Here is a 72089-nt window from a genome sequence, read left to right on the forward strand (position 1 = left end):
TCGTTCAACTAGCTTGTTGGGAACACAAATTTCCTTTCAGTTGCAAACTACACTCCATACATATATATGGGTAGGTACTAGCTCCAAATCGGTTTTACAGTGAAAACTGCAGGAACATCTCAACGGCACTAGGAAACAGACTGAGAAACCAGAGTAAAAGTTTCCCCTGCAACCCCTTCATTTGTGCTAGTTGAATGAACGTCTCTCCTCACGCTCAGTTCAGAGAGATAATTGTGTGTGAAAGCCGACCTTCACCTAGCTTGTTGGGAACACAAAGTTCCTTTTCAGTTGCAAACTACACTCCTTTCATATATATGAGGAGGTACTAGTTCCAACTCGGTTTTACAGTGAAAACAGCAGGAAATTCATACCGGAACTAGGAAACAGACTGAGAAAACACAGTAATAGTTTATCCTGAAAACCGTTACATTTGTGCTAGATGAACGAACGTCTCTCCACATGCTCAGTTCTGAGAGATAAGTGTGTATGAAAGCCGTCCTTAACCTAGCTTGTTGGGAACACAAAATTCCTTTTCAGTTGCAAACTACACTCCATACATATATATCAGTAGGTACTAGTACCAACTCGGTTTTACAGTGAAAACTGCAGGAAATTCAAACCGGCACAAGGAAAAAAGTGAGAAACCAGAGTAAAAGTTTCTCCTGCAAACCGTTCCCTTTTTGCTGGATGAAAGAACGTCTCTCCACATGCTCATTTCTGAGAGATAATTGTGTGTGAAACCGTCCTTCACCTAGCTTGTTGGGAACACAAAGTTCCATTTCAGTTGCAAACTCCACTCCATACATGTATATGGGGAGGTACTAGCTCCAACTCTGTTTTAAAGTGAAAACTGCAGGAACTTCAAACCGGCACTAGGAAACATACTGAGAAACCAGAGTAAAAGATTCTCCTGCAACCAGTTCCATTTGTGCTAGATGAAAGAAAGTCCCTCCACATGCTCATTTCTGAGAGAAAAGTGTGTGTGAAAGTCGTCCTTCACCTAGCTTGATGGGAAAAATGTTCTTTTTCATTTGCAAACAACACTCCATATATATATATGGGGAGGTACAAGTTCCAAATATTATTTACAGTGAAAACTGCAGGAACTTCACACCGGCACTAGGTAACAGAATGAGAAACCAGAGTAAAAGTTTCTCCTGCAACCCTTTCTCTTTGTGTTGGATGAAAGAACGTCTATCCACATGCTCATTTCTGAGAGATAATTGTGTGTGAATCCGTCCTTAACCTAGCTTGTTGGGAACACATACTTCCTTTACAGATGCACACTACACTCCATACATATATATGGGGAGGTACTAGCTCCAACTCGATTTTACAGTGAAAACTGCAGGAACTTCATACAGGCACTAAGAAACAGACTGAGAAACCAGAGTAAAAGATTGTCCTGCCACCGGTACCCTTGGTGCTAGTTGAACGAACATTTCTCTAGACGCTCAGTTCAGAGAGATAAATGTGTGTGAAAGCAGTCCTTCACCTAGCTTATTTTGAAAACAAAGTTCCTTTTCAGTTGCATATTACACTCCATACATATATATGGGGAGGTACTAGCTCCAACTCGGTTTTACAGTGAAAACTGCAAGAACTTCAAACCGGGACTAGGAAACAGACTGAGAACCAGAGTATAAGTTTCTACGGCAACCCGTTCCATGTGTGCTAGATGAAAGAAAGTCTCTCCACATGCTCATTTCTGAGAGAAAAGTGTGTGTGAAAGCCGTCCTTCACCTAGCTTGATGGGAAAAATGTACCATTTCATTTGCAAACAACACTCCATACATATATATGGGGAGGTACTATCTCCAACTCGATTTTACAGTGAAAACTGCAGGAAATTCAAACACGCACTAGGAAACAGACTGAGAAACCAGAGTAAAAGATTCCCCTGCAACCCGTTCCCTTTTTCCAAATGAACGAACGTCTCTCCTCATGCTCAGTTCGGAGAGATAAGTGTGTGTGAAAGCCGTCCTTCACCTAGCTTGTTGGGAACACATAATTCCTTTTCAGGTGCAAACTACACTGCATACATGTATATGGGCAAGTACTAGCTCCAACTCTGTTTTACATTGAAAACTGCAGGAACTTCAAACAGCACCTAGGAAACAGACTGAGAAACCAGAGTACTAGTTTACCCTGCAACCCGTTCCCTTTGTGCTAGATGAACGAATGTCTCTCCACACGCTCAGATCAGAGAGATAAGTGTGTGAGAATCCGTCCTTCACCTAGCTTGTTGGGAACACAAATTTCCTTTTCAGTTGCAAACTACACTACTTACATATATATGGGGAAGTACAACTCCAACTCGGTTTTACAGTGAAAACAGCAGGAAATCCAAACCGGCACCAGGTAACAGACTGAGAAACCACAGTAAAAGTTTTTTTTGCAACACTTTCCCTTTGTGCTAGATGAACGAACGTCTCTCCACATGCTCAGTTCTGAGAGATATGTGTGTGTGAAAGCCGCAGTTGAACTTGCTTGTTTGGAACACAAAGGTCCTTTTCATTTGCAAACTAAATTCCATACATATATATGGGTAGGTACTAACTCCAACAGGGTTTTACAGTGAAAACTGCAGGAACTTCATACCGGCACTAGGAAACAGACAGAGAAACCAGAGAAAAAGTTTCTCCTGCAACCCGTTCCCTTTGTGCTAGATGAACGAACGTCTCTCCACACGCTCATTTCAGAGAGAAAACTGTGTGTGAAAGCCGTCCTTCACCTAGCTTGTTGGGAACACAAAGTTCCTCTTCACTTGCTAACTACACACCATACATATATATGGGTAAGTACTAGCTCCAAATCGGTTTTACAGTGAAAATTGCAGGAACTTAAAACCGGGCTAGGAAACAGACTGAGAAACCAGAGTAAAAGTTTCTTCTGCAACCCGTTCCCTTTGTGCTAGATGAACGAACGTCTCTCCGCATGCTCAGTTCTGAGAGATAAGTGTGTGTGAAAGCCGTAGTTCAACTAGCTTGTTGGGAACACAAAGTTCCTTTCAGTTGCAAACTACACTCCATACATATATATGGGCAGGTTCAAGCTCCAACTCGGTTTTACAGTGAAACTGCAGGAACATCTAAATTCAATAGGAAACAGACTGAGAAACCAGAGTAAAAGTTTCTCCTGAAACCCGTTCCGTTTTTCCAAATGAACGAACGTCTCTCTTCATTCTCAGTTCTGAGAGATAAGTGTATGTGAAAGCCGTCCTTCACCTAGCTTGTTTGGAACACATAATTCCTTTTCAGGTGCCAACTACACTAAATAAATATATATGGGGTGGTACTAGCTCCAACTCGGGTTTACAGTGAAAACTTCAGGAACTTCTAACAGCACCTAGGAAACAGACTGAGAAACCAGAGTAATAGTTTATACTGCAACCCGTTCCCATTGTGCTAGATGAACGAATGTCTCTCCACACGCTCAGATCAGAGAGATAAGTGTGTGAGAAACCGTCCTTCAACTAGCTTGTTGGGAACACAAAGTTCCTTTTCAGTTGCCATCTACACTACTTACATATATATGGGGAAGTACAACTCCAACTCGGTTTTACAGTGAAAACTGCAGGAACTTCAAACAGGCACTAGGGAACAGACTGGGAAACCAGAGTAAAAGATTCCCCTGCAACCCGTTCCCTTTGTGCTAGATGAAAGAACGTCTCTCCACATGCTCAGTTCTGAGAGATAAGTGTGTGTGAAAGCCGTCTTTCAACTAGCTTGTTGGGAACACCAAGTTCTTTTTCAGTTGCAAACTACTCTCCATATATATATATGGGTAGGTAATAGCTCCAAATTTGTTCTACAGTGAAAACTGCAGGAACTTCATACCGGCACAAGAAAAGGACTTAGAAACCACATTAAAAGTTTCTTCTGCAACCCTTTCCCTTTGTGCTAGATGAACGAAAGTCTTTCCACATGCTCAGTTCTGAGAGATATGTGTATGTTTAAGACGTCGTTCAACTAGCTTGTTGGGAAAACAAAGTTCCTTTCAGTTGCAAACTACACTCCATACATATATATGGGCAGGTTCAAGCTCCAAATCGGTTTTACAGTGAAACTGCAGGAACATCTAAATGGCAATAGGATACAGACTGAGAAACCAAAGTAAAATTTCTCCTGCAACCCGTTCCCTTTTTCCAAATGAACGAACGTCTCTCCTCATGCTCATTTCTGAGAGATAAGTGTGTGTGAAAGCCGTCATTCACCTAGCTTGTTGGGAACACATAATTCCTTTTCAGGTGCAAATTACACTTCATAAATATATATGGGGAGGTACTAGCTCCAACTCGGTTTTACAGTGAAAACTGCAGGAACTTCAAACAGTACCTAGGAAACAGACTGAGAAACCAGAATAATAGTTTATCCTGCAACCCGTTCCCTTTGTGCTACATGAACGAATGTCTCTCCACACGCTCAGATCAGAGAGATAATTGTGTGAGAAACCGTCCTTCACCTAGCTTTTGGGAACACAATTATCCTTTTCAGTTGCAAACTACACTCCATACATATATATGGAGAGATACAAGCTCCAACTCGGTTTTACAGTGAAAACTGCAGGAACATCAAACAGCACCTAGGAAACAGACTGAGAAACCTGAGTAAAAGTTTCTCCTGCAACCCGTTCCATTTTTGCTAGATGAACGAAAGTCTCACCACATGCTCAGTTCTGAGAGATAAGTGTGTGTGAAAGCCGTCCTTCACCTAGATTGTTGGAAACACAAAGTTCCTTTTCAGTTGCTAACTACACTCCATACATATAAATGGTTGGTACTAGCTCCAACTCGGTTTTAAAATTAAAAGTGCAGGATATTCATACCTGCATAAGAAACAGACTTAGAAACCACAGTAAAACTTTCTTCTGCAACCCTTTCCCTTTGTGCTAGATGAACGAAAGTCTTTCCACATGCTCAGTTCTGAGAGATATGTGTATGTGTAAAACGTCGTTCAACTAGCTTGTTGGGAACACAAATTTCCTTTCAGTTGCAAACTACACTCCATACATATATATGGGTAGGTACTAGCTCCAAATCGGTTTTACAGTGAAAACTGCAGGAACATCTCAACGGCACTAGGAAACAGACTGAGAAACCAGAGTAAAAGTTTCCCCTGCAACCCCTTCATTTGTGCTAGTTGAATGAACGTCTCTCCTCACGCTCAGTTCAGAGAGATAATTGTGTGTGAAAGCCGACCTTCACCTAGCTTGTTGGGAACACAAAGTTCCTTTTCAGTTGCAAACTACACTCCTTTCATATATATGAGGAGGTACTAGTTCCAACTCGGTTTTACAGTGAAAACAGCAGGAAATTCATACCGGAACTAGGAAACAGACTGAGAAAACACAGTAATAGTTTATCCTGAAAACCGTTACATTTGTGCTAGATGAACGAACGTCTCTCCACATGCTCAGTTCTGAGAGATAAGTGTGTATGAAAGCCGTCCTTAACCTAGCTTGTTGGGAACACAAAATTCCTTTTCAGTTGCAAACTACACTCCATACATATATATCAGTAGGTACTAGTACCAACTCGGTTTTACAGTGAAAACTGCAGGAAATTCAAACCGGCACAAGGAAAAAAGTGAGAAACCAGAGTAAAAGTTTCTCCTGCAAACCGTTCCCTTTTTGCTGGATGAAAGAACGTCTCTCCACATGCTCATTTCTGAGAGATAATTGTGTGTGAAACCGTCCTTCACCTAGCTTGTTGGGAACACAAAGTTCCATTTCAGTTGCAAACTCCACTCCATACATGTATATGGGGAGGTACTAGCTCCAACTCTGTTTTAAAGTGAAAACTGCAGGAACTTCAAACCGGCACTAGGAAACATACTGAGAAACCAGAGTAAAAGATTCTCCTGCAACCAGTTCCATTTGTGCTAGATGAAAGAAAGTCCCTCCACATGCTCATTTCTGAGAGAAAAGTGTGTGTGAAAGTCGTCCTTCACCTAGCTTGATGGGAAAAATGTTCTTTTTCATTTGCAAACAACACTCCATATATATATATGGGGAGGTACAAGTTCCAAATATTATTTACAGTGAAAACTGCAGGAACTTCACACCGGCACTAGGTAACAGAATGAGAAACCAGAGTAAAAGTTTCTCCTGCAACCCTTTCTCTTTGTGTTGGATGAAAGAACGTCTATCCACATGCTCATTTCTGAGAGATAATTGTGTGTGAATCCGTCCTTAACCTAGCTTGTTGGGAACACATACTTCCTTTACAGATGCACACTACACTCCATACATATATATGGGGAGGTACTAGCTCCAACTCGATTTTACAGTGAAAACTGCAGGAACTTCATACAGGCACTAAGAAACAGACTGAGAAACCAGAGTAAAAGATTGTCCTGCCACCGGTACCCTTGGTGCTAGTTGAACGAACATTTCTCTAGACGCTCAGTTCAGAGAGATAAATGTGTGTGAAAGCAGTCCTTCACCTAGCTTATTTTGAAAACAAAGTTCCTTTTCAGTTGCATATTACACTCCATACATATATATGGGGAGGTACTAGCTCCAACTCGGTTTTACAGTGAAAACTGCAAGAACTTCAAACCGGGACTAGGAAACAGACTGAGAACCAGAGTATAAGTTTCTACGGCAACCCGTTCCATGTGTGCTAGATGAAAGAAAGTCTCTCCACATGCTCATTTCTGAGAGAAAAGTGTGTGTGAAAGCCGTCCTTCACCTAGCTTGATGGGAAAAATGTACCATTTCATTTGCAAACAACACTCCATACATATATATGGGGAGGTACTATCTCCAACTCGATTTTACAGTGAAAACTGCAGGAAATTCAAACACGCACTAGGAAACAGACTGAGAAACCAGAGTAAAAGATTGTCCTGCAAACCGTTCCTTTTGTGCTAGATGAACGAAGTTCTCTCCACATGCTCAGTTCTGAGAGATAAGTGTGTGTGAATGCCGTCCTTCACCTAGGTTGTTGGGAACACAAAATTCCTTATCAGTTGCAAAGTACACTCCATACATTTATATGGGTAGGTACTAGCTCCAACTCTGTTTTACAGTGAAAATTGCAGGAACTTCAAACATGCACTAGGAAACAGACTGAGAACCCAGATTATAAGTTTCCCCTGCAACCCGTTCCATTTGTGCTAAATGAACGAACGTCTCTCCACATGCTCTGGTCTGAGAGATAAGTGTGTGTGAAAGCCGTCCTTCACCTATCTTGTTGGGAACACAAAGTTCCTTTTCAGTTACAAACTACACTCCATACATATATATGGACATGTACGAGCTCCAACTCGCTTTAACAGTGAAAACAGAAGGAACTCAATACCGGCACTAGGAAATAGACTGAGAAACCAGAGTAAAAATTTCTCCTGCTACCCATTCCCTTTGTGCTAGATGAAAGAATGTCTCTCCACATTCTCATTTCTGAGAGTTATGTGTGTGTGAAAGCAGTATTTCACCTAGGTTGTTGGGAAAACTAAGTTCCTTTTTAGTTGCAAACTACACTCCATACCTCTATATGGGGAGGTACTAGCTCCAACTCGTTTTTAAAGTGAAAATTGCAGAACTTCAAACCGGCACTAGGAAACAGACTGAGAAACCAGAGTAAAAGTTTCTTCTGCAACCCTTTCCCTTTGTGCTATATGAACAAAAGTCTTTCCACATGCTCAGATCTGAGAGAGATGTGTATGTGAAAGACGTCGTTCAACTAGCTTGTTGGGAACACAAAGTTCCTTTCAGTTGCAAACTGCACTCCATACATATATATGGGTATGTACAAGCTCCAAATCGGTTTTAAAGTGAAAACTGCAGGAACATCTAAACGGCAATAGGAAACAGACTGAGAAACCACAGTAAATGTTTCACCTGCAACCCGTTCCCTTTTTCCAAATGAACGAACGTCTCTCCTCATGCTCAGTTCGGAGAGATAAGTGTGTGTGAAAGCCGTCCTTCACCTAGCTTGTTGGGAACACATAATTCCTTTTCAGGTGCAAACTACACTGCATACATGTATATGGGCAAGTACTAGCTCCAACTCTGTTTTACATTGAAAACTGCAGGAACTTCAAACAGCACCTAGGAAACAGACTGAGAAACCAGAGTACTAGTTTATCCTGCAACCCGTTCCCTTTGTGCTAGATGAACGAATGTCTCTCCACACGCTCAGATCAGAGAGATAAGTGTGTGAGAATCCGTCCTTCACCTAGCTTGTTGGGAACACAAATTTCCTTTTCAGTTGCAAACTACACTACTTACATATATATGGGGAAGTACAACTCCAACTCGGTTTTACAGTGAAAACAGCAGGAAATCCAAACCGGCACCAGGTAACAGACTGAGAAACCACAGTAAAAGTTTTTTTTGCAACACTTTCCCTTTGTGCTAGATGAACGAACGTCTCTCCACATGCTCAGTTCTGAGAGATATGTGTGTGTGAAAGCCGCAGTTGAACTTGCTTGTTTGGAACACAAAGGTCCTTTTCATTTGCAAACTAAATTCCATACATATATATGGGTAGGTACTAACTCCAACAGGGTTTTACAGTGAAAACTGCAGGAACTTCATACCGGCACTAGGAAACAGACAGAGAAACCAGAGAAAAAGTTTCCCCTGCAACCCGTTCCCTTTGTGCTAGATGAACGAACGTCTCTCCACACGCTCATTTCAGAGAGAAAACTGTGTGTGAAAGCCGTCCTTCACCTAGCTTGTTGGGAACACAAAGTTCCTCTTCACTTGCTAACTACACACCATACATATATATGGGTAAGTACTAGCTCCAAATCGGTTTTACAGTGAAAATTGCAGGAACTTAAAACCGGGCTAGGAAACAGACTGAGAAACCAGAGTAAAAGTTTCTTCTGCAACCCGTTCCCTTTGTGCTAGATGAACGAACGTCTCTCCGCATGCTCAGTTCTGAGAGATAAGTGTGTGTGAAAGCCGTAGTTCAACTAGCTTGTTGGGAACACAAAGTTCCTTTCAGTTGCAAACTACACTCCATACATATATATGGGCATGTTCAAGCTCCAACTCGGTTTTACAGTGAAACTGCAGGAACATCTAAATTCAATAGGAAACAGACTGAGAAACCAGAGTAAAAGTTTCTCCTGAAACCCGTTCCGTTTTTCCAAATGAACGAACGTCTCTCTTCATTCTCAGTTCTGAGAGATAAGTGTATGTGAAAGCCGTCCTTCACCTAGCTTGTTTGGAACACATAATTCCTTTTCAGGTGCCAACTACACTAAATAAATATATATGGGGTGGTACTAGCTCCAACTCGGGTTTACAGTGAAAACTTCAGGAACTTCTAACAGCACCTAGGAAACAGACTGAGAAACCAGAGTAATAGTTTATACTGCAACCCGTTCCCATTGTGCTAGATGAACGAATGTCTCTCCACACGCTCAGATCAGAGAGATAAGTGTGTGAGAAACCGTCCTTCAACTAGCTTGTTGGGAACACAAAGTTCCTTTTCAGTTGCCATCTACACTACTTACATATATATGGGGAAGTACAACTCCAACTCGGTTTTACAGTGAAAACTGCAGGAACTTCAAACAGGCACTAGGGAACAGACTGGGAAACCAGAGTAAAAGATTCCCCTGCAACCCGTTCCCTTTGTGCTAGATGAAAGAACGTCTCTCCACATGCTCAGTTCTGAGAGATAAGTGTGTGTGAAAGCCGTCTTTCAACTAGCTTGTTGGGAACACCAAGTTCTTTTTCAGTTGCAAACTACTCTCCATATATATATATGGGTAGGTAATAGCTCCAAATTTGTTCTACAGTGAAAACTGCAGGAACTTCATACCGGCACAAGAAAAGGACTTAGAAACCACATTAAAAGTTTCTTCTGCAACCCTTTCCCTTTGTGCTAGATGAACGAAAGTCTTTCCACATGCTCAGTTCTGAGAGATATGTGTATGTTTAAGACGTCGTTCAACTAGCTTGTTGGGAAAACAAAGTTCCTTTCAGTTGCAAACTACACTCCATACATATATATGGGCAGGTTCAAGCTCCAAATCGGTTTTACAGTGAAACTGCAGGAACATCTAAATGGCAATAGGATACAGACTGAGAAACCAAAGTAAAATTTCTCCTGCAACCCGTTCCCTTTTTCCAAATGAACGAACGTCTCTCCTCATGCTCATTTCTGAGAGATAAGTGTGTGTGAAAGCCGTCATTCACCTAGCTTGTTGGGAACACATAATTCCTTTTCAGGTGCAAATTACACTCCATAAATATATATGGGGAGGTACTAGCTCCAACTCGGTTTTACAGTGAAAACAGCAGGAAATCCAAACCGGCACCAGGTAACAGACTGAGAAACCAGAGTAAAAGATTCTCCTGCAACCCGTTCCCTTTGTGCTAGATGAACGAATGTCTCTCCACACGCTCAGATCAGAGAGATAAGTGTGTGAGAATCCGTCCTTCACCTAGCTTGTTAGGAACACAAATTTCCTTTTCAGTTGCAAACTACACTACTTACATATATATGGGGAAGTACAACTCCAACTCGGTTTTACAGTGAAAACAGCAGGAAATCCAAACCGGCACCAGGTAACAGACTGAGAAACCACAGTAAAAGTTTTTTTTGCAACACTTTCCCTTTGTGCTAGATGAACGAACGTCTCTCCACATGCTCAGTTCTGAGAGATATGTGTGTGTGAAAGCCGCAGTTGAACTTGCTTGTTTGGAACACAAAGGTCCTTTTCATTTGCAAACTAAATTCCATACATATATATGGGTAGGTACTAACTCCAACAGGGTTTTACAGTGAAAACTGCAGGAACTTCATACCGGCACTAGGAAACAGACAGAGAAACCAGAGAAAAAGTTTCTCCTGCAACCCGTTCCCTTTGTGCTAGATGAACGAATGTCTCTCCACACGCTCATTTCAGAGAGAAAACTGTGTGTGAAAGCCGTCCTTCACCTAGCTTGTTGGGAACACAAAGTTCCTCTTCACTTGCTAACTACACACCATACATATATATGGGTAAGTACTAGCTCCAAATCGGTTTTACAGTGAAAATTGCAGGAACTTAAAACCGGGCTAGGAAACAGACTGAGAAACCAGAGTAAAAGTTTCTTCTGCAACCCGTTCCCTTTGTGCTAGATGAACGAACGTCTCTCCGCATGCTCAGTTCTGAGAGATAAGTGTGTGTGAAAGCCGTAGTTCAACTAGCTTGTTGGGAACACAAAGTTCCTTTCAGTTGCATACTACACTCCATACATATATATGGGCAGGTTCAAGCTCCAACTCGGTTTTACAGTGAAACTGCAGGAACATCTAAATACAATAGGAAACAGACTGAGAAACCAGAGTAAAAGTTTCTCCTGAAACCCGTTCCGTTTTTCCAAATGAACGAACGTCTCTCTTCATTCTCAGTTCTGAGAGATATGTGTATGTTTAAGACGTCGTTCAACTAGCTTGTTGGGAACACAAAGTTCCTTTCAGTTGCAAACTACACTCCATACACATATATGGGCAGGTTCAAGCTCCAAATCGGTTTTACAGTGAAACTGCAGGAACATCTAAATGGCAATAGGATACAGACTGAGAAACCAAAGTAAAATTTATCCTGCAACCCGTTCCCTTTTTCCAAATGAACGAACGTCTCTCCTCATGCTCATTTCTGAGAGATAAGTGTGTGTGAAAGCCGTCATTCACCTTGCTTGTTGGAAACACATAATTCCTTTTCAGGTGCAAATTACACTCCATAAATATATATGGGGAGGTACTAGCTCCAACTCGGTTTTACAGTGAAAACTGCAGGAACTTCAAACAGTACCTAGGAAACAGACTGAGAAACCAGAATAATAGTTTACCCTGCAGCCCGTTCCCTTTGTGCTAGATGAACGAATGTCTCTCCACACGCTCAGATCAGAGAGATAATTGTGTGAGAAACCGTCCTTCACCTAGCTTTTGGGAAGACAATTATCCTTTTCAGTTGCAAACTACACTCCATACATATATATGGAGAGATACAAGCTCCAACTCGGTTTTACAGTGAAAACTGCAGGAACATCAAACAGCACCGAGGAAACAGACTGAGAAACCTGAGTAAAAGTTTCTCCTGCAACCCGTTCCATTTTTGCTAGATGAACGAAAGTCTCACCACATGCTCAGTTCTGAGAGATAAGTGTGTGTGAAAGCCGTCCTTCACCTAGATTGTTGGGAACACAAAGTTCCTTTTCAGTTGCTAACTACACTCCATACATATAAATGGTTGTTACTAGCTCCAACTCGGTTTTAAAATTAAAAGTGCAGGATATTCATACCTGCATAAGAAACAGACTTAGAAACCACAGTAAAACTTTCTTCTGCAAACCTTTCCTTTTGTGCTAGATGAACGAAAGTCTTTCCACTTGCTCAGTTCTGAGAGATATGTGTATGTGTAAAACGTCGTTCAACTAGCTTGTTGGGAACACAAATTTCCTTTCAGTTGCAAACTACACTCCATACATATATATGGGTAGGTACTAGCTCCAAATCGGTTTTACAGTGAAAACTGCAGGAACATCTCAACGGCACTAGGAAACAGACTGAGAAACCAGAGTAAAAGTTTCCCCTGCAACCCCTTCATTTGTGCTAGTTGAATGAACGTCTCTCCTCACGCTCAGTTCAGAAAGATAATTGTGTGTGAAAGCCGACCTTCACCTAGTTTGTTGGGAACACAAAGTACCTTTTCTGTTGCAAACGACACTCCATTCATATATATGACGTGGTACTAATTCCAACTCGGTTTTACAGTGAAAACAGCAGGAAATTCATACCCGAACTAGGAAACAGACTGAGAAAACACAGTAATAGTTTATCCTGAAAACCGTTACATTTGTGCTAGATGAACGAACGTCTCTCCACATGCTCAGTTCTGAGAGATAAGTGTGTATGAAAGCCGTCCTTAACCTAGCTTGTTGGGAACACAAAATTCCTTTTCAGTTACAAACTACACTCCATACATATATATCAGTAGGTACTAGAACCAACTCGGTTTTACAGTGAAAACTGCAGGAAATTCAAACCGGCACAAGGAAAAAAGTGAGAAACCAGAGTAAAAGTTTCTCCTGCAAACCGTTCCCTTTTTGCTGGATGAAAGAACGTCTCTCCACATGCTCATTTCTGAGAGATAATTGTGTGTTAAACCGTCCTTCACCTAGCTTGTTGGGAACACAAAGTTCCATTTCAGTTGCAAACTACACTCCATACATGTATATGGGGAGGTACTAGCTCCAACTCTGTTTTAAAATGAAAACTGCAGGAACTTCAAACCGGCACTAGGAAACATACTGAGAAACCAGAGTAAAAGATTCTCCTGCAACCAGTTCCATTTGTGCTAGATGAAAGAAAGTCCCTCCACATGCTCATTTCTGAGAGAAAAGTGTGTGTGAAAGTCGTCCTTCACCTAGCTTGATGGGAAAAACGTTCTTTTTCATTTGCAAACAACACTCCATATATATATATGGGGAGGTACAAGTTCCAAATATTATTTACAGTGAAAACTGCAGGAACTTCACACCGGCACTAGGTAACAGAATGAGAAACCAGAGTAAAAGTTTCTCCTGCAACCCTTTCCCTTTGTGTTGGATGAAAGAACGTCTATCCACATGCTCATTTCTGAGAGATAATTGTGTGTGAATCCGTCCTTAACCTAGCTTGTTGGGAACACATACTTCCTTTACAGATGCACACTACACTCCATACATATATATGGGGAGGTACTAGCTCCAACTCGATTTTACAGTGAAAACTGCACGAACTTCAAACAGGCACTAAGAAACAGACTGAGAAACCAGAGTAAAAGATTGTCCTGCCACCGGTACCCTTGGTGCTAGTTGAACGAACGTCTCTGTAGACGCTCAGTTCAGAGAGATAAGTGTGTGTGAATGCAGTTCTTCACCTAGCTTATTTTGAAAACAAAGTTCCTTTTCAGTTGCAAATTACACTCCATACATATATATGGGGAGGTACTAGCTCCAACTCGGGTTTACAGTGAATACTGCAGGAACTTCACACCGGCACTAGGAAACAGAATGAGAAACCACAGTAAAAGTTTCTTCTGCAAACCTTTCCCTTTGTGCTACATGAACGAACGACTCTCCACATGCTAATTTCTGAGAGATATGGGTGTGTGAAAGCCGTCGTTCAACTAGCTTGTTGGGAACACCAAATTCCTTTTCAGTTGCAAACTACACTCCATATATATATATGGGTAGGTACTGTCTCCAACTCAGTTTTAAAGTGAAAAATGCAGGATCTTCAAACCAGCACTAGGAAACAGAATGAGAAACCACAGTAAAAGTTTATTCTGCAAACCTTTCCCTTTGTGCTTCATGAACGAACGTCTCTCCACATGCTCATTTCTGAGACATATGGGTGTGTGAAAGCTGTCTTTCAACTAGCTTGTTGGGAACACAAAATTCCTTTTCAATTGCAAACTACACTCCATACTTATATATGGGGATGTACTAGCTCCAACTCGGTTTTACAGTGAAAACTGCAGGAACTTCTAACCGACACTAGGAAACAGACTGAGAAATCAGAGTAAAAGTTTCTCCTGCAACCCGCTCCCTTTGTGCTAGATGAACGAAAGTCTCTCCACAAGCTCAGTTCTGAGAGATGAATGTGTGTGAATGCCGTCTTTCACCTAGCTTGTTGGGAACACAAAGTTCCTTTTCAGTTGCAAACTACACTCCATACTTGTATATGGGGATGTACTAGCTCCAACTCGGTTTTACAGTGAAAACTGCAGAAAATTCAAACCGGAATTATAAAAAAGACTGAGAACCAGAGTAAAAGTTTCTCCTGCAACCCGTTCCCTTTGTGGTAGATGAAAGAAAGTCTCTCCACATACTCAGTTCTGAGAGATAAATGTGTGTGAAAGCCGTCCTTCTCCTAGCTTGTTGGGAAAACAAAGATCCTTTTCAGTTGCAAACTACACTCCATACTTATATATGGGGATGTACTAGCTCCAACTCGGTTTTTTCGGTGAAAACTGCAGGAAATTCAAACCGGAACTAGGAAAAAGACTGAGAACCAGAGTAAAAGGTTCTCCTGCAAACCGTTCCCTTTGTGGTAGATGAAAGAAAGTCTCTCCACATACTCAGTTCTGAGAGATAAATGTGGGTGAAAGCCGTCCTTCACCTAGCTTGTTGGGAACACAAAGTTACTTTTCAGTTGCAAACTACACTCCATATATATATATGGTGAGGTACTAGCTCCAAATCTGTTTTACAGTGAAAACTGCAGGAACTTCAAACAGGCACTAGGAAATAGTCTGAGAAAAAAGTGTAAAACTTTCACCTGCAAACCGTTCCCTTTGTGCTAGATGAACGTACGTCTTTCTACACGCTCAGTTCAGAGAGATATGTGTATGTGAAAGCGGTCCTTCATCTAGCTTGTTGGGAACACAAAGTTCCTTTTCAGTTGCAAACTACACTCCATACATTTATAGGGGGAGGTACTAGATCCAACTCGGATTTAAAGTGAAAACTGCAGGAACTTCAAACCGGCATCTGGAAACAAAGTGAGAAAAAAAAGTAAAAGTTTCTTCTGCAAACCTTTCCCTTTGTGCTAGATGAACGAACGTCTCTCCACACGCTCAGTTTAGAGAGATAAGTGTGTGTGAAAGCCGTCCTTCACCTATCTTGTTGGGAACACAAAGTTCCTTTCCATTTGCAAACTACGCTCCATACAAATATATGGGGAGTTACAAGCTCCAACTCGGTTTTACTGTGAAAACAGCAGGAACTTCAAACCGGCACTAGGAAACAGAAAGAAAATCCAGAGTAAAAGATTCTCCTGCAATCCGTTCCCTTTGAGCTAGATGAACGAACGTCTATCCACATGCTCAGTTCTGAGTGATAAGTGTGTGTGGAAGCCATCCTTCACCTAGCTTGTTGGGAACACAAAGTTCCTTTCCATTTGCAATCTACGCTCCATACATATATATGGGGAGGTACTAGCTCCAACTCGGTTTTACAGTGAAAACTGAAGGAACTTCAAACCGGCAGTAGGAAACAGACTGGGAAACCAGAGTATAAGTTTGTCCTGCAACCCGTTCCATTTTTCCTAAATGAACGAATGTCTCTCCACATGCTGAGGTCTGACAAATAACTGTGTGTGAAAGCCGTCCTTCACCTAGGTTGTTGGGAACACAAAGTTCCTTTTCAGTTGCAAACTACACTCCATACATATATATGTGGAGGTACTAGCTCCAACTCGGTTTTACAGTGAAAACTGCAGGAAATTCACTCCGGCACTAGGTAACAGAATGAGAAACCAGAGTAAAAGTTTCTCCTGCAAAACTTTCCCTTTTTTGTTGGATGAAAGAACGTCTCTCCACACGCTCATTTCTGAGAGATTAATGTGTGTGAATCCGTCCTTCACCTAGCTTGTTGGGAACACAAAGTTCCTTTACAGTTTCAAACTACACTCCATACATATATATGGGGAGGTACTAGCTCAAACTCGGTTTTACAGTGATAACTGCAGGAACTTCAAACAGGCACTAGGAAACAGACTTAGAAACCAGAGTAATAGATTGTGCTGCAACACTTTCCATTTGTGCTAGATGAACGAACGTCTCTCTACACGCTCAGTTCAGAGAGATAAGTGTGTGTGAAATCCGACCTTCATCTAGCTTGTGGGGAACACAAAGATCCTTTTCAGGTGCAAACTACACTCCATACATATATATGGTGAGGTACTAGCTCCAACTCAGTTTTACAGTGAAAAATGCAGGAACTTCAATCCGGCACTAGGAAGCAGACTGAGAAACCAGAGTAAAAGTTTCTCCTACAAACATTTCCCTTTGTGCTAGAAGAAAGAAAGTCTCTTCACATTCTCAATTCTGAGAGTTATGTTTGAGTGAATGCCGTCCTTCACCTTGCTTGTTGGGAACACAAAGTTCCTTTCCAGTTGCAAACTACACTCCATACATATATATGGGGAGGTATTAAGTCCAACTCGGGTTTACAGTGAAAACTGCAGGAACTTCAAACCGGCACTAGGAAACAGACTGAGAAACCAGTGTAAAAGGTTCCCCTGCAACTCTTTCCCTTTGTTCTACATGAACGAACGTCTCTCCACATGCCCATTTCTGAGAGATATGGGTGTGTGAAAGCCGTCGTTCAATTAGCTTGTTGGGAACACAAAGTTCCTTTTCAATTTCAAACAACTCTCCATACATATATATGGGTAGGTACTAGCTCCAACTCGGTTTTACAGTGAAAACTGCAGGAACTTCTAACCGACACTAGGAAACAGACTGAGAAACCAGAGTAAAAGTTTCTTCTGCAAAACGTTCCCTTTGTGCTAGATGAACGAACGTCTCTCCACACGCTCATTTCTGAGAGATGAATATGTGTGAATGCCGCCTTTCACCTAGCTTGTTGGGAACACAAAGTTCCTTTTCAGTTGCAAACTACACTCCATACTTGTATATGGGGAGGTACTAGCTCCAACTCGGTTTTACAGTGAAAACTGCAGGAAATTCAAACCGGAACTAGGAAACAGACTGAGAACCAGAGTAAAAGTGTCTCCTGCAACTCGTTCCCTTTGTGGTAGATGAAAGAAAGTCTCTCCACATACTCAGTTGTGAGAGATAAATGTTTGTGAAAGCCATCCTTCACCTAGCTTGTTGGGAACACAAAGTTCCTTTCCATTTGCAAACTACGCTCCATACAAATATATGGGGAGTTACAAGCTCCAACTCGGTTTTACTGTGAAAACAGCAGGAACTTCAAACCGGCACTAGGAAACAGAAAGAAAATCCAGAGTAAAAGTTTCTCCTTCAATCCGTTCCCTTTGAGCTAGATGAACGAACGTCTTTCTACACGCTCAGTTCAGAGAGATAAGTGTATGTGAATGTGGTCCTTCATCTAGCTTGTTGGGAACACAAAGTTCCTTTCCAGTTGCAAACTACACTCCATATATATATATGGGGAGGTATTAGCTCCATCTCGGGTTTACAGTGAAAACTGCAGGAACTTCACACCGGCACTAGGAAACAGAATGAGAAACCACAGTAAAAGTTTCTTCTGCAAACCTTTCCCTTTGTGCTACATGAACGAACGACTCTCCACATGCTAATTTCTGAGAGATATGGGTGTGTGAAAGCCGTCGTTCAACTAGCTTGTTGGGAAAACAAAATTCCTTTTCAGTTGCAAACTACACTCCATATATATATATGGGTAGGTACTAGCTCCAACTCGGTTTTAAAGTGAAAAATGCAGGATCTTCAAACCGGCACTAGGAAACAGAATGAGAAACCACAGAAAAAGTTTATTCTGCAAACCTTTCCCTTTGTGCTACATGAACGAACGTCTCTCCACATGCTCATTTCTGAGACATATGGGTGTGTGAAAGCCGTCTTTCAACTAGCTTGTTGGGAACACAAAATTCCTTTTCAATTGCAAACTACACTCCATACTTATATATGGGTATGTACTAGCTCCAACTCGGTTTTACAGTGAAAACTGCAGGAAATTCATACCGGAACTTGGAAAAAGACTGAGAACCAGAGTAAAAGGTTCTCCTGCAAACCGTTCCCTTTGTGGTAGATGAAAGAAAGTCTCTCCACATACTCAGTTCTGAGAGATAAATGTGGGTGAAAGCCGTCCTTCACCTAGCTTGTTGGGAACACTAAGTTACTTTTCAGTTGCAAACTACACTCCATACAAATATATGGGGAGTTACAAGCTCCAACTCGGTTTTACAGTGAAAACTGCAGGAACTTGTAACCGAAACTAGGAAACAGACTGAGAAACCAGAGTAAAAGTTTCTCCTGCAACCCGTTCCCTTTGTGCTAGATGAAAAAATTCTCTCCACATTCTCAGTTTTGAGAGATAAGTGTGTGTGAAAGCCGTCCTTCAACTAGCTTGTGGGGAAAACAAATTTCCTTTTCAGTTGCAAAATACACTCCATACATATATATGGGTATGTACTAGCTCCAACTCCGTTTTAAAGTGAAAAATGCAGGAACTTCAAACCGGCACGAGGAAACAGACTGAGAAACAACAGTAAAATTTTATCCTGCAAACCGTTCCTTTTGTGCTAGATGAACGAACGTCTCTCCACATGCTCAGTTCGGAGAGATAAGTGTGTGTGAAAGCCGTCCGTCACTTAGCTTGTTGGGAACACAAAGTTCCTTTCCATTTGCAAAGTACACTCCATACATATATATTGGGTGGTACAAGCTCCAACTCTGTTTTACTGAGAAAACTACGGGAAATTCAAACAGGCCCTAGGAAACAGACTGGGAAACCACAGTAAAAGTTTCTCCTGCTACCCGTTCCCTTTGTGCTATTTGAACGAATGTCTCTCCACATGCTCAGTTCTGAGAGATAAATGTGTGTGAAAGCCGACCTCCAACCAGCTTGTTCAAAACACAAAGTTCCTTTCCAGTTGAAAATTACACTCCATAAATATATAAGGGAAGGTACTAGATCCAACTCGGTTTTGAAGTGAAAACTGCTGGAAATTCACCCAGGCACAAGCATAGAGACTGGGAAACCAGAGTAAAATTTTCTCATGCAAACCGTTCCTTTTCTGTTAGATGAACGAATGTCTCTCCACATGCTCAGTTCTAAGAGATAAGTGTGAGAGAAAGCCGTCCTTCACCAAGCATGTTGGGAACACAAATTTTCTTTTCAGTTGCAAACTACACTCCATAAATATACATGGTTATGTACTAGCTCCAGCTCCGTTTTACAGAGAAAACTGCAGGAACTTAAAACCAGCACTAGGAAAAATACTGAGAAACCAGTGTAAAAGTTTCTCCTACAAACCGTTCTCTTTGTGTTAGATGAACGAAAGTCTCTCCACATGCTAGGTTCTGAGAGATAATTGTTTGTGAAAGCCTTACTTCATTTAGCTTGTTGGGAAAACAAAGTTTCTTTTAAGTTGCAAACTACACTCCATACATATATATGAGGAAGAACTTGCTCCAACTCGGTTTTACAATGAAAACTGCAGGAACATCAAACCGGCACTAGGAAACAGACTTTGAAATCAGAGTAAAAGTATATACTCCAACACGTTCTATATGTGCTTGATGAATGAACTTCTCTCCACATGCTCATTTCTGAGAGATAAGTGTGTGTGAAAGCCGTCCTTCACCTAGCATGTTGGGAATACAATGTTCCTTTATGTTTCAAACTACAATCTATAATTATATATGGGGAGGTTCAAACTCCAACTCGGTTTTACAGTGAAAACTGCAGGAAATTCAACCCGGCACTAGGAAGGAGACTGAGAAACCAGAGTAAAAGTTTCTCATGCAAACTTTCCATTTGTGCTAGATGAACGAAATTCTCTCCAAAGTCTCAGTTCTGAGAGACAAGTATGTGTGAAAGCCGTCCTTCAACTAGCTTGTTGGGAAGACAAAGTTCCTTTTCAGTTTCAAACTACACTCCATACATATATATGGGGATGTACTAGCTCCAACTCGGTTTTACAGTGAAAACTGCAGGAACTTCACACCGGCACATTCATACAGACTGAGAAACCAGAGTAAAAGTTTCTCCTGAAACCCGTTCCATTTGTGCTATTTAAACGAACATCTCTCCACATGCTCAGTTCTGAGAGATAAGTGTGTGTGAAAGCCGTCCTTCACCTTGATTGAGGGAACACAAAGTTCCTTTCCAGTTGCAAACTACACTCCATACATTTATATGGGGAGGTACTATCTCCAACTCGGTTTAAAAGTAAATCCAGCAGAAACTTCACACCGTCACAAACATACAGACTGAGAAACCAGAGTAAAAGTTTCCTCTGCAAGACGTTCCATTTCTGCAAGATGAACGAATGTCTCTCCACATGCTCAGTTCTTAGAGATAAGTGTGTGTGAAAGCCATTCTTCAATTAGATTGTTGGGAACACATAGTTCCTTTTAAGTTGCAAACTACACTCCCTACAAATATATGGGGAAGTACTTGCTCCAAATCGGTTTTACAGTGAAATCTCCAGGAACTTCAAACCGGCACTAGGAAACAGACTGGGAAACAAGAGTAAACGTTTCTCCTCCAAACCGTTCCATTTTTGCTTGATGAATGAACGTCCCTCCACATGCTCAGTTCTGAGAGATAAGTGTGTTTGAAAGCCGTCCTTCACCTAGCTTGTTTGGAACACAAAGTTCCTTTTCAGTTGCAAACTACACTCCATACATATATAAACGGGAGGTACAAGCTCCAACTCGGTTTTACACTGAAAAATGCAGGAACTTCAAACTGGCACTAGGAAACAGACAGAGAAACCAGAGTAAAATTTTCTCCTGAAACCCATTCCCTTTGTGCTAGATGAAAGAACGTCTCTCAACATGCTCATTTCTGAGAGATATGTGTGTGTGAAAGCCGTCCTTCACATAGCTTGTTGGGAACACAATGTTCCTTAATATTTCATACTACACAACATACATATATATGGGGAGTTACTAGCTCCAAAGCGGTTTTACATTTAAAACTGCAGGAACTTCACACCGGCACCAGGAAACAGACTGAGAAACCAGAGTAAAATTTCTCCAGCAACCCGTTCCTTTTCTGGTAGATGAACGAACGTCTCTCCACCTGCTCAGTTCTGAGAGATAAGTGTGTGTGTAAGCCGACCTTCACCTAGCTTGTTGGGAACACAAATTTCCTTTTCAGTTGCAAACTACACTCCCTACATATATATGGGGAAGTACTTGCTCCAACACGGTTTTACAGTGAAATCTGCAGGAACTTCAAACCGGCACTAGGAAACAGACTAAGAATCTAGAGTAAAAGTTTCTCCTGCTAGCCGTTCCCTTTGTGCTATTTGAACGAAAGTCTCTCGACATGATCAGTTCTCAGAGATAAGTATGTGTGAAAGCCGACCTCCAAACAGCTTGTTCGAAACACAAAGTTCCTTTCCAGTTGCATACTACACTCCATACTTATATAAGGGGTGGTACAAGATCCAACCCGGTTTTAAAGTGAAAATTGCTGGAATTTCACCCAGGCACAAGCATAGAGACTGGGAAACCAGAAAAAATTTCTCATGCAAACCTTTCCTTTTCTGTTAGATGAACGAATGTCTCTCCACATGCTCAGTTCTGAGAGATAAGTGTGTGTGAAAGCCGTCCTTCACCAAGCTTGTTGGGAACACAAATTTCCTTTTCAGTTGCAAACTACACTCCATAAATATACATGGTTAGGTACTAGCTCCAGCTCCGTTTTACAGTGAAAACTGCAGGAACTTAAAACCAGCACTAGGAAAAATACAGAGAAACCAGAGAAAAAGTTTCTCCTACAAATCGTTCCCTTTCTGTTAGATGAACGAAAGTCTCTCAACATGCTAGGTTTTGAGAGATAATTGTTTGTGAATGCCTTACTTCATTTAGCTTGTTGGGAACACAAAGTTACTTTTAAGTTGCAAACTACACTCCATAAATATGTATGGGGAAGTACTTGCTCCAACTCTGTTTTACAATGAAAACTGTAGGAACATCAAACCGGCACTAGGAAACAGACTTTGAAATCAGAGTAAAAGTATATCCTCCAAAATGTTCTATATGTGCTTGATGAATGAACGTCTCCCCACATGCTCAGTTCTGAGAGATAAGTGTGTGTGAAAGCCGTCCTTCACCTAGCTTGAGGGAACACAAAGTTCCTATCAAGTTGCAAACTACAATCCATACATTTATATGGGGAGGTATTAGCTCCAACTCGGTTTTAAACTAAATCCAGCAGAAACTTCACACCGTCACAAACATACAGACTGAGAAACCAGAGTAAAAGTTTCCTCTGCAAGACGTTCCATTTCTACAAGATGAACGAATGTCTCTCCACATGCTCAGTTTTTAGAGATAAGTGTGTGTGAAAGCCATCCTTCATTTAGATTGTTGGGAACACATAGTACTTTTTAAGTTGCAAACTACACTAATTAAATATATATGGGGAAGTACTTGCTCCAACTCGGTTTTACAGTGAAATCTCCAGGAACTTCAAAACGGCACTAGGAAATAGACTGGGAAACAAGAGTAAACGTTTCTCCTCCAAACCGTTCCATTTTTGCTTGATGAATGAACGTCCCTCCACATGCTCAGTTCTGAGAGTTAAGTGTGTTTGAAAGTCGTCCTTCACCTAGCTTGTTTGGAACACAAAGTTCCTTTTCAGTTGCAAACTACACTCCATAAATATATATGGGGAGGTACAAGCTCCAAATCGGTTTTACAGTGAAAACTGCAGGAACTTAAAACTGGCACTAGGAAACAGACTGAAAACCAGAGTAAAAGTTTCACCTGCCTCTCGCTCCCTTTGTGCTAGATGAACGAATGTCTCTCCACATGCTCAGTTCTGAGAGATAATTGTGTGTGAAAGCCGTCCTTCACCTAGCTTGTAGGGAACACAAAGTTCCTTTTAAGTTGCAAATTACACTCCATATATATATATAAGGGAAGTTCCAGCTCCAACTCGGTTTTACAGTGAAAACTGCCGGAACTTCAAACAGACACTAGGAAACAGACTGAGAAACCAGAGTAAAGTTTCTCCTGCCACCCGTTCCATTTGTGCTAGATGAACAAACGTCTCTCCACATGCTCTGTTCTGAGATGTATGTGTGTGTGAAAGCCGTACTTAACTTAGATTGATGGGAACAACAATTTCCTTTTCAGTTGCAAATTACACTCCATAAATATAAATGGGGAGGTACAAGATCCAACTCGGTTTTACAGTGAAAACTGAAGGAACTTTAAACCGGCACTAGGAAACAGACAGAGAAACCAGAGTAAAAGTTTCTCCTGCTACACTTTCCCTTTGTGCTAGATGAACGAATGTCTCTCCACATGCTCAGTTCTGAGAGATAAGTGTGTGTGAAAGCCGTCCTTCACCTAGCTTGTTGGGAACACAAAGTTCCTTTATGTTTCAAACTACACTCCATACATATATATTGGTAGGTTCTAGCTCCAAATCGGTTTTACACTGAAGACTGCTGGAACTTCAATCCATCACTAGGGAAGAGACTGAGAAACCAGAGTAAAAGTTTCGCCTGCAAATCTTTCCCTTTGTGCTAGATGAACGAACGTCTCTCCAAATGCTCAGTTCTGAGAGATAAGTGTGTGTGAAAGCCGTCCGTCACTTAGCTTGTTGGGAACACAAAGTTCCTTTCCATTTGCAAACTACACTCCATACATATATATTGGGTGGTACAAGCTCCAACCCTCTTTTACTGAGAAAACTACGGGAAATTCAAACAGACCCTAGGAAAAAGACTGAGAATCCACAGAAAAAAGTTTCTCCTGCTACCCGTTCCCTTTGTGCTATTTGAACGAACGTCTCTCCACATGATCAGTACTCAGAGATAAATATGTGTGAAAGCCGACCTCCAACCAGCTTGTTCGAAACACAAAGTTCCTTTCCAGTTGCAAACTACACTCCATACATATATAAGGGGAGGTACTAGATCCAACCCGGTTTTAAAGTGAAAACTGCTGGAATTTCACACAGGCACAAGCATAGAGACTGGGAAACCAGAGTAAAATTTCTCATGCAAACCGTTCTTTTTCTGTTATATGAACGAATGTCTCTCCACATGCTCAGTTCTGAGAGATAAGTGTGTGTGAAAGCCGAACTTCACCAAGCTTGTTGGGAACACAAAGTTCCTTTTCAGTTGCAAACAACACTCCATAAATATACATGGTTAGGTACTAGCTCCAGCTCCGTTTTACAGTGAAAACTGCAGGAACTTAAAATCAGCACTAGGAAAAATACTGAGAAACCACAGTAAAAGTTTCTCCTACAAACCGTTCCCTTTCTGTTAGATGAACGAAAGTCTCTCCACATGCTAGGTTTTGAGAGATAATTGTTTGTGAATGCCTTACTTCATTTAGCTTGTTGGGAACACAAAGTTTCTTTTAAGTTGCAAACTACACTCCATATATATGTATGGGGAAGTACTTGCTCCAACTCTGTTTTACAATGAAAACTGCAGGAACATCAAACCGGCACTAGGAAACAGACTGAGAAAGCAGAGTAAAAGTTTCTCCTGCAAAACTTTCCCTTTGTGCAAGATAAACGAACGTCTCTCCACATGATCAGTTCTGAGACATAAGTGTGTGTGAAAGCCGCCTTTCACCTAGCTTGTTGGGAACACAAATTTCCTTTTCAGTTTCAAACTACACTCCATACATATATATGGGGATGTAATAGCTCCAACTCGCTTTTACAGTGAATACTGCAGGAACTTCACACCAGCACATGCATACAGACTGAGAAACCAGAGTAAAAGTTTCTCCTGAAACCCGTTCCTTTTGTGCTATTTGAACGAACATCTCCCCACATGCTTAGTTCTGAGAGATAAGTGTGTGTGAAAGCCGTCCTTCACATAGCTTGAGGGAACACAAAGTTCCTATCCAGTTGCAAACTACAATCCATACATTTATATGGGGAGGTACTAGCTCCAACTCGGTTTTAAAGTAAATCCAGCAGAAACTTCACACGGTCACAAACATACAGACTGAGAAACCAGAGTAAAAGTTTCCTATGCAAGACGTTCCAATTCTGCAAGATGAACGAATGTCTCTCCACATGCTCAGTTCTGAGAGATAAGTGTGTGTGAAAGCCGTCCTTCACCAAGCTTGTTGGGAACACAAAGTTCCTTTTCAGTTGCAAACTACACTCCATACATATATATGGGGAGGTACAAGCTCCAACTCGGTTTACAGTGAAAAATGCAGGAACTTCAAACTGGCACTAGGAAAGAGACTGAGAAACCAGAGGGAAAATTTCTCTTGCCACCCTTTCCCTTTGTGGTATATGAAAGAACGTCTCTCCACATGCTCACTTCTGAGAGATAAGTGTGTGTGAAAGCCGTCCTTCAATAGCTATTTGGGAAGACAGAGTTCTTTTCAGTTGCAAAATACACTCCATACATATATATGGGGATGTACTAGCTCCAACTCGGTTTTACAGTGAAAACTGCAAGAACTTCAAACCGGCACTGGGAAACAGACTGAGAAACCACAATAAAAGTTTCCTCTGCAATCCGTTCCCTTTGTGCTAGATGAACGAACGTCTCTCCACATGCTCAGTCCTGAGAGATAATTGTGTGAGAAAGCTGTCCTTCACCTAACTTGTTGGGAACACAAAGTTCCTTTCCATTTTCAAACTACACACCATACATATATATGGGGATGTACTAGCTCCAACTCGGATTTACAGTGAAAACTGAAGAAACTTCAAACCGGCACTAGGAAACAGACTGAAAAACCAGAGAAAAATTTTCTCCTGCAAACTTTCCCTTTGTGTTAGATGAACGAACGTCTCTCCACATGCTCAGTTCTGAGAGAAAAGTGTGTGTGAATGCCGTCCTTCACCTAGTTTGTTGGGAACACTAAGTGCCTTTTCAGTTGCAAACTACACTCCATACATATATAAGGGGATATACTAGCTCCAACTCGGTTTTACAGTGAATACTCCAGGAACATCAAACCAGCACTAGGAAACAGACTGAAAAACCAGAGTAAAAGTTTCTCCTGCAAACCATTCCCTTTGTGCTAAATGAACGAACGTCTCTCCACATGCTCTGTTTTGAGAAATAATTGTGTGTGAAGCTGTACTTCACCTAGCTTGCTGGGAACACAAAGTTCATTTTCATTTGCAAACTACACTTCATAAATATATATGGGGAGGTACAATCTCCAACTCGGTTTTACAGTGAAAACTGCAAGAACTTCAAACCGGCACTGGGAAACAGACTGAGAAACCACAATAAAAGTTTCCTCTGCAATCCGTTCCCTTTGTGCTAGATGAACGAAAGTCTCTCCACATGCTCAGTCCTGAGAGATATGTGTGTGTGAAAGCCGTCCCTCAACTAGCTTGTGGGGAACACAAAGTTCCTTTTCAGTTGCAAACTGCAATGCATACATATATATGGGGAGGTACTAGCTCCACATCTGTTTTACAGTGAAAAATGCAGGAACTTCAAATCGGCACTAGGAAACAGACTGAAAAACCAGAGAAAATATTTCCCCTGCAACCCTTTCCCTTTGTGATAAATGAACGAACATTTCTCCACCTGCTAATTTCTGAGACATATTTTTTTGTGAAAGCCGTCCCTCACCTAGCTTAGTGGGGAACACAATGTTCCTTTTCAGTTGCAAACTACACTGCATATATGTACATGGGGAGGTACTAGATCCAACTCGATTTTACAGTGAAAACTCCAGGAACTGCATACCGGCACTAGGAAACAGACTAAGAAACCACAGTAAAGTTTCTCCTGCAACCCGTTGTCTTTGTGCTAGATGAACGAACGTCTCTCCACATGCTCATTTCTGAGAGATAAGTGTGTGTGAAAGCCGTTCTTCACCCAGCATGTTGGGAACACAAAGTTCCTTTTCAGTTGCAAACTACACTACATACATATATATGGGGAAGTACTAGCTCCATCTCGGTTTTACAGTGAAAACTCCAGGAAATTCATACCGGCACTAGGAAACAGACTGAAAATCCACAGTAAAAGATTCTCCTGAAAACCGTTCCCTTTGTGTTAAATGAACGAACGTCTCTCCACATGCTCTGTTCTGAGAGATAATTGTGTGAGAAAGCTGTCCTTCACCTAAGTTGTTTGGAACACAAAGTTCCTTTCCATTATCAAACTACACTCCATACATATATATGGGGATGTACTAGCTCCAACTTGGAATTACAGTGAAAACTGAAGAAACTTCAATCCGGCACTAGGAAACAGACTGAAAAACCAGAGTAAAATTTTCTCCTGCAGACTTTCCCTTTGTGTTAGATGAACGAACGTCTCTCCACATGCTCAGTTCTGAGAGAAAAGTGTGTGTGAATGCCGTCCTTCACCTACTTTGTTGGGAACACCAAGTTCCTTTTCAGTTGCAAACTACACTCCATACATATATATGGGTAGGTACTAGCTCAAACTCGGTTTTACAGTGAAAACTCAAGGAACTTCAAAACGGCACTAGGAAACAGACTGAAAAACCACAGTATAAGATTCTCCTGCAAACCATTCCCTTTGTGCTAAATGAACGAACGTCTCTCCACATGCTCTGTTCTGAGAAATAATTGTGTGTGAAGCTGTACTTCACCAAGCTTGCTGGGAACAAAAAGTTTATTTTCATTTGCAAACTACACTCCATACATATATATGGGGAGGTACAATCTCCAACTCGGTTTTACAGTGAAAACTGCAGGAACTTCAAACTGGCACTAGGAAACAGACTGAAAAACCAGAGTAAAATTTTCTCCTGCACACTTTCCCTTAGTGTTAGATGAACGAACGTCTCTCCACATGCTCAGTTCTGAGACAAAATTGTGTGTGAATGCCGCCCTTCACCTACCTTGTTGGGAACACAAAGTTCCTTTTCAGTTGCAAACTACACTCCATAAATATATATGGGGAGGTACTAGCCCTAAATCGGTTTTCCAGTGAAAACTGCAGGAACTTCAACCCGGCACTAGGAAAGAGACTGAGAAACCAGAATAAAAGTTTCTCCTGCAACGCGTTGCATATGTGCTATATAAACGAACGTCTCTCCACATGCTCAGTTCTGAGAGATAAGTGTGTGTGAAAGCCGTCCCTCAGCTAGCTTGTGGGGAACACAAAGTACCTTTTGATTTGCAAAACACACTCCATATATATATATAGGAAGGTACTAATTCCAACTCGGTTTTACAGTGAAAACTGCAGGAATTTCAAAAAGGCCCTAGGATACAGACTGAGAAACCAGACAAAAATTTCTACTGCAACCCGTTCCATTTGTGTTAGATGAACGAACGTCTCTCCACATGCTCAATTCTGAGAGATACGTGTGTGTGAAAGCCGTCCTTCACATAGCTTGTTGGGAATACAAAGTTCCTTTCAGTTGCATACTACACTCCATACATATATATTGGTATATACTAGCTCCAAATCGGTTTTACTGTGAAAACTGCAAGAACATCAAACCGGAACTAGGAAACAGATTGAGAAACCAGAGTAAAATTTCTCCTGCAACCCGTTCCCTTTGTGCTAGATGAATGAAAGTCTCTCCACATGCTCAGTTCTGAGAGATAAGTGTGTTTGAAAGCAGTCTTTCACCTAGCCTGTTGGGAACACAATGTTCCTTTTCAGATGCAAACTACTTTCCTTATATATATATGGGGAAGTACTAGCTCCAACTCGGTTTTACAGTGAAAACTGCAGGAACTTCAAACCGGCACTAGGAAACAGACTGAGAACCAGAGAAAAAGTTTCTCCTGCAACCCGTTCCCTTTGTGCTAGATGAACGAAAGTCTCTACACATGCTCACTTCTGAGAGTTAAGTGTGTGTGAAAGCCGGATTTCACATAGCTGGTTGGGAACACAAAGTTCCTTTTCATTTGCAAAACACACTCCATAAATATATATAGGGAGCTACTAGCTCCAACTCGGTTTTACAGTGAAAACTGCAGGAACTTCAAACCGGCCCTAGGATATAGACTGAGAAAAAAGACTTAAAGTTTTTCCTGCAAACCGTTCTTTGGGCTACATGAACGAAAGTCTCTCCACATGCTCACTTCTGAGAGACCATTGTGTGTGAAAGCCGTCCTTCACCTAGCTTGTGGGGAACACAAAGTTCCTTTTCATTTGCAAACTATACTCCATACATATATATGTTGAGGTACTAGCTCCAACTCGGTTTTACAATGAAATCTGCAGGAACTTCAAACCGGCACTAGGAAAGAGACTGAGAAACCAGAGTAAAAGTTTCTCCTGCAACCCTTTCCATTTTTGCTAGATAAACGAAAGTCTCTCCACATGCTCAGTTCTGAGAGATAAGTGTGTGTGAAAGCCGTCCCTCACCTAACTTGTGGGGAATACAAAGTTCCTTTTCAGTTGCAAAATACACTCCATATATATATATAGGGAGGTACTAGCTCCAACTCGGTTTTACAGTGAAAACTGCAGGAACTTCAATCCGGCACCAGGAAACAGAATGAGAAACCAGTGTAAAAGTTCCTCCTGCAACCCGTGCCTTTGTGCCAGATGAACGAAATTCTCTCCACATGCTCATTTCTGAGAGAAAATTGTGTGTGAAAACCGTCCTTCACCTAGCTTGTTGGGAACACAAAGTTCCTTTTCAGTTGCTAACTACACAGCATACACATATATGGGGATGTACTAGCTCCAACTCGGTTTTACAGTGAAAACTGCAAGAACATCAAACCGGCACTGGGAAACAGACTGAGAAACCACAATAAAAGTTTCTTCTGCAATCCGTTCCCTTTGTGCTAGATGAACGAAAGTCTCTCCACATGCTCAGTCCTGAGAGATAAGTGTTTGTGAAAGCCGTCCCTCACCTAGCTTGTGGGGAACACAAAGTTCCATTTCAGATGCAAACTACACTGCATACATATATATGGGGAGGTACAAGCTCCAACTCATTTTGACAGTGTAAACTGCAGAAACTTCCAACCGGCACTAGGAAACAAACTGAGAAACCAGAGAAAAAGTTTCTCCTGCAACCCGTTCCCTTTGTGTTAGATGAAAAAACGTCTCTCCACATGCTCAGTTCTGAGAGATAAGTGTGTGTGAAAGCCGGACTTCACCTAGCTTATTGGGAACACAAAGTTCCCTTTCAGTTGCAAACAACACTCCATATATATATATGGGGTTGTACTAGCTCCACATCGGTTTTACAGTGAAAACTGGTGGAACTTCTAACAGGCATTAGGAAACAGGCTGAGAAACCAGACAAAAATTTCCTCTGCAACCCTTTCCATTTGGTTTAGATGAACGAACGTCTCTCCACATGCTCAGATCTGAGAGATACGTGTGTGTGAAATCCGTCCTTCACCTAGCTTGTTGGGAATACAAAGTTCCTTTCAGTTGCATACTACATTCCATACATATATATTGGGATGTAGTAGCTCCAACTCGGTTTTACTGTGAAAACTGCAAGAACTTCAAACCGGCACTACGAAAAAGAATGAGAAACCAGAGTAAAAGTTTCCCCTGCAACTCGTTCTCTTTGTGCTAGATGAATGAACGTCTCTCCACATGCACAGTTCTGAGAGATAAGTGTGTGTGAAAGCCGTCTTTCACCTAGCTTGTTGGGAACACAAAGTTCCTTTTCAGTTGCAAACTACACTCCTCACATATATATTGGGATGTACTAGTTCCAAATCCGTTTTACAGTGAAAACTGCAGGAATTTCATACCTGCACTAGGAAACAGACTGAGAAACCAGAGTAAAAGTTTCTCCTGCAACACGTTCCCTTTGTGCTAGATGAACGAACGTCTCTCCACATGCTCAGTTCTGAGAGATAATTGTGTGTGAATCCGCCTTCACCTAGCTTGTTGGGAATACAAAGATCCTTTCAGTTGCAAACTACACTCCATACATATATATTGGGATGTACTAGGTGCAAATCGGTTTTACAGTGAAAACTGCAAGAACTTCAAACCGTCACTAGGAAACAGACTGAGAAACCAGAGAAAAAGTTTCTCCAGCAACCCGTTCCTTTTGTGCTAGATGAACGAACGTCTCTCCACATGCTCATTTCTGAGAGATAATTGTGTGTGAAAGCCGTCCGTCACCTAGCTTGTTGGGAATACAAAGTTCCTTTCAGTTGTATACTGCAATCCATACATATATATTGGGATGTACTAGCTCCAACTCGGTTTTACAGTGAAAACTGCTGGAACTTCTAACAGGAATTAGGAAACAGACTGAGAAACCAGACAAAAATTTTTCCTGCAACCCGCTCCATTTGTGTTAGATGAACGAAAGTCTCTTCACATGCTCAGTTTTGAGAGATACGTGTGTGTGAAAGCCGTCCTTCACCTAGCTTGTTGTAAATACATAGTTCCTTTCAGTTGCATACTACACTGCATACATATATATTGGAATATACAAGCTCCAACACGGTTTTACAGTGAAAACTGCAAGAACTTCAAACCGGCACTAGGAAACAGACTGAGAAAGCAGAGAAAAAGTTTCCCCTGCAACCCGTTCCCTTTGTGCTAGATGAACGAACGTCTCTCCACATGCTCAATTCTGAGAGATAATTGTGTGTGAAAGCCGTCCTTCACCTAGCTTGTTGGGAATACAAAGTTCCTTTCAGTTGCATAATAAAATCCATACATATATATTGGGATGTACTAGCTCCATCTCGGTTTTACAGTGAAAACTGCAAGAACTTCAAACGGGCACTAGGAAACAGACAGAGAAACCAGAGTAAAAATTTCTCCTGCAACCCGTTCCCTATGTGCTTGATGAACGAAAGACTCTCCACATGCTCAGTTCTGAGAGATACGTGTGTGTGAAAGCCGTGCTTCAACTAGCTTGTTGGGAATACAAAGTTCCTTTCAGTTGCATACTACACTCCATACATATATATTGGTATATACTAGCTCCAAATCGGTTTAACTGTGAAAATTGCAAGAACATCAGACCGGAACTAGGAAACAGATTGAGAAACCAGAGTAAAATTTCTCCTGCAACCCGTTCCCTTTGTGCTAGATGAATGAAAGTCTCTCCACATGCTCAGTTCTGAGAGATAAGTGTGTTTGAAAGCAGTCTTTCACCTAGCCTGTTGGGAACACAATGTTCCTTTTCAGATGCAAACTACATTCCTTACATATATATGGGGAAGTACTAGCTCCAACTCGGTTTTACAGTGAAAACTGCAGGAACTTCAAACCGGCACTAGGAAACAGACTGAGAAACCAGAGAAAAAGTTTCTCCTGCAAACGGTTCCCTTTGTGCTAGATGAACGAAAGTCTCTCCACATGCTCACTTCTGAGAGTTAAGTGTGTGTGAAAGCCGGATTTCACATATCTGGTTGGGAACACAAAGTTCCTTTTCATTTGCAAAACACACTCCATAAATATATATAGGGAGCTACTAGCTCCAACTCGGTTTTACAGTGAAAACTGCAGGAACTTCAAACCGGCCCTAGGATACAGACTGAGAAAAAAGACTAAAAGTTTTTCCTGCAAACCGTTCTTTGGGCTACATGAACGAAAGTCTCTCCACATGCTCACTTCTGAGAGACCATTGTGTGTGAAAGCCGTCCTTCACCTAGCTTGTTGGGAACAGAAAGTTCCTTTTCATTTGCAAAATACACTCCATACATATATATGTTGAGGTACTAGCTCCAACTCGGTTTTACACTGAAAACTGCAGGAACTTCAAACCGGCACTAGGAAAGAGACTGAGAAACCAGAGTAAAAGTTTCTCCTGCAACCCTTTCCATTTTTGCTAGATAAACGAAAGTCTCTCCACATGCTCAGTTCTGAGAGATAAGTGTGTGTGAAAGCCGTCCCTCACCTAACTTGTGGGGAATACAAAGTTCCTTTTCAGTTGCAAAACACACTCCATATATATATATAGGGAGGTATTAGCTCCAACTCGGTTTTACAGTGAAAACTGCAGGAACTTCAATCCGGCACCAGGAAACAGAATGAGAAACCAGTGTAAAAGTTCCTCCTGCAACCCGTGCCTTTGTGCCAGATGAACGAAATTCTCTCCACATGCTCATTTCTGAGAGAAAATTGTGTGTGAAAACCGTCGTTCACCTAGCTTGTTGGGAACACAAAGTTCCTTTTCAGTTGCTAACTACACAGCATACACATATATGGGGATGTACTAGCTCCAACTCGGTTTTACAGTGAAAACTGCAAGAACATCAAACAGGCACTGGGAAACAGACTGAGAAACCACAATAAAAGTTTCTTCTGCAATCCGTTCCATTTGTGCTAGATGAACGAAAGTCTCTCCACATGCTCAGTCCTGAGAGATAAGTGTTTGTGAAAGCCGTCCCTCACCTAGCTTGTGGGGAACACAAAGTTCCATTTCAGAAGCAAACTACACTGCATACATATATATGGGGAGGTACAAGCTCCAACTCGTTTTGACAGTGTAAACTGCAGAAACTTCCAACCGGCACTAGGAAACAAACTGAGAAACCAGAGAAAAAGTTTCTCCTGCAACCCGTTCCCTTTGTGTTAGATGAACAAACGTCTCTCCACATGTTCAGTTCTGAGAGATAAATGTGTGTGAAAGCCGGACTTCACCTAGCTTGTTGGGATCACAAAGTTCCCTTTCAGTTGCAAACAACACTCCATATATATATATGGGGTTGTACTAGCTCCACATCGGTTTTACAGTGAAAACTGCTGGAACTTCTAACAGGCATTAGGAAACAGACTGAGAAACCAGACAAAAATTTCTCCTCCAACCTGTTCCATTTGTGTTAGATGAACGAATGTCTCTCTACATGCTCAGTTCTGAAAGATACGTGTGTGTGAAAGCCGTCCTTCACGTAGCTTGTTCGGAAAACAAAGTTCCTTAAGTTGCATACTACACTCCATACGTATATATTGGGATGTACTAGCTCCAAAACAGTTTTACTGTGAAAACTGCAAGAACTTCAAACCGGCACTAGGAAATTGACTGAGAATCCAGAGTAAAAGTTTCTCCTGAAAACCATTCCCTTTGTGCTAGATGAATGAAAGTCTCTCCACATGCTCAGTTCGGAGAGAAAATTGTGTTTGAAAGCAGTCTTTCACCTAGCTTGTTGGGAACACAATGTTCCTTTTCAGATGCAAACTACACTCCTTACATATATATGGGGAAGTAATAGCTCCAAATCAGTTTTACAGTGAAAACTGCAGGAACTTCAAACCAGCACTAGGAAACAGACTGAGAAACCAGAGAAAAAGTTTCTCCTGCAAACCGATCCCTTTTTGCTAGATGAACGAAAGTCTCTCAACATGCTCACTTCTGAGAGTTAAGTGTGTGTGAAAGCCGGATTTCACCTAGCTTGTTGGGAACACAAAGTTCCTTTTCATTTGCAAACTACACTCCATACATATATATGTTGAGGAACTAGCTCCAACTCGGTTTTACAGTGAAAACTGCAGGAACTTCAATCCGGCACCAGGAAACATATTGAAAAACCAGTGTAAAATTTCCTCCTGCAACCCGTGCCTTTGTGCCAGATGAATGAAATTCTCTCCACATACTCATTTCTGAGAGAAATTTGTGTGTGAAAACCGTCCTTCACCTAGCTTGTTGGGAACACAAAGTTCCTTTTCAGTTGCTAACTACACAGCATACACATATATGGGGATGTACTAGCTCCAACTCGGTTTTACAGTGAAAACTGCAAGAACATCAAACCGGCACTGGGAAACAGACTGAGAAACCACAATAAAAGTTTCTTCTGCAATCCGTTCCCTTTGTGCTAGATGAACGAAAGTCTCTCCACATGCTCAGTCCTGAGAGATAAGTGTTTGTGAAAGCCATCCCTCACCTAGCTTGTGGGGAACACAAAGTTCCATTTCAGATGCAAACTACACTGCATACATATATATGGGGAGGTACAAGCTCCAACTCGGTTTTACAGTGTAAACTGCAGAAACTTCCTACCGGCACTTGGAAACAAACTGAGAAACCATAGAAAATGTTTCCCCTGCAACCCGTTCCCTTTGGGTTAGATGAACGAAAGTCTCTCCACATGCTCAGTTCTGAGAGATAAGTGTGTGTGAAAGCCGGACTTCACCAAGCTTGTTGGTAACACAAAGTTCCCTTTCAGTTGCAAACAACACTCCATATATATATATGGGGTTGTCCTAGCTCCACATCGGTTTTACAGTGAAAACTGCTGGAACTTCTAACAGGCATTAGGAAACAGACTGAGAAACCAGACAAAAATTTCTTCTGCAACTAGTTCCATTTGGTTTAGATGAACGAACGTCTCTCCACATGCTCAGATCTGAGAGATACATGTGTGTGAAATCCGTCCTTCACCTAGCTTGTTGGGAATACAAAGTTCCTTTCAGTTGCACACTACATTCCATACATTTATATTGGGATGTAGTAGCTCCAACTCGATTTTACTGTGAAAACTGCAAGAACTTCAAACCGGCACTACGAAACAGAATGAGAAACCAGAGTAAAAGTTTCCCCTGCAACCCGTTCTCTTTGTGCTAGATGAATGAACGTCTCTACACATGCTCAGTTTTGAGAGATATGTGTGTGTGAAAGCCGTCTTTCACCTAGCTTGTTGGGAACACAAAGTTCCGTTTCAGTTGCAAACAACACTCCTTACATATATATGGGGAGGTACTAGTTCCAAATCCGTTTTACAGTGAAAACTGCAGGAACTTCCTACCGGCACTAGGAAACAGACTGAGAAACCACAGTAAAAGTTTCTCCTGCAACACGTTCCCTTTTTGCTAGATGAACGAACGTCTCTCCACATGCTCATTTCTGAGAGATAATTGTGTGTCAAAGCCGTCCTTCACCTAGCTTGTTGGGAATACAAAGATCCTTTCAGTTGCAAACTACACTCCATACATATATATTGGGATGTACTAGCTGCAAATCGGTTTTAAAGTGAAAACTGCAAGAACTTCAAAACGTCACTAGGAAACAGACTGAGAAACCAGAGAAAAAGTTTCCCCAGCAACCCGTTCCCTTTGTGCTAGATGAACGATCGTCTCTCCACATGCTCTTTTCTGAGAGATAATTGTGTGTGAAAGCCGTCCTTCACCTAGCTTGTTGGGAATACAAAGTTCCTTTCAGTTGTATACTACAATCCATACATATATATTGGGATGTACTAGCTCCAACTCGGTTTTATAGTGAAAACTGCAAGAACTTCAAACCGTCACTAGGAAACAGACTGAGAAACCAGAGAAAAAGTTTCTCCAGCAACCCGTTCCCTTTGTGCTAGATGAACGATCGTCTCTCCACATGCTCTTTTCTGAGAGATAATTGTGTGTGAAAGCCGTCCTTCACCTAGCTTGTTGGGAATACAAAGTTCCTTTCAGTTGTATACTACAATCCATACATATATATTGGGATGTACTAGCTCCAACTCGGTTTTATAGTGAAAACTGCAAGAACTTCAAACCGGCACTAGGAAACAGACTGAGAATCCAGAGTAAAAATTTCTACTGCATCCCGTTCCATTTGTGCTAAATGAACGAAAGACTCTCCACATGCTCAGTTCTGAGAGATAAGTGTGTGTGAAAGCCGCCCTTCACCTACATTGTTGGGAACACAATGTTCCTTTTCAGATGCAAACTACACTCCTTACATATATATGGGGAAGTAATAGCTCCAAATCAGTTTTACAGTGAAAACTGCAGGAACTTCAAACCAGCACTAGGAAACAGACTGAGAAACCAGAGAAAAAGTTTCTCCTGCAAACCGATCCCTTTGTGCTAGATGAACGAAAGTCTCTCAACATGCTCACTTCTGAGAGTTAAGTGTGTGTGAAAGCCGGATTTCACCTAGCTTGTTGGGAACACAAAGTTCCTTTTCATTTGCAAAACACACTCCATATATATATATAGGGAGCTACCAACTCCAACTCGGTTTTACAGTGAAAACTGCTGGAAATTCAAACCGGCCCTAGGATACAGACTGAGTAAACAGACTAAAAGTTTCTCCTGCAAACCGTTCTTTGGGCTACATGGACGAAAGTCTCTCCACATGCTCTGTTCTGAGAAATAATTGTGTGAGAAAGCTGTCCTTCAACTAGCTTGTTGGGAACACAAAGTTCCTTTTCATTTGCAAACTACACTCCATACATATATATGTTGAGGAACTAGCTCCAACTCGGTTTTACAGTGAAAACTGCAGGAACTTCAAACCGGCACTAGGAAAGAGACTGAGAAACCAGAGTAAAAGTTTCTCCTGCAACCCTTTCCATTTTTGCTAGATAAACGAAAGTCTCTCCACATGCTCAGTTCTGAGAGATAAGTGTGTGTGAAAGCCATCCCTCACCTAACTTGTGGGGAACAAAAAGTTCCTTTTCAGTTGCAAAATACACTCCATATATATATATAGGGAGGTACTAGCTCCAACTCGGTTTTACAGTGAAAACTGCAGGAACTTCAATCCGGCACCAGGAAACATATTGAAAAACCAGTGTAAAAGTTCCTCCTGCAACCCGTGCCTTTGTGCCAGATGAATGAAATTCTCTCCACATACTCATTTCTGAGAGAAATTTGTGTGTGAAAACCGTCCTTCACCTAGCTTGTTGGGAACACAAAGTTCCTTTTCAGTTGCTAACTACACAGCATACACATATATGGGGATGTACTAGCTCCAACTCGGTTTTACAGTGAAAACTGCAAGAACATCAAACCGGCACTGGGAAACAGACTGAGAAACCACAATAAAAGTTTCTTCTGCAATCCGTTCCCTTTGTGCTAGATGAACGAAAGTCTCTCCACATGCTCAGTCCTGAGAGATAAGTGTTTGTGAAAGCCATCCCTCACCTAGCTTGTGGGGAACACAAAGTTCCATTTCAGATGCAAACTACACTGCATACATATATATGGGGAGGTACAAGCTCCAACTCGGTTTTACAGTGTAAACTGCAGAAACTTCCTACCGGCACTTGGAAACAAACTGAGAAACCATAGAAAATGTTTCCCCTGCAACCCGTTCCCTTTGGGTTAGATGAACGAAAGTCTCTCCACATGCTCAGTTCTGAGAGATAAGTGTGTGTGAAAGCCGGACTTCACCAAGCTTGTTGGTAACACAAAGTTCCCTTTCAGTTGCAAACAACACTCCATATATATATATGGGGTTGTCCTAGCTCCACATCGGTTTTACAGTGAAAACTGCTGGAACTTCTAACAGGCATTAGGAAACAGACTGAGAAACCAGACAAAAATTTCTTCTGCAACTAGTTCCATTTGGTTTAGATGAACGAACGTCTCTCCACATGCTCAGATCTGAGAGATACATGTGTGTGAAATCCGTCCTTCACCTAGCTTGTTGGGAATACAAAGTTCCTTTCAGTTGCACACTACATTCCATACATTTATATTGGGATGTAGTAGCTCCAACTCGATTTTACTGTGAAAACTGCAAGAACTTCAAACCGGCACTACGAAACAGAATGAGAAACCAGAGTAAAAGTTTCCCCTGCAACCCGTTCTCTTTGTGCTAGATGAATGAACGTCTCTCCACATGCTCAGTTTTGAGAGATATGTGTGTGTGAAAGCCGTCTTTCACCTAGCTTGTTGGGAACACAAAGTTCCGTTTCAGTTGCAAACAACACTCCTTACATATATATGGGGAGGTACTAGTTCCAAATCCGTTTTACAGTGAAAACTGCAGGAACTTCCTACCGGCACTAGGAAACAGACTGAGAAACCACAGTAAAAGTTTCTCCTGCAACACGTTCCCTTTTTGCTAGATGAACGAACGTCTCTCCACATGCTCATTTCTGAGAGATAATTGTGTGTCAAAGCCGTCCTTCACCTAGCTTGTTGGGAATACAAAGATCCTTTCAGTTGCAAACTACACTCCATACATATATATTGGGATGTACTAGCTGCAAATCGGTTTTAAAGTGAAAACTGCAAGAACTTCAAACCGTCACTAGGAAACAGACTGAGAAACCAGAGAAAAAGTTTCTCCAGCAACCCGTTCCCTTTGTGCTAGATGAACGATCGTCTCTCCACATGCTCTTTTCTGAGAGATAATTGTGTGTGAAAGCCGTCCTTCACCTAGCTTGTTGGGAATACAAAGTTCCTTTCAGTTGTATACTACAATCCATACATATATATTGGGATGTACTAGCTCCAACTCGGTTTTATAGTGAAAACTGCAAGAACTTCAAACCGGCACTAGGAAACAGACTGAGAATCCAGAGTAAAAATTTCTACTGCATCCCGTTCCATTTGTGCTAAATGAACGAAAGACTCTCCACATGCTCAGTTCTGAGAGATAAGTGTGTGTGAAAGCCGTCCTTCAACTAGCTTGTTGGGAATACAAAGTTCCTTTCAGTTGTATACTACAATCCATACATATATATTGGGATGTACTAGCTCCAACTCGGTTTTATAGTGAAAACTGCAAGAACTTCAAACCGGCACTAGGAAACAGACTGAGAATCCAGAGTAAAAATTTCTACTGCATCCCGTTCCATTTGTGCTAAATGAACGAAAGACTCTCCACATGCTCAGTTCTGAGAGATAAGTGTGTGTGAAAGCCGCCCTTCACCTACATTGTTGGGAACACAATGTTCCTTTTCAGATGCAAACTACACTCCTTACATATATATGGGGAAGTAATAGCTCCAAATCAGTTTTACAGTGAAAACTGCAGGAACTTCAAACCAGCACTAGGAAACAGACTGAGAAACCAGAGAAAAAGTTTCTCCTGCAAACCGATCCCTTTGTGCTAGATGAACGAAAGTCTCTCAACATGCTCACTTCTGAGAGTTAAGTGTGTGTGAAAGCCGGATTTCACCTAGCTTGTTGGGAACACAAAGTTCCTTTTCATTTGCAAAACACACTCCATATATATATATAGGGAGCTACCAACTCCAACTCGGTTTTACAGTGAAAACTGCTGGAAATTCAAACCGGCCCTAGGATACAGACTGAGTAAACAGACTAAAAGTTTCTCCTGCAAACCGTTCTTTGGGCTACATGAACGAAAGTCTCTCCACATGCTCTGTTCTGAGAAATAATTGTGTGAGAAAGCTGTCCTTCAACTAGCTTGTTGGGAACACAAAGTTCCTTTTCATTTGCAAACTACACTCCATACATATATATGTTGAGGAACTAGCTCCAACTCGGTTTTACAGTGAAAACTGCAGGAACTTCAAACCGGCACTAGGAAAGAGACTGAGAAACCAGAGTAAAAGTTTCTCCTGCAACCCTTTCCATTTTTGCTAGATAAACGAAAGTCTCTCCACATGCTCAGTTCTGAGAGAAAAGTGTGTGTGAAAGCCATCCCTCACCTAAATTGTGGGGAACAAAAAGTTCCTTTTCAGTTGCAAAATACACTCCATATATATATATAGGGAGGTACTAGCTCCAACTCGGTTTTACAGTGAAAACTGCAGGAACTTCAATCCGGCACCAGGAAACATATTGAAAAACCAGTGTAAAAGTTCCTCCTGCAACCCGTGCCTTTGTGCCAGATGAATGAAATTCTCTCCACATACTCATTTCTGAGAGAAATTTGTGTGTGAAAACCGTCCTTCACCTAGCTTGTTGGGAACACAAAGTTCCTTTTCAGTTGCTAACTACACAGCATACACATATATGGGGATGTACTAGCTCCAACTCGGTTTTACAGTGAAAACTGCAAGAACATCAAACCGGCACTGGGAAACAGACTGAGAAACCACAATAAAAGTTTCTTCTGCAATCCGTTCCCTTTGTGCTAGATGAACGAAAGTCTCTCCACATGCTCAGTCCTGAGAGATAAGTGTTTGTGAAAGCCATCCCTCACCTAGCTTGTGGGGAACACAAAGTTCCATTTCAGATGCAAACTACACTGCATACATATATATGGGGAGGTACAAGCTCCAACTCGGTTTTACAGTGTAAACTGCAGAAACTTCCTACCGGCACTTGGAAACAAACTGAGAAACCATAGAAAATGTTTCCCCTGCAACCCGTTCCCTTTGGGTTAGATGAACGAAAGTCTCTCCACATGCTCAGTTCTGAGAGATAAGTGTGTGTGAAAGCCGGACTTCACCAAGCTTGTTGGTAACACAAAGTTCCCTTTCAGTTGCAAACAACACTCCATATATATATATGGGGTTGTCCTAGCTCCACATCGGTTTTACAGTGAAAACTGCTGGAACTTCTAACAGGCATTAGGAAACAGACTGAGAAACCAGACAAAAATTTCTTCTGCAACTAGTTCCATTTGGTTTAGATGAACGAACGTCTCTCCACATGCTCAGATCTGAGAGATACATGTGTGTGAAATCCGTCCTTCACCTAGCTTGTTGGGAATACAAAGTTCCTTTCAGTTGCACACTACATTCCATACATTTATATTGGGATGTAGTAGCTCCAACTCGATTTTACTGTGAAAACTGCAAGAACTTCAAACCGGCACTACGAAACAGAATGAGAAACCAGAGTAAAAGTTTCCCCTGCAACCCGTTCTCTTTGTGCTAGATGAATGAACGTCTCTCCACATGCTCAGTTTTGAGAGATATGTGTGTGTGAAAGCCGTCTTTCACCTAGCTTGTTGGGAACACAAAGTTCCGTTTCAGTTGCAAACAACACTCCTTACATATATATGGGGAGGTACTAGTTCCAAATCCGTTTTACAGTGAAAACTGCAGGAACTTCCTACCGGCACTAGGAAACAGACTGAGAAACCACAGTAAAAGTTTATCCTGCAACACGTTCCCTTTGTGCTAGATGAACGAACGTCTCTCCACATGCACATTTCTGAGAGATAATTGTGTGTCAAAGCCGTCCTTCACCTAGCTTGTTGGGAATACAAAGATCCTTTCAGTTGCAAACTACACTCCATACATATATATTGGGATGCACTAGCTGCAAATCGGTTTTACAGTGAAAACTGCAAGAACTTCAAACCGTCACTAGGAAACAGACTGAGAAACCAGAGAAAAAGTTTCTCCAGCAACCCGTTCCCTTTGTGCTAGATGAACGATCGTCTCTCCACATGCTCTTTTCTGAGAGATAATTGTGTGTGAAAGCCGTCCTTCACCTAGCTTGTTGGGAATACAAAGTTCCTTTCATTTGTATACTACAATCCATACATATATATTGGGATGTACTAGCTCCAACTCGGTTTTATAGTGAAAACTGCAAGAACTTCAAACCGGCACTAGGAAACAGACTGAGAATCCAGAGTAAAAATTTCTACTGCATCCCGTTCCATTTGTGCTAAATGAACGAAAGACTCTCCACATGCTCAGTTCTGAGAGATAAGTGTGTGTGAATGCCGCCCTTCACCTACATTGTTGGGAACACAATGTTCCTTTTCAGATGCAAACTACACTCCTTACATATATATGGGGAAGTAATAGCTCCAAATCAGTTTTACAGTGAAAACTGCAGGAACTTCAAACCAGCACTAGGAAACAGACTGAGAAACCAGAGAAAAAGTTTCTCCTGCAAACCGATCCCTTTGTGCTAGATGAACGAAAGTCTCTCAACATGCTCACTTCTGAGAGTTAAGTGTGTGTGAAAGCCGGATTTCACCTAGCTTGTTGGGAACACAAAGTTCCTTTTCATTCGCAAAACACACTCCATATATATATATAGGGAGCTACCAACTCCAACTCGGTTTTACAGTGAAAACTGCTGGAAATTCAAACCGGCCCTAGGATACAGACTGAGTAAACAGACTAAAAGTTTCTCCTGCAAACCGTTCTTTGGGCTACATGAACGAAAGTCTCTCCACATGCTCTGTTCTGAGAAATAATTGTGTGAGAAAGCTGTCCTTCAACTAGCTTGTTGGGAACACAAAGTTCCTTTTCATTTGCAAACTACACTCCATACATATATATGTTGAGGAACTAGCTCCAACTCGGTTTTACAGTGAAAACTGCAGGAACTTCAAACCGGCACTAGGAAAGAGACTGAGAAACCAGAGTAAAAGTTTCTCCTGCAACCCTTTCCATTTTTGCTAGATAAACGAAAGTCTCTCCACATGCTCAGTTCTGAGAGATAAGTGTGTGTGAAAGCCATCCCTCACCTAACTTGTGGGGAACAAAAAGTTCCTTTTCAGTTGCAAAATACACTCCATATATATATATAGGGAGGTACTAGCTCCAACTCGGTTTTACAGTGAAAACTGCAGGAACTTCAATCCGGCACCAGGAAACATATTGAAAAACCAGTGTAAAAGTTCCTCCTGCAACCCGTGCCTTTGTGCCAGATGAATGAAATTCTCTCCACATACTCATTTCTGAGAGAAATTTGTGTGTGAAAACCGTCCTTCACCTAGCTTGTTGGGAACACAAAGTTCCTTTTCAGTTGCTAACTACACAGCATACACATATATGGGGATGTACTAGCTCCAACTCGGTTTTACAGTGAAAACTGCAAGAACATCAAACCGGCACTGGGAAACAGACTGAGAAACCACAATAAAAGTTTCTTCTGCAATCCGTTCCCTTTGTGCTAGATGAACGAAAGTCTCTCCACATGCTCAGTCCTGAGAGATAAGTGTTTGTGAAAGCCATCCCTCACCTAGCTTGTGGGGAACACAAAGTTCCATTTCAGATGCAAACTACACTGCATACATATATATGGGGAGGTACAAGCTCCAACTCGGTTTTACAGTGTAAACTGCAGAAACTTCCTACCGGCACTTGGAAACAAACTGAGAAACCATAGAAAATGTTTCCCCTGCAACCCGTTCCCTTTGGGTTAGATGAACGAAAGTCTCTCCACATGCTCAGTTCTGAGAGATAAGTGTGTGTGAAAGCCGGACTTCACCAAGCTTGTTGGTAACACAAAGTTCCCTTTCAGTTGCAAACAACACTCCATATATATATATGGGGTTGTCCTAGCTCCACATCGGTTTTACAGTGAAAACTGCTGGAACTTCTAACAGGCATTAGGAAACAGACTGAGAAACCAGACAAAAATTTCTTCTGCAACTAGTTCCATTTGGTTTAGATGAACGAACGTCTCTCCACATGCTCAGATCTGAGAGATACATGTGTGTGAAATCCGTCCTTCACCTAGCTTGTTGGGAATACAAAGTTCCTTTCAGTTGCACACTACATTCCATACATTTATATTGGGATGTAGTAGCTCCAACTCGATTTTACTGTGAAAACTGCAAGAACTTCAAACCGGCACTACGAAACAGAATGAGAAACCAGAGTAAAAGTTTCCCCTGCAACCCGTTCTCTTTGTGCTAGATGAATGAACGTCTCTCCACATGCTCAGTTTTGAGAGATATGTGTGTGTGAAAGCCGTCTTTCACCTATCTTGTTGGGAACACAAAGTTCCATTTCAGTTGCAAACAACACTCCTTACATATATATGGGGAGGTACTAGTTCCAAATCCGTTTTACAGTGAAAACTGCAGGAACTTCCTACCGGCACTAGGAAACAGACTGAGAAACCACAGTAAAAGTTTATCCTGCAACACGTTCCCTTTGTGCTAGATGAACGATCGTCTCTCCACATGCACATTTCTGAGAGATAATTGTGTGTCAAAGCCGTCCTTCACCTAGCTTGTTGGGAATACAAAGATCCTTTCAGTTGCAAACTACACTCCATACATATATATTGGGATGTACTAGCTGCAAATCGGTTTTACAGTGAAAACTGCAAGAACTTCAAACCGTCACTAGGAAACAGACTGAGAAACCAGAGAAAAAGTTTCTCCAGCAACCCGTTCCCTTTGTGCTAGATGAACGATCGTCTCTCCACATGCTCTTTTCTGAGAGATAATTGTGTGTGAAAGCCGTCCTTCACCTAGCTTGTTGGGAATACAAAGTTCCTTTCAGTTGTATACTACAATCCATACATATATATTGGGATGTACTAGCTCCAACTCGGTTTTATAGTGAAAACTGCAAGAACTTCAAACCGGCACTAGGAAACAGACTGAGAATCCAGAGTAAAAATTTCTACTGCATCCCGTTCCATTTGTGCTAAATGAACGAAAGACTCTCCACATGCTCAGTTCTGAGAGATAAGTGTGTGTGAAAGCCGCCCTTCACCTACATTGTTGGGAACACAATGTTCCTTTTCAGATGCAAACTACACTCCTTACATATATATGGGGAAGTAATAGCTCCAAATCAGTTTTACAGTGAAAACTGCAGGAACTTCAAACCAGCACTAGGAAACAGACTGAGAAACCAGAGAAAAAGTTTCTCCTGCAAACCGATCCCTTTGTGCTAGATGAACGAAAGTCTCTCAACATGCTCACTTCTGAGAGTTAAGTGTGTGTGAAAGCCGGATTTCACCTAGCTTGTTGGGAACACAAAGTTCCTTTTCATTTGCAAAACACACTCCATATATATATATAGGGAGCTACCAACTCCAACTCGGTTTTACAGTGAAAACTGCTGGAAATTCAAACCGGCCCTAGGATACAGACTGAGTAAACAGACTAAAAGTTTCTCCTGCAAACCGTTCTTTGGGCTACATGGACGAAAGTCTCTCCACATGCTCTGTTCTGAGAAATAATTGTGTGAGAAAGCTGTCCTTCAACTAGCTTGTTGGGAACACAAAGTTCCTTTTCATTTGCAAACTACACTCCATACATATATATGTTGAGGAACTAGCTCCAACTCGGTTTTACAGTGAAAACTGCAGGAACTTCAAACCGGCACTAGGAAAGAGACTGAGAAACCAGAGTAAAAGTTTCTCCTGCAACCCTTTCCATTTTTGCTAGATAAACGAAAGTCTCTCCACATGCTCAGTTCTGAGAGATAAGTGTGTGTGAAAGCCATCCCTCACCTAACTTGTGGGGAACAAAAAGTTCCTTTTCAGTTGCAAAATACACTCCATATATATATATAGGGAGGTACTAGCTCCAACTCGGTTTTACAGTGAAAACTGCAGGAACTTCAATCCGGCACCAGGAAACATATTGAAAAACCAGTGTAAAAGTTCCTCCTGCAACCCGTGCCTTTGTGCCAGATGAATGAAATTCTCTCCACATACTCATTTCTGAGAGAAATTTGTGTGTGAAAACCGTCCTTCACCTAGCTTGTTGGGAACACAAAGTTCCTTTTCAGTTGCTAACTACACAGCATACACATATATGGGGATGTACTAGCTCCAACTCGGTTTTACAGTGAAAACTGCAAGAACATCAAACCGGCACTGGGAAACAGACTGAGAAACCACAATAAAAGTTTCTTCTGCAATCCGTTCCCTTTGTGCTAGATGAACGAAAGTCTCTCCACATGCTCAGTCCTGAGAGATAAGTGTTTGTGAAAGCCATCCCTCACCTAGCTTGTGGGGAACACAAAGTTCCATTTCAGATGCAAACTACACTGCATACATATATATGGGGAGGTACAAGCTCCAACTCGGTTTTACAGTGTAAACTGCAGAAAATTCCTACCGGCACTTGGAAACAAACTGAGAAACCATAGAAAATGTTTCCCCTGCAACCCGTTCCCTTTGGGTTAGATGAACGAAAGTCTCTCCACATGCTCAGTTCTGAGAGATAAGTGTGTGTGAAAGCCGGACTTCACCAAGCTTGTTGGTAACACAAAGTTCCCTTTCAGTTGCAAACAACACTCCATATATATATATGGGGTTGTCCTAGATCCACATCGGTTTTACAGTGAAAACTGCTGGAACTTCTAACAGGCATTAGGAAACAGACTGAGAAACCAGACAAAAATTTCTTCTGCAACTAGTTCCATTTGGTTTAGATGAACGAACGTCTCTCCACATGCTCAGATCTGAGAGATACATGTGTGTGAAATCCGTCCTTCACCTAGCTTGTTGGGAATACAAAGTTCCTTTCAGTTGCACACTATATTCCATACATTTATATTGGGATGTAGTAGCTCCAACTCGATTTTACTGTGAAAACTGCAAGAACTTCAAACCGGCACTACGAAACAGAATGAGAAACCAGAGTAAAAGTTTCCCCTGCAACCCGTTCTCTTTGTGCTAGATGAATGAACGTCTCTCCACATGCTCAGTTTTGAGAGATATGTGTGTGTGAAAGCCGTCTTTCACCTAGCTTGTTGGGAACACAAAGTTCCGTTTCAGTTGCAAACAACACTCCTTACATATATATGGGGAGGTACTAGTTCCAAATCCGTTTTACAGTGAAAACTGCAGGAACTTCCTACCGACACTAGGAAACAGACTGAGAAACCACAGTAAAAGTTTACCTGCAACACGTTCCCTTTGTGCTAGATGAACGAACGTCTCTCCACATGCACATTTCTGAGAGATAATTGTGTGTCAAAGCCGTCCTTCACCTAGCTTGTTGGGAATACAAAGATCCTTTCAGTTGCAAACTACACTCCATACATATATATTGGGATGTACTAGCTGCAAATCGGTTTTACAGTGAAAACTGCAAGAACTTCAAACCGTCACTAGGAAACAGACTGAGAAACCAGAGAAAAAGTTTCTCCAGCAACCCGTTCCCTTTGTGCTAGATGAACGATCGTCTCTCCACATGCTCTTTTCTGAGAGATAATTGTGTGTGAAAGCCGTCCTTCACCTAGCTTGTTGGGAATACAAAGTTCCTTTCAGTTGTATACTACAATCCATACATATATATTGGGATGTACTAGCTCCAACTCGGTTTTATAGTGAAAACTGCAAGAACTTCAAACCGGCACTAGGAAACAGACTGAGAATCCAGAGTAAAAATTTCTACTACATCCCGTTCCATTTGTGCTAAATGAACGAAAGACTCTCCACATGCTCAGTTCTGAGAGATAAGTGTGTGTGAATGCCGTCCTTCAACTAGCTTGTTGGGAATACAAAGTTCCTTTAGGTTGTATACTACAATCCATACATATATATTGGGATGTACTAGCTCCAACTCGGTTTTATAGTGAAAACTGCAAGAACTTCACACCGGCACTAGGAAACAGACTGAGAATCCAGAGTAAAAATTTCTACTGCATCCCGTTCCATTTGTGCTAAATGAACGAAAGACTCTCCACATGCTCAGTTCTGAGAGATAAGTGTGTGTGAAAGCCGTCCTTCAACTAGCTTGTTGGGAACACAAAGTTCCTTTCAAGATGCAAACTACAGTCCATACATATATATGGGGTGGTACTAGCTCCAACTCTGTTTTAATGTGAATTCTGCAGGAACATCAAACTGGCACTAGGAAACACACTGAGAAACCTGAGATAAAGTTTCTCCTGCAACCCGTTCCATTTTTGCTAGATGAACGAACGTCTCTTCACATGCTCAGTTCTGAGAGATAAGTGTGTGTGAAAGCCGGGCTACAGCAAGCTTTTTGGGAACACAAATGTTCCTTTTCATTTGCAAACTACACTCCATACATATATATGAGGATGTACTAGCTCCAAATCGTTTTTACAGTGAAATCTGCTGGAACTTCTATCAGGCATTAGGAAACAGACTGAGAAACCAGACAAAAATTTCTCCTGCAAATCGTTCTATTTGTGTTAGATGAACGAACGTCTCTCCACATGCTCAATTCTGAGAGATACGTGCGTGTGAAAGCCGTCCTTCACATAGCTTGTTGGGAATACAAAGTTCCTTTCAGTTGCATACAACACTCCATACATATATATTGGTATATACTAGCTCCAAATCGGTTTTACTGTGAAAACTGCAGTAACTTCAAATCGGCACTAGGAAACAGACTAAGAAACCAGAGTAAATGTTTCTCCTGCAACCCGTTCCCTTATTGCTAGATGAATGAACGTCTCTCCACATGCTCATTTCTGAGAGATCAGTGTGTGTGAAAGCCGTCCTTCACCTAGATTGTTGGGAACACAAAGGTCCTTTTCAGATGCAAACTACAATCCATACATATATATGGGGTGGTACTAGCTCCAACTCAATTTTACAGTGAAAACTGCAGGAAAATCTAACCGGCACTAGGAAACATACAGAGAAACCAGAGTAAAAGATTCTCCTGCAAACCGTTCCTCTTGTGCTAGATGAACGAACGTCTCTCCACATGCTCTGTTCTGAGAGATAAGTGTGTGTGAAAGCCGTTCTTCACCTAGTGTGTTAGGAACACAAAATTCCTTTTTAGTTGCAAACTACAATCCATACATTTATATGGGGAGGTACTATCTCCAACTCCATTTTACAGTGAAAACTGCAGGAACTTCAAACAGGCACTAGGAAACAGACTAGAAACCAGAGAAATAGTTTCTCCTGCAACCAGTTCCCTTTCTGCAAGTTGAACGAACGTCTCTCCACATGCTCAGTTCTGAGAGATATGTGTGTGTGAACGCCGTCTTTCACCTAGCTGGTTGGGAACACAAAGATCCTTCTCAGTGGCAAACTAGACTCCATACATATATATGTGGAGGTACAAGCTCCAACTCGCTTTTACAGTGAAAACTGCAGGAACTTCAAACCGGCACTAGGAAACAGACTGAGAAAACATAGTAAAAGTTTCTCCTGCCAACCGTTCCCTTTGTGCTAAATGAACGAACCTCTCTCCACATGCTCTATTCTGAGAAATAATTGTGTGTGAAAGCCGTCCTTAACCTAGCTTTTTGGGAACACAAAATTCTTTTTCAGTGTCTAACTACACTCCATATATATATATGGGGAGGTACTAGCTCCAACTCGGGGTTACAGTGAAAAATGCAGGGAATTCAAACCAGCACTAGGAAACATACTGAGAAACCAGAGTAAAAGTTTCTCCTGCAATCCTTTCAGTTTGTGCTAGATGAACGAAAGTCTCTCCACATGATCAGTACTGAGAGATAAGAGTGTGTGAAAGCCGTCGTTCAACTAGCTTGTTGGGAACACAAAGTTACTTTCCATTTGCAATCTACACTCCATAAATATATATCTGGTGGTACTAGCTCCAATTCGGTATTACAGTGAAAACTGCATTAACTTCTAACAGGCACTAGGAAACAAACTGAGAAACCAGAGTAAAAGTTTCTCCTGCAACCCGTTCCCTTTGTGCTAGATGAACGAACGTCTCCCCACATGCTCATTTCTGAGAGAAAAGTGTGTGTGAAAGCCGTCCTTCACCTACATTGTTGGGAACACAAAGTTCCTTTTCAGGTACAAACTACACTCCATATATATATATGGGGATATAAGACCTCCAAATCTGTTTTACAATAAAAAATGCAGGAACTTCAACACGGCACTTGGAAACAGACCGAGAAACTGGAGTCAAAGTTTCTCCTGCAACACGTTCCCTGTGTGCTTGATGAACGAACGTCTCTCCACATGCTCATTTCTGAGAGAAAAGTGTGTGTGAAAGCCGTCATTCACCTAGATTGTTTGAACACAAAGTTCCTTTTCAGTTGAAAACTACAATCCATACATATTTATGGGGAGGTACTAGCTCCAACTCCATTTTACAGTGAAAACTGCAGGAACTTCAAACAGGCACTAGGAAACAGACTAGAAACCAGAGAAATAATTTCTCCTGCAACCAGTTCCTTTTCTGCAAGATGAATGAACGTCTCTCCATATGCTCTGTTCTGAGCGATAATTATGTGTGAAAGCCGTCCTTCACCTAGCTTGTTGGGAACCCAAAATTACTTTTCATTTGCAAACTACACTATATACATATATATGGGGATGTACTAGCTCAAACTCTGTTTTACAGTGAAATGTGCAGGAAATTCAAACAGGCACTAGGAATCAGACTGAGAATCCAGAGTAAAAATTCTCCTGAAACCCGTTCCTTTTGTGATAGATGAACGAACGTCTCTCCACACGCTCAGTTCAGAGAAATAAGTGTGTGTGAAAGCCGTCCTTCACCCAGCTTGTTGGGAACACAAAGTTCCTTTTCAGTTGCAAATATCAGTCCATACATTTATATGGGGAGGTACTAGCTCCAACTCGGTTTTACAGTGAAAACAGCAGGAAATCCTAACCGGCCCTAGGAAACAGACTGAGAAACCAGAGTAAAAGTTTCTCCTGCAACCCGTTCCCTTTGTGCTGGATGAAAGAACTTCTCTCCACATGCTGATTTCTGAGAGATAAGTGTGTTTGAAAGCTCTATTTCACCTAGCTTATTGGGAACACTAAGTTCCTTTTCAGTTGCAATCTACAATCCATACATATATATGTGTTGGTACTAGCTCCAATTCGGTTTTACAGTGAAACTGCAGGAACTTCTAACCGGCACTAGGAAACATACAGAGAATCCAGAGTAAAAATTCACCTGCAAACCGTTCCTCTTGTGCTAGATGAACGAACGTCTCTCCACATGCTCTGTTCTGAGAGATAAGTGTGTGTGAAAGCCTTTCTTCACCTAGTTTGTTGGGAACACAAAGTTCCTTTTCAGTTGCAAATATCAGTCCATACATTTATATGGGGAGTTACTAGCTCCAACTCGGTTTTACAGTGAAAACTGCAGGAAATTCAAACAGGCACTAGGAAACAGACTAGAAACCAGAGAAATAGTTTCTCCTGCAACCAGTTCCCTTTCTGCAAGATGAACGAACCTCTCTCCACATGCTCAATTCTGAGAGATAAGTGTGTGTGAATGCCGTCTTTCACCTAGCTGGTTGGGAACACAAAGATCCTTTTCAGTGGCAAACTACACTCCATACATATATATGTGGAGGTACAAGCTCCAACTCGGTTTTACAGTGAAATCTGCAGGAACTTCTAACCGGCACTAGGAAACAGACTGAGAAACCATAGTAAAAGTTTCTCCTGCAAACCGTTCCCTTTGTGCTAGATGAACGAACCTCTATCCACATGCTGTATTCTGAGAAATAATTGTGTGTGAAAGCCGTCCTTAACCTAGCTTTTTGGGAACACAAAGTTCTTTTTCAGTGTCTAACTACACTCCATATATATATAAGGGGAAGTACTAGCTCCAACTCGGGGTTACAGTGAAAAATGCAGGAATTTCAAACCAGCACTAGGAAACATACTGAGAAACCAGAGTAAAAGTTTCTCCTGCAATCCTTTCAGTTTGTGCTAGATGAAAGAACTTCTCTCCACATGCTCATTACTGAGACATAAGTTTGTGTGAAAGCTGTCCTTCACCTAGCTTGTTGGGAACACAACGTTCCTTTCAGTTGCAAACTACACTCCATACATATATATGGCGAGGTACTAGATCCAACTATGTTTTAAAGTGAAAACTGCAGGAACTTCAAACCGGCACTTAGAAAGAGACTGAGAAAACACAGAAAAGTTTCTTCTGCCAACCTTTCCTTTTGTGCTAGATGAACGAAAGTCTCTCCACATGATCAGTTCTGAGAGATAAGTGTGTGTGAAAGCCGTCGTTCAACTAGCTTGTTGGGAACACAAAGTTCCTTTTCATTTGCAATCTACACCCCATAAATATATATCTGGTGGTACTAGCTCCAATTCGGTATTACAGTGAAAACTGCAGGAACTTCTAACAGGCACTAGGAAACAAACTGACAAACCAGAGTAAAAGTTTCTCCTGCAACCCGTTCCCTTTGTGCTAGATGAACGAACGTCTCTCCACATGCTCATTTCTGAGAGAAAAGTGTGTGTGAAAGCCGTCCTTAACATAGATTGTTGGGAACACAAAGTTCTTTTTCAGTTGCAATCTACAATCCATACATATATATGGGTTGGTACTAGCTCCAATTCGGTTTTACAGTGAAAACTGCAGGAACTTCTAACCGGCACTAGGAAACAGACTGAGAAACCAGAGTAAAAGATTCTCCTGCAAACCGTTCCTCTAGTGCTAGATGAACGAAAGTCTCTCCACATGCTCTGTTCTGAGAGATAAGTGTGTGTGAAAGCCGTTCTTCACCTAGTTTGTTAGGAACACAAAATTCCTTTTTAGTTGCCAACTACAATTCATACATTTATATGGGGAGGTACTAGCTCCAACTCGGTTTTATAGTGAAAACTGCAAGAACTTCAAACCGGCACTAGGAAACAGACTGAGAAACCAGAGTAAAAATTTCTCCTGCTACCCGTTCCATTTGTGCTAGATGAACGAAAGACTCTCCACATGCTCAGTTCTGAGAGATAAGTGTGTGTGAAAGCCGTCCTTCAACTAGCTTGTTGGGAACACAAAGTTCCTTTCAAGTTGCAAACTACACTCCATACATATATATGGTGTGGTACTAGCTCCAACTCTGTTTTAAAGTGAATTCTGCAGGAACTTCAAACCGGCACTAGGAAACACACTGAGAAACCAGAGATAAAGTTTCTCCTGCAAACCGTTCCATTTTTGCTAGATGAAGGAACGTCTCTTCACATGCTCAGTTCTGAGAGATAAGTGTGTGTGAAAGCCGGGCTACACCTAGCTTTTTGGGAACACAAAGTTCCTTTTCATTTGCAAACTACACTCCATAAATATATATGAGGATGTACTAGCTCCAAATCGGTTTTACAGTGAAATCTGCTGGAACTTCTATCAGGCATTAGGAAACAGACTGAGAAACTAGACAAAAATTTCTCCTGCAAATCGCTCCATTTGTGTTAGATGAATGAACGTCTCTCCACATGCTCAATTCTGAGAGATACGTGTGTGTGAAAGCCGTCCTTCACATAGCTTGTTGGGAATACAAAGTTCCTTTCAGTTGCATACTACACTCCATACATATATATTGGTATATACTAGCTCCAAATCGGTTTTACTGTGAAAACTGCAAGAACTTCAAACCGGAACTAGGAAACAGATTGAGAAACCAGAGTAAAAGTTTCTCCTGCAACCCGTTCCCTTTGTGCAAGATGAACGAAAGTCTCTCCACATGCTAAGATCTGAGAGATAAGTGTGTGTGAAAGCCGTCTTTCACCTAGCTAGCTGGGAAAACAATGTTCCTTTTCAGATACAAACTACACTCCTTACATATATATGCGGAGGTACTAGCTCCAAATCTGTTTTACAGTGAAAACTGCAGGAACTTCAAACCGGCAATAGGAAAAAGACAGAGAAACCAGACAAAAAGTTTCTACTGCAACCCGTTCCATTTGGGCTAGATGAACGAACGTCTCTCCACATGCTCAGTTCTGAGAGATAAGTGTGTGTGAAAGCCGTATTTCACCTAGCTTGTTGTAAACACAAAGTTCCTTTTCAGTTGCAAACTACAGTCCATACATTTATATGGGGTGGTACTAGCTCCAACTCGGTTTTACAGTGAAAACTGCAGGAACTTCTAACCGGCACTAGGAAACATACAGAGAAACCAGAGTAAAAGATTTCCCTGCAAACAGTTCCTCTTGTGCTAGATGAATGAACGTCTCTCCACATGCTCTGTTCTGAGAGATAAGTGTGTGTGAAAGCCGTTCTTCACCTAGTTTGTTGGGAACACAAAGTTCCTTTTCAGTTGCAAATATCATTCCATACATTTATATGGGGAGGTACTAGCTCCAACTCGGTTTTACAGTGAAAAGAGCAGGAAATCCTAACCGGCACTAGGAAACCGACTGACAAACCAGAGTAAATGTTTCTCCTGCAACCCGTTCCCTTTGTGCTGGATGAAAGAACTTCTCTCCACATGCTGATTTCTGAGAGATAAGTGTGATTGAAAGCTGTATTTCACCTAGCTTATTGGGAACACTAAGTTCCTTTTCAGTTGTAATCTACAATCCATACATATATATGTTTTGGTACTAGCTCCAATTCTGTTTTACAGTGAAAACTGCAGGAACTTCTAACCGGCACTAGGATACATACAGAGAAACCAGAGTAAAAGATTCTCCTGCAAACCGTTCCTCTTTTGCTAGATGAACGAACGTCTCTCCACATGCTCTGTTCTGAGAGATAAGTGTGTGTGAAAGCAGTTCTTCACCTAGTTTGTTAGGAACACAAAATTCCTGTTTAGTTGCAAACTACAATCCATACATTTATATGGGGAGGTACTAGCTCCAAATCCATTTTACTGTGAAAACTGCAGGAAATTCAAACAGGCACTAGGAAACAGACTACAAACCAGAGAAATAGTTTCTCCTGCAACCAGTTCCCTTTCTGCAAGATGAACGAACGTCTCTCCACATGCTCAATTCTGAGAGATAAGTGTGTGTGAATGCTGTCTTTCACCTAGCTGGTTGGGAAGACAAAGATCTTTTTCAGTGTCAAACTACACTCCATACATATATATGTGGAGGTACAAGCTCCAACTCGGTTTTACAGTGAAATCTGCAGGAACTTCAAACCAGCACTAGGAAACAGACTGAGAAACCATAGTAAAAGTTTCTCCTGCAAACCGTTCCCTTTGTTCTAGATGAACGAACATCTCTCCACCTGCTCTATTCTGAGAAATAATTGTGTGTGAAAGCCGTCCTTAACCTAGCTTTTTGGGAACACAGAAATCTTTTTCAGTGTCTAACTACACTCCATACATATATAAGGGGAAGTACTAGCTCCAACTCGGGGTTACAGTGAAAAATGCAGGAATTTCAAACAAGCACTAGGAAACATACTGAGAAACCAGAGTAAAAGTTTCTCCTGCAATCCTTTCAGTTTGTGCTAGATGAAAGAAATTCTCTCCACATGCTCATTACTGAGACATAAGTTTGTGTGAAAGCTGTCCTTCACCTAGCTTGTTGGGAACACAACGTTCCTTTCAGTTGCAAACTGCACTCCATACATATATATGGTGAGTTACTAGCTCCAACTCTGTTTTAAAGTGAAAACTGCAGGAACTTCAAACCGGCACTTAGAAAGAGACTGAGAAAACACAGAAAAGTTTCTTCTGCCAACCTTTCCCTTTGTGCTAGATGAACGAAAGTCTCTCCACATGATCAGTTCTGAGAGATAAGTGTGTGTGAAAGCCGTCATTCAACTAGCTTGTTGGGAACACAAAGTTCCTTTTCATTTGCAATCTACACTCCATAAATATATATCTGGTGGTACTAGCTCCAATTCGGTATTAAAGTGAAAACTGCAGGAACTTCTAACAGGCACTAGGAAACAAACTGAGAAACCAGAGTAAAAGTTTCTCCTGCAACCAGTTCCCTTTGTGCTAGATGAACGAACGTCTCTCCACATGCTCATTTCTGAGAGAAAAGTGTGTGTGAAAGCCGTCCTTCACCTAGATTGTTGGGAACACAAAGTTCCTTTTCAGTTGCAATCTACAATCCATACATATATATGTGTTGGTACTAGCTCCAATTCGGTTTTACAGTGAAAACTGCAGGAACTTCTAACCGGCACTAGGAAACAGACTGAGAAACCAGAGTAAAAGATTCTCCTGCAAACCTTTCCTCTAGTGCTAGATGAACGAACGTCTCTCCACATGCTCTGTTCTGAGAGATAAGTGTGTGTGAAAGCCGTATTTCACCTAGCTTGTTGGGAACACAAAGTTCCTTTTCAGTTGCAAACTACAGTCCATACAAATATATGGGGAAGTACTTTCTACACCTCGGTTTTACAGTGAAAACTGCAAGAAATTCAAACCGGCCCTAGGAAACAGACTGAGAAACCAGAGTAAAAGTTACTCCTGCAACCCGTGCCATTTGTGCTAGATGAACGAACATCTCTCCACCTGCTCAGTTCTGAGAGTTAAGTGTGTGTGAAATCCGTCTTTCACCTTGCTTGTTTTGACACAAATTTCCTTTTCAGTTGAAAATTACACTCCTTACATATATATGGGTATGTACTAGCTGCAAATCGGTTTTACAGTGAGAAGTGCAGGAACTTCAAAACGGCACTAGGAAACAGACTGAGAAACCAGAGTAAAAGTTTCTCCTGCAACACGTTCCCATTGTGCTAGATGAACGAACGTTTTTCCACATGCTCAGTTCTGAGAGATAATTGTGTGTGAAAGCCGTCTTTCACCTAGGTTTTTGGGAACACAAAGTTCTTTTTCAGTTGCAACATACACTCCTTACATATATATGGGGAAGTAAGCTCCAACTCTGTTTTACAGTGAAAACTGCAGGAAGATCAAACAGGCCATATGAATCAGATTGAGAAACCTGAGTAAAAGTTTCTCCTGCATCCCTTTCCTTTTGTGCTATATAAACGATCGTCTCTCCACATGCTCTGTTCTGAGAGATAATTGTGTGTGAAAGCCTTCCTTCACCTAGCTTGTTGGGTATACAAAGTTCCTTTCAGTGGCATACTACACTCCATACATATATATTGGTATGTACTAGCTCCAACTCGGTTTTACAATGAAAACTGCAAGAAATTCAAACCGGAACTAGGAAACAGACTGAGAAACCAGAGAAAAATTTCTCCTGCAAACCGTTCCCTTTGTGCTAGATGAACGAAAGTCTCTACACATGCTCATTTCTGAGAGATAAGTGTGTGTGAAAGCCGGTCTTCACCTAGCTTGTTGGGAACACAAAGTCCCTTTTCATTTGCAAACTACACTCCTTACATATATATGCGGAGGTACTAGCTCGAAATCTTTTTTACAGTGAAAACTGCAAGAACTTCAAACCGGCACTAGGAAACAGACTGAGAAACCAGAGAAATAGTTTCCCCTGCAACCCGTTCCCTTTGTGCTAGATGAACGAACGTCTCTCCACATGCTCAGTTTTGAGAGATAATTCTGTGTGAAAGTCGTCCTTCACCTAGCTTGTTGGGAATACATAGTTCCTTTCAGTGGCATACTACACTCCATACATATATATTGGTATGTACTAGCTCCAACTCGGTTTTACAGTGAATACTGCAAGATCTTCAAACCGGAACTAGGAAACAGACTGAGAAACCAGAAAAAAATTTCTCCTGCAAACCGTTCCCTTTGCGCTGTATGAACGAAAGTCTCTCCACATGCTCAGTTCTGAGAGAAAAGTGTGTGTGAAAGCCGTCCTTCAACTAGCTTGTTGGGAACACAAAGTTCCTTTTCATTTGCAAACTACACTCCATACATTTATATAAGGTGGTACTAGCTCCAACTCTGTTTTAAAGTGAATTCTGCAGGAACTTCAAACCGGCACTAGGAAACAGACTGAGAAACCAGAGTAAAATTTCTCCTGCAAACCGTTCCTTTTGTGCTAGATGAACGAACGTCTCTCCACATGCTCAGTTCTGAGTTATAATTGTGTGTGAAAGCCGTCTTTCACCTAGCTTGTTGGGAACACAAAGTTCCTTTTCAGTTGCAAACTACACTCCTTTCATATATATGGGGAGGTACTAGCTCCAACTCTGTTTTACAGTGAAAACTGCAAGAAGTTCAAACCGGCAATAGGAAACAGGCTGAGAAACCAGAGTAAAAGTTTCTCCTGCAACCCTTTCCCTTTGTGCTAGATAAACGAAAGTCTCTCCACATGCTCAGTTTTGAGAGATAATTGTGTGTGAAAGTCGTCCTTCACCTAGCTTGTTAGGAATACAAAGTTCCTTTCAGTGGCATACTACACTCCATACATATATATTGGTATGTACTAGCTCCAACTCGGTTTTACAGTAAATACTGCAAGAACTTCAAACCGGAACTAGGAAACAGACTGAGAAACCAGAGAAAAATTTCTCCTGCAAACCGTTCCCTTTGCGCTGGATGAACGAAAGTCTCTCCACATGCTCAGTTCTGAGAGAAAAGTGTGTGTGAAAGCCGGGCTTCACCTAGCTTGTTGGGAACACAAAGTTCCTTTTCATTTGCAAACTACACTCCATACATATATATGGGGTTGTAGTAGCTCCAAATCGTTTTTACAGTGAAAACTGCAAGAACTTCAAACCGGCACTAGGAAACAGACTGATAATCCAGAGAAAAATTTCTCCTGCAACCCGTTCCATTTGTGCTAGATGAACGAACGTCTCTCCACATGCTCAATTCTGAGAGAAACGTGTGTGTGAAAGCCGTTCTTCACCTAGCTTGTTGGGAATACAAAGTTCCTTTCAGTTGCATACTACAATCCATACATATATATGGGGAGGTACTAGCTCCAACTCGGTTTTGCAGTGAAAACTTCAAGAAATTCAAACCGGCACTAGGAAACAGACAGAGAAACCAGAGTAAAAATTTCTCCTGCAACCCATTCCCTATGTGCTAGATGAACAAAAGACTCTCCACATGCTCAGCTCTGAGAGATAAGTGTGTGTGAAAGCCGTCCTTCAACTAGCTTGTTGGGAACACAAAGTTCCTTTCAAGTTGCAAACTACACTCCATACATATATATGGGGTGGTACTAGCTCCAAATCTGTTTTAAAGTGAATTCTGCAGGAACTTCAAACCGGCACTAGGAAACACATTGAGAAACCAGAGTAAGAGTTTCTCCTGCAACCCGTTCCCTTTTTGCTAAATGAACGAATGTCTCTCCACATGCTCAGTTCTGAGAGTTAAGTGTGTGTGAAACCTGCATTTCACCTTGCTTCTTGGGAACACAAAGTTCCTTTTCAGTTGCAAACTACACTCCTTACATATATATGGGGAGGTACTAGCTGCAAATCGGTTTTACATTGAAAACTGCTGGAACTTCACACCGGCACTAGGAAACAGACTGAGAAACCAGAGTAAAATTTCTTCTGCAAACCGTTCCCTTTGTGCTAGATGAACGAACGTCTCTCCACATGCTCAGTTCTGAGAGATAATTGTGTGTGAAAGCCGTCTTTCACTTAGCTTGTTGGGAACACAAAGTTCCTTTTCAGTTGCAAACTACACTCCTTACATATATATGGGGAGGTACTAGCACCAACTCTGTTTTACAGTGAAAACTGCTAGAAGTTCAAACCGGCAATAGGAAACAGACTGAGAAACCAGAGTAAAAGTTTCTCCTGCAAACCTTTCCGTTTGTGCTAGATAAAGGAAAGTCTCTACACATGCTCAGGTTTGAGAGATAATTCTGTGTGAAAGTTGTCCTTCACCTAGCTTGTTGGGAATACAAAGTTCCTTTCAGTTTCATACTACACTCCATACATATATATTGGTATGTACTAGCTCCAACTCGGTTTTACACTAAATACTGCAAGAACTTCAAACTGGCACTGGGAAACAGACTGAGAAACCACAATAAAAGTTTCTTCTGCAATCCGTTCCCTTTGCACTGGATGAACGAAAGTCTCTCCACATGCTCAGTCCTGAGAGATAAGTGTTTGTGAAAGCCATCCCTCACCTAGCTTGTGGGGAACACAAAGTTCCATTTCAGATGCAAACTACACTGCATAAATATATATGGGGAGGTACAAGCTCCAACTCGGTTTTACAGTGTAAACTGAAGAAACTTCCAACCGGCACTAGGAAACATACTGAGAAACCAGAGAAAAAGTTTCTCCTGCAACCCGTTCCTTTGTGTTAGATGAACGAACGTCTCTCCACATGCTCAGTTCTGAGAGATAAGTGTGTGAGAAAGCCGGACTTCACCTAGCTTGTTGGGAACACAAAGTTCCCTTTCAGTTGCAAACAACACTCCATATATATATATGGGGTTGTACTAGATCCACATCGGTTTTACAGTGAAAACTGCTGGAACTTCTAACAGGCATTAGGAAAAAGACTGAGAAACCAGACAAAAATTTCTTCTGAAACCCGTTCCATTTGGTTTAGATGAACGAACGTCTCTCCACATGCTCATATCTGAGAGATACTTGTGTGTGAAATCCGTCCTTCAACTAGCTTGTTGGGAATACAAAGTTCCTTTAAGTTGCATACTACATTCCATACATATATATTTTGATGCAGTAGCTCCAGCTCGGTTCTACTGTGAAAACTGCAAGAACTTCAAACCGGCACTACGAAACAGAATGAGAAACCAGAGTAATAGTTTCCCCTACAACCAGTTCTCTTTGTGCTAGATGAATGAAAGTCTCTCCACCTGCTCAGTTCTGAGAGATAACTGTGTGTGAAAGCCGTCTTTCACCCAGCTTGTTGGGAAAACAAAGTTCCGTTTCAGTTGCAAACTACACTCCTTACATATATATGGGGAGGTACTAGTTCCAAATCCGTTTTACAGTGAAAAGTGCAGGAACTTCATACTGGCACTAGCAAACAGACTGAGAAACCAGAGTAAAAGTTTCTACTGCAACACGTTCCCTTTGTGCTAGATGAACGAACGTCTCTCCACCTGCTCAGTTCTGAGAGTTAAGTGTGTGTGAAATCCGTCTTTCACCTTGCTTGTTGGGACACAAAGTTCCTTTTCAGTTGAAACTACACTCCTTACATATATATTGGGATGTACTAGCTGCAAATCGGTTTTACAGTGAAAAGTGCAGGAACTTCAAACTGGCACTAGGAAACAGACTGAGAAACCAGAGGAAAAGTTTCTCCTGCAACACGTTCCCATTGTGCTAGATGAACGAACGTCTCTCCACATACTCAATTCAGAGATAATTGTATGTGAAAGCCGCCTTCACCAAGCTTGTTGGGAATACAAAGATCCTTTCAGTTGCAAACTACACTCCATACATATATATTGGGAAGTAATAGCTCCAAATCGGTTTTACAGTGAAAACTGCAAGAACTTCAAACCGTCACTAGGAAACAGACTGAGAACCCAGGGAAAAAGTTTCTCCAGCAACCAGTTCCCTTTGTGCTAGATGAACGAACGTCTCTCCACATGCTCATTTCTGAGAGATCATTGTGTGTGAAAGCCGTCCTTCACCTAGCTTGTTGGGAATACAAAGTTACTTTCAGTTGTATACTACAATCCATACATATATATTGGGATATACTAGCTCCAACTCGGTTTTATAGTGAAAACTGCAAGAACTTCAAACCGGCACTAGGAAACAGACTGAGAAACCAGATTAAAAATTTCTCCTGCAACCCGTTCCATTTGTGTTAGATGAATGAAAGACTCTCCACATGCTCAGTTCTGAGAGATAAGTGTGTGTGAAAGCCGTCCTTCAACTAGCTTGTTGGGAACACAAAGTTCATTTCAAGTTGCAAACTACAATCCATACATATATATGGGATGGTACTAGCTCCAACTCTGTTTTAAAGTGAATTCTGCAGGAACTTCAAACCGGCACTAGGAAACACAATGAGAAACCGGAGATAATGTTTGTCCTGCAAACCGTTCCATTTTTGCTAGATGAAGGAACGTCTCTTCACATGCTCAGTTCTGAGAGATAAGTGTGTGTGAAAGCCGGGCTACACCTAGCTTTTTGGGAACACAAAGTTCCTTTTCATTTGCAAACTACACTCCATACATATATATGAGGATGTACTAGCTCCAAATCGGTTTTACAGTGAAATCTGCTGGAACTTCATTCAGGCATTAGGAAACAGACTGAGAAACTAGACAAAAATTTCTCCTGCAAATCGTTCCATTTGTGTTAGATGAACGAACGTCTCTCCACATGCTCAATTCTGAGCGATACGTGTGTGTGAAAGCCGTCCTTCACATAGCTTGTTGGGAATACAAAGTTCCCTTCAGTTGCATACTACACTCCATACATATATATTGGTATATACTAGCTCCAAATCGGTTTTACTGTGAAAACTGCAAGAACTTCAAACCGGAACTAGGAAACAGATTGAGAAACCAGAGTAAAAGTTTCTCCTGCAACCCGTTCCCTTTGTGCTAGATGAACGAACGTCTCTCCACATGCTAAGTTCTGAGAGATAAGTGTGTGTGAAAGCCGTCTTTCACCTAGCTAGTTGGGAAAACAATGTTCCTTTTCAGATGCAAACTACACTCCTTACATATATATGCGGAGGTACTAGCTCCAAATCTGTTTTACAGTGAAAACTGCAGGAACTTCAAACCGGCACTAGGAAAAAGACAGAGAAACCAGACAAAAAGTTTCTACTGCAACCCGTTCCATTTGTGCTAGATGAACGAACGTCTCTCCACCTGCTCATTTCTGAGAGTTAAATGTGTGTGAAATCCGTCTTTCACCTTGCTTGATGGGACACAAATTTCCTTTTCAGTTGAAAACCACACTCCTTACATATATATGTGTATGTACTAGCTGCAAATCGGTTTTACAGTGAAAAGTGCAGGAACTTCAAAACGGCACTAGGAAACAGACTGAGAAACCAGAGTAAAAGTTTCTCCTGCAACACGGTCCAATTGTGCTAGATGAACGAACGTTTTTCCACATGCTCAGTTCTGAGAGATAATTGTGTGTGAAAGCCGTCTTTCACCTAGGTTTTTGGGAACACAATGTTCTTTTTCAGTTGCAACATACACTCCTTACATATATATTGGGAGGTACTAGCTCCAACTCTGTTTTACAGTGAAAATTGCAGGAAGTTCAAACCGGCAATAGGAATGAGATTGAGAAACCTGAGTAAAAGTTCCTCCTGCAACCCTTTCCTTTGTGCTATATAAACGAACGTCTCTCCACATGCTCTGTTCTGAGAGATAATTGTGTGTGAAAGCCGTCCTTCACCTAGCTTGTTGGGAATACAAAGTTCCTTTCAGTGGCATACTACACTCCATACATATATATTGGTATGTACTAGCTCCAACTCGGTTTTACAGTGAAAACTGCAAGAACTTCAAAACGGAACTAGGAAACAGACTGAGAAACCAGAGAAAAATTTCTCCTGCAAACCGTTCCCTTTGTGCTAGATGAACGAACGTCTCTCCACATGCTCAGTTCTGAGAGATAAGTGTGTGTGAAAGCCGTTCTTCACCTAGCTTGTTGGGAATACATAGTTCCTTTCAGTTGCATACTACACTCCATACATATATATTGGGATATACTAGCTCCAACTCGGTTTTACAGTGAAAACTGCAAGAAATTCCAACCGGCACTAGGAAACAGACTGAGAAACCAGAGTAAAAGTTTCCCCTGCAACCCGTTTCTTTTGTGCTAGATGAACGAAAGTCTCTCCACATGCTCAGTTCTGAGAGATACGTGTGTGTGAAAGCCGTTCTTCACCTAGCTTGTTGGGAATACAAAGTTCCTTTCAGTGGCATACTATACTCCATACATATATATTGGTATGTACTAGCTCCAACTCGGTTTTACAGTAAATACTGCAAGAACTTCAAACCGGAACTAGGAAACAGACTGAGAAACCAGAGTAAAAGTTTCCCCTGCAACCCGTTCCATTTGTGTTAGATGAACGAAAGTCTCTCCACATGCTCAGTTCTGAGAGATACGTGTGTGTGAAAGCCGTTCTTCACCTAGCTTGTTGGGAATACAAAGTTCCTTTCAGTGGCATACTATACTCCATACATATATTTTGGTATGTACTAGATCCAACTCGGTTTTACAGTAAATACTGCAAGAACTTCAAACCGGAACTAGGAAACAGACTGAGAAACCAGAGAAAAATTTCTCCAGCAAACCGTTCCCTTTGCGCTGGATGAATGAAAGTTTTTCAACATGCTCAGTTCTGAGAGAAAAGTGTGTGTGAAAGCCGGGCTTCACCTAGCTTGTTGGGAACACAAAGTTCCTTTTCATTTGCAAACTACACAACATAGATATATAAGGGGATATATTAGCTCCAAATCGTTTTTACAGTGAAAACTGCTGGAACTTCTAACAGGCATTAGGAAACAGAATGAGAAACCAGACAAAAATTTCTCCTGCAACCCGTTCCATTTGTGTTAGATGAACGAAAGTCTCTCCACATGCTCAGTTCTGAGAGATACGTGTGTGTGAAAGCCGTCCTTCAACTAGCTTGTTGGGAATACAAAGTTCCTTTCAGTTGCATACTACACTCCATAAAAATATATTGGGAGATACTAGCTCCAACTCGGTTTTACAGTGAAAACTGCAAGAACTTCAAACCGGCACTAGGAAACAGACTGAGAAACCAGAGAAAAAGTTTCCCCTGCAACCCGTTCCCTTTGTGCTAGATGAACGAACGTCTGTACACATGCTCAGTTCTGAGAGATAATTGTGTGTTAAAGCCGTCTTTCACCTAGCTTGTTGGGAACACAAAGTTCCCTTTCAGTTGCAAACAACACTCCATATATGTATATGGGGTTGTACTAGATCCACATCGGTTTTACAGTGAAAACTGCTGGAACTTCTAACAGGCATTAGGAAAAAGACTGAGAAACCAGACAAAAATTTCTTCTGAAACCCGTTCCATTTGGTTTAGATGAACGAACGTCTCTCCACATGCTCATATCTGAGAGATACTTGTGTGTGAAATCCGTCCTTCAACTAGCTTGTTGGGAATACAAAGTTCCTTTAAGTTGCATACTACATTCCATACATATATATTTTGATGCAGTAGCTCCAGCTCGGTTCTACTGTGAAAACTGCAAGAACTTCAAACCGGCACTACGAAACAGAATGAGAAACCAGAGTAATAGTTTCCCCAACAACCAGTTCTCTTTGTGCTAGATGAATGAAAGTCTCTCCACCTGCTCAGTTCTGAGAGATAACTGTGTGTGAAAGCCGTCTTTCACCCAGCTTGTTGGGAAAACAAAGTTCCGTTTCAGTTGCAAACTACACTCCTTACATATATATGGGGAGGTACTAGTTCCAAATCCGTTTTACAGTGAAAAGTGCAGGAACTTCATACCGGCACTAGCAAACAGACTGAGAAACCAGAGTAAAAGTTTCTACTGCAACACGTTCCCTTTGTGCTAGATGAACGAACGTCTCTCCACCTGCTCAGTTCTGAGAGTTAAGTGTGTGTGAAATCCGTCTTTCACCTTGCTTGTTGGGACACAAAGTTCCTTTTCAGTTGAAACTACACTCCTTACATATATATTGGGATGTACTAGCTGCAAATCGGTTTTACAGTGAAAAGTGCAGGAACTTCAAACTGGCACTAGGAAACAGACTGAGAAACCAGAGGAAAAGTTTCTCCTGCAACACGTTCCCATTGTGCTAGATGAACGAACGTCTCTCCACATACTCAATTCAGAGATAATTGTATGTGAAAGCCGCCTTCACCAAGCTTGTTGGGAATACAAAGATCCTTTCAGTTGCAAACTACACTCCATACATATATATTGGGAAGTAATAGCTCCAAATCGGTTTTACAGTGAAAACTGCAAGAACTTCAAACCGTCACTAGGAAACAGACTGAGAACCCAGGGAAAAAGTTTCTCCAGCAACCAGTTCCCTTTGTGCTAGATGAACGAACGTCTCTCCACATGCTCATTTCTGAGAGATCATTGTGTGTGAAAGCCGTCCTTCACCTAGCTTGTTGGGAATACAAAGTTACTTTCAGTTGTATACTACAATCCATACATATATATTGGGATATACTAGCTCCAACTCGGTTTTATAGTGAAAACTGCAAGAACTTCAAACCGGCACTAGGAAACAGACTGAGAAACCAGAGTAAAAATTTCTCCTGCAACCCGTTCCATTTGTGTTAGATGAATGAAAGACTCTCCACATGCTCAGTTCTGAGAGATAAGTGTGTGTGAAAGCCGTCCTTCAACTAGCTTGTTGGGAACACAAAGTTCATTTCAAGTTGCAAACTACAATCCATACATATATATGGGATGGTACTAGCTCCAACTCTGTTTTAAAGTGAATTCTGCAGGAACTTCAAACCGGCACTAGGAAACACAATGAGAAACCGGAGATAATGTTTGTCCTGCAAACCGTTCCATTTTTGCTAGATGAAGGAACGTCTCTTCACATGCTCAGTTCTGAGAGATAAGTGTGTGTGAAAGCCGGGCTACACCTAGCTTTTTGGGAACACAAAGTTCCTTTTCATTTGCAAACTACACTCCATACATATATATGAGGATGTACTAGCTCCAAATCGGTTTTACAGTGAAATCTGCTGGAACTTCATTCAGGCATTAGGAAACAGACTGAGAAACTAGACAAAAATTTCTCCTGCAAATCGTTCCATTTGTGTTAGATGAACGAACGTCTCTCCACATGCTCAATTCTGAGCGATACGTGTGTGTGAAAGCCGTCCTTCACATAGCTTGTTGGGAATACAAAGTTCCCTTCAGTTGCATACTACACTCCATACATATATATTGGTATATACTAGCTCCAAATCGGTTTTACTGTGAAAACTGCAAGAACTTCAAACCGGAACTAGGAAACAGATTGAGAAACCAGAGTAAAAGTTTCTCCTGCAACCCGTTCCCTTTGTGCTAGATGAACGAAAGTCTCTCCACATGCTAAGTTCTGAGAGATAAGTGTGTGTGAAAGCCGTCTTTCACCTAGCTAGTTGGGAAAACAATGTTCCTTTTCAGATGCAAACTACACTCCTTACATATATATGCGGAGGTACTAGCTCCAAATCTGTTTTACAGTGAAAACTGCAGGAACTTCAAACCGGCACTAGGAAAAAGACAGAGAAACCAGACAAAAAGTTTCTACTGCAACCCGTTCCATTTGTGCTAGATGAACGAACGTCTCTCCACCTGCTCATTTCTGAGAGTTAAATGTGTGTGAAATCCGTCTTTCACCTTGCTTGATGGGACACAAATTTCCTTTTCAGTTGAAAACCACACTCCTTACATATATATGTGTATGTACTAGCTGCAAATCGGTTTTACAGTGAAAAGTGCAGGAACTTCAAAACGGCACTAGGAAACAGACTGAGAAACCAGAGTAAAAGTTTCTCCTGCAACACGGTCCAATTGTGCTAGATGAACGAACGTTTTTCCACATGCTCAGTTCTGAGAGATAATTGTGTGTGAAAGCCGTCTTTCACCTAGGTTTTTGGGAACACAATGTTCTTTTTCAGTTGCAACATACACTCCTTACATATATATTGGGAGGTACTAGCTCCAACTCTGTTTTACAGTGAAAATTGCAGGAAGTTCAAACCGGCAATAGGAATGAGATTGAGAAACCTGAGTAAAAGTTCCTCCTGCAACCCTTTCCTTTGTGCTATATAAACGAACGTCTCTCCACATGCTCTGTTCTGAGAGATAATTGTGTGTGAAAGCCGTCCTTCACCTAGCTTGTTGGGAATACAAAGTTCCTTTCAGTGGCATACTACACTCCATACATATATATTGGTATGTACTAGCTCCAACTCGGTTTTACAGTGAAAACTGCAAGAACTTCAAAACGGAACTAGGAAACAGACTGAGAAACCAGAGAAAAATTTCTCCTGCAAACCGTTCCCTTTGTGCTAGATGAACGAACGTCTCTCCACATGCTCAGTTCTGAGAGATAAGTGTGTGTGAAAGCCGTTCTTCACCTAGCTTGTTGGGAATACATAGTTCCTTTCAGTTGCATACTACACTCCATACATATATATTGGGATATACTAGCTCCAACTCGGTTTTACAGTGAAAACTGCAAGAAATTCCAACCGGCACTAGGAAACAGACTGAGAAACCAGAGTAAAAGTTTCCCCTGCAACCCGTTTCTTTTGTGCTAGATGAACGAAAGTCTCTCCACATGCTCAGTTCTGAGAGATACGTGTGTGTGAAAGCCGTTCTTCACCTAGCTTGTTGGGAATACAAAGTTCCTTTCAGTGGCATACTATACTCCATACATATATATTGGTATGTACTAGCTCCAACTCGGTTTTACAGTAAATACTGCAAGAACTTCAAACCGGAACTAGGAAACAGACTGAGAAACCAGAGTAAAAGTTTCCCCTGCAACCCGTTCCATTTGTGTTAGATGAACGAAAGTCTCTCCACATGCTCAGTTCTGAGAGATACGTGTGTGTGAAAGCCGTTCTTCACCTAGCTTGTTGGGAATACAAAGTTCCTTTCAGTGGCATACTATACTCCATACATATATTTTGGTATGTACTAGATCCAACTCGGTTTTACAGTAAATACTGCAAGAACTTCAAACCGGAACTAGGAAACAGACTGAGAAACCAGAGAAAAATTTCTCCAGCAAACCGTTCCCTTTGCGCTGGATGAATGAAAGTTTTTCAACATGCTCAGTTCTGAGAGAAAAGTGTGTGTGAAAGCCGGGCTTCACCTAGCTTGTTGGGAACACAAAGTTCCTTTTCATTTGCAAACTACACAACATAGATATATAAGGGGATATATTAGCTCCAAATCGTTTTTACAGTGAAAACTGCTGGAACTTCTAACAGGCATTAGGAAACAGAATGAGAAACCAGACAAAAATTTCTCCTGCAACCCGTTCCATTTGTGTTAGATGAACGAAAGTCTCTCCACATGCTCAGTTCTGAGAGATACGTGTGTGTGAAAGCCGTCCTTCAACTAGCTTGTTGGGAATACAAAGTTCCTTTCAGTTGCATACTACACTCCATAAAAATATATTGGGAGATACTAGCTCCAACTCGGTTTTACAGTGAAAACTGCAAGAACTTCAAACCGGCACTAGGAAACAGACTGAGAAACCAGAGAAAAAGTTTCCCCTGCAACCCGTTCCCTTTGTGCTAGATGAACGAACGTCTGTACACATGCTCAGTTCTGAGAGATAATTGTGTGTTAAAGCCGTCTTTCACCTAGCTTGTTGGGAATAAAAAAGTTCCTTTCAGTTGCATACTACAATCCATACATATATATTGGGATGTACTATCTCCAACTCGGTTTTACAGTGAAAACTGCAAGAATTTAAAACGGCACTAGGAAACAGACTGATAATCCAGAGAAACATTTATCCTGCAACCCGTTCCATTTGTGCTAGATGAACAAAAGTCTCTCCACATGCGCAGTTCTGAGAGATAAGTGTGTGTGAAACCCGGGCTTCACCTAGCTTGCTGGGAACACAAAGTCCCTTTTCATTTGCAAACTACACTCCATACATATATATGGAGATGTACTAGCTCCAAATCGGATTTACAGTGAAAACTGCTGGAACTTCTAACAGGCCTTAGGAAACAGACTGAGAAACCAGATAAAATTTTCAACTTCATCACGCGCCATTTGTGTTAGATGAACGAAAGTCTCTCCACATGCTCAGTTCTGAGAGATACGTGTGTGTGAAAGCCGTCCTTCAACTAGCTTGTTGGGAACACAAAGTTCCTTTCAAGTTGCTAACTACACTCCATACATATATATGGGGTGGTACTAGCTCCAAATCTGTTTTAAAGTGAATTCTGCAGGAACTTCTAACCGGCACTAGGAAACATATTGAGAAATCAGAGTAAAAGTTTCTCCTGCAACCCGTTCCATTGGTGCTAGATGAACGAACGTCTCTCCACATGCTCAGTTCTGAGAGTTAAGTGTGTGTGAAATTCGCCTTTCACCATGCTTCTTGGGAACACAAAGTTCCTTTTCAGTTGCAAACTACACTCCTTACATATATAAGGGGAGGTACTAGCTGCAAATCGATTTTACATTGAAAACTGCAGGAACTTCAAACCAGCACTAGGAAACAGACTGAGAAACCAGAGTAAAATTTCCCCTGCAAACCGTTCCCTTTGTGCTGGATGAACGAACGTCTCTCCACATGCTCAGTTCTGAGAGATAATTGTGTGTGAAAGCCGTCTTTCACCTAGCTTGTTGGGAACACAAAGTACCTTTTCAGTTGCAAACTACACTCCATACATATATATGGGGAGGTACTAGCTCCAACTCTGTTTTACAGTGAAAACTGCAAGAAGTTCAAACCGGCAATAGGAATTAGACTGAGAAACCAGAGTAAAAGTTTCTCCTGCAACCTTTTCACTTTGTGCTAGATAAACGAAAGTCTCTCCACATGCTCAGTTTTGAGAGGTAATTGTGTGTGAAAGTCGTCCTTCACCTAGCTTGTTGGGAATACAATGTTCCTTTCAGTGGCATACTACACTCCATACATATATATTGGTATGTACTAGCTCCAACTCGGTTTTACAGTAAATACTGCAAGAACTTCAAACCGGAACTAGGAAACAGACTGAGAAACCATAGAAAAATTTCCCCTGCAAACTGTTCCCTTTGCGCTGGATGAACGAAAGTCTCTCCACATGCTCAGTTCTGAGAGAAAAGTGTGTGTGAAAGCCGGGCTTCACCTAGCTTGTTGGGAACACAAAGTTCCTTTTCATTTGCAAACTACACTCCATACATATATATGGGGATGTACTAGATCCAAATCGTTTTTACAGTGAAAACTGCTGGAACTTCTAACAGGCATTAGGAAACAGACTGAGAAACCAGACAATAATTTCTCCTGCAACCAGTTCCATTTGTGTTAGATGAACGAAAGTCTCTCCACATGCTCAATTCTGACAGATACGTGTGTGTCAATGCCGTCCTTCACCTAGCTTGTTGGGAACACAAAGTTCCTTTTCATTTGCAAACTACACCCCATACATATATATGGAGATGTACTAGCTCCAAATCGGTTTTACAGTGAAAACTGCAGGAACTTCTAACAGGCATAAGGAAACAGACTGAGAAACCAGATAAAAATTTCACCTGCAACCCGTTTAAATTTGTGTTAGATGAACGAACGTCTCTCCACATGCTCAGTTCTGAGAGATACGTGTGTGTGAAAGCCGTTCTTCACCTAGCTTGTTGGGAATACAAAGTTCCTTTCAGTGGCATACTATACTCCATACATATATATTGGTATGTACTAGCTCCAACTCGGTTTTACAGTAAATACTGCAAGAACTTCAAACCGGAACTAGGAAACAGACTGAGAAACCAGAGTAAAAGTTTCCCCTGCAACCCGTTCCATTTGTGTTAGATGAACGAAAGTCTCTCCACATGCTCAGTTCTGAGAGATACGTGTGTGTGAAAGCCGTTCTTCACCTAGCTTGTTGGGAATACAAAGTTCCTTTCAGTGGCATACTATACTCCATACATATATTTTGGTATGTACTAGATCCAACTCGGTTTTACAGTAAATACTGCAAGAACTTCAAACCGGAACTAGGAAACAGACTGAGAAACCAGAGAAAAATTTCTCCAGCAAACCGTTCCCTTTGCGCTGGATGAATGAAAGTTTTTCAACATGCTCAGTTCTGAGAGAAAAGTGTGTGTGAAAGCCGGGCTTCACCTAGCTTGTTGGGAACACAAAGTTCCTTTTCATTTGCAAACTACACAACATAGATATATAAGGGGATATATTAGCTCCAAATCGTTTTTACAGTGAAAACTGCTGGAACTTCTA

Source organism: Camelus bactrianus, chromosome 11 (genome assembly GCF_048773025.1).
Source record: "Camelus bactrianus isolate YW-2024 breed Bactrian camel chromosome 11, ASM4877302v1, whole genome shotgun sequence".
Taxonomy (NCBI): Eukaryota; Metazoa; Chordata; class Mammalia; order Artiodactyla; family Camelidae; genus Camelus; species Camelus bactrianus.